This window comes from Alosa alosa, chromosome 19 (genome assembly GCF_017589495.1).
Source record: "Alosa alosa isolate M-15738 ecotype Scorff River chromosome 19, AALO_Geno_1.1, whole genome shotgun sequence".
Classification (NCBI taxonomy): domain Eukaryota; kingdom Metazoa; phylum Chordata; class Actinopteri; order Clupeiformes; family Clupeidae; genus Alosa; species Alosa alosa.
In genome coordinates this window covers 12,955,935-13,026,108 of record NC_063207.1, presented here as the reverse complement: position 1 = coordinate 13,026,108, position 70,174 = coordinate 12,955,935, and the positions used below count along the sequence as shown (strand labels likewise).

Genomic DNA, 70,174 nt, shown 5'->3' with positions numbered 1-70,174 from the left:
GAAAACATAACTTATATTCAAATAAAACAACAAAGATGCATTAACATTCCACACAGTCGTCAGACATAAGAATAATTTGCTTTCAACATAACGTGAAAGGAGTGTCAACTCAGGAAAGTGTTACAAGAGGGGGGGGGGGGCAGACGGTAGAGGTTCCATGTTTGATATCAGCTATGATGCCTACATATACTGTGTCTCAGGAGACACACACACACACGTTGGCAAAATTAAACAGATGGCAAAACTGAAACTCAATATTCCAAAAACCTGATATTCCCATGAAAAATACCATTTCAGAAGCATAATAGTTTACTATATTAATTTTTGTCTGAACACAAAGGCATCCTAATATAGTCACTGAGTACAGTTCCAATATTTTTATCCTAGGTTGGCCCAACACTGGTTACATATGAAGCTGAACTAGCTATGTCCTCAAAGCACACATATTATGATAGATAGGGGATGTACACACTTGTTGACAACCTAGTTGATTGTCATCCTCCTCCTGGTTACCACAACTCCTGCTCTACCTGCTAGTACAACCCACTGCAATGTCTAGAATAACTGTGTAGACTGCTCTGATTTTCAGCTGCCCGATCAAAAACAAAAACATTTAAATTAAACATCAATCTTCAAAATCCTGGTAAGTGTACTCATGCAATAAATATTGCCTGATGTACTAGTAATTTTATTCACACAGTTTCATGAAAATGAATCCTGCTATCATTCACTTCTTCAAAAATGTGAATAGACTACTGATCGGCGTGTCCACATAGTATCCTGATTTCAAAATTGGGGATGGGGAAGGGGGGAAAATACTATAAACTTTATTTTAACTTCACAAATAAATTCAGCACATAAACAAGAGAGAAGGGGGAAAAAACAGGCTAATTATTCAGGGCTATAGTGTGGTTTTAGTCCCTTCTCAAGAGGACTCTTATTTTGAAAGGGCTGCCATGTCCTGTCCTCGTTGTTGTTTAGGGAGAGAGGGGGGATTGGTTAAGAGTCTGTCAGCCTTTTTAAACGCTCTCTCTGACAAAGGGTGTCTGTAGAGGTCCAAATTTCAGCTCAAAATATTAAAAAAAAAAAAAGAGCTGAGCATGTGTCGTCCTTTCCACACACCTCTTCCTACTTTCTTTTGAAGTGTGTTCTTTCTGTTTAGGAGCTGACCAGCACGTAGATCATTCTGCAAGCACAGAAATTACACACAATTACAATGACCCTGATATGATGTTCATTGCGCTCTATTGAATAGATTTGTTTTTCTAAGTGACCAAAGCAAAGCAATCAAATCAAAAATAAAGTCCACTTTCAAAAAACAATGAAAGTGGACTTTAAGGGCCGGTTTCCCATCCACGGATTCAGCCTACTGCCAGGCTAAAAGCTTTTTCTTCTATGGAGATTTTCATTGAGGTTACCTATTAGTCTAGGGCTAGGCTTAATCAGTGTACGGAAAATCAGCCCCACAACCTGACTAAACACACAGCACTGTTGCACAAATACAACGCTACTTACCCATAGAGATAGTAGAAAAAGGAGAGGAGGTAGAAGGCAAGCTTGCACCAGCCCTCTTTCTGGCAGTAGGCCAGGATGTCTGCGTTCATGATGGTGGTGGGGTCGTACAGGCCAGGCCCACTCATCACTGGCCGACTCATGTACCTGAGGGACACACAGCGATTTCATTTGTTCATCCATTCATTCATTTCTGATTGATGCAGTTACAGAGCAAATACTATTCATGTGCTATATCACTGCATATGATCAATATTTATGACACAATCTTACTTTTGTAAGTGTAATTCAATTTACATCATCATATACCAGGTTACTGAGAAATTACTGCTTAGCTAGGAAGTACTCCACTGAGTGGAGGCTGTGCTCAAAGGAGAAATCTGTCCGATTTTTACATGGATCTTGATCGCTAGACGTAGATATGACAGTGCAAACTATGAATTCAAACGGTTTCTTGACAATTAATGAGTTGAAAACGCATCGTTTTGTCACGTACGGGTCCTGTTCATGCCCCCAGACCTAGCATTGTAGCTGACTAGGAGTACTGGCCATTAACTGCAGTAACTCTAGTTCGGTAGCACCGATTTTGGTCGTTTATTTTTCCTATCGACAGTAATCAGCGATGTCTAGCGATCAAGATCCGTGTGAAAATCTCCCGAATTTCTCCTTTAACCCAACATTTTGAAATATCAAATGTAAAGGTGCTCTAAGCGATGTTGGGTAACGTCACTTCTGTTGCCGTTCAAACAAAACAGAGCTAGCTCGCTACTCCCGCCCCTTCCCTCCTGTGCAATTGAAACTCTCCAAAACGCGCATCTCGTCGGTGATTGGCTGTATAAGTATAAGCAGAGACTTTCTAATGTGGAGACACAGCACTCAAAAAATATGAGAAAAATGGAAAATGGATGGGGCTAGTTTGTCACGCCAATATGGCCGTTGTCTACACATATCCCACCCCTTCCTCGGCAAAACGTCGACATGTGAATACATTGAGCCAATCATGTGGTGTGATGTGAATACATTGAGCCAATCATATGGTGTGTTGTGAAGACATCGTGCCAATCATGTGTTGTGATCTCGCCGCTGGAGCAAGATTGGTGTCGTGAAGCCTTGCGCACGCGCAGTTCGACCCAAAGACTGTGCCCGATGAGTGCCCATAAAACGTTGGTATATGGCTGCCGAGTGGAGGGACTTGCCTAAAAGGACTTTGGTATATAAGTATATATACTTTTGATCCTGTGAGGGAAATTTGGTCTCTGCATTTATCCCAATCCGTGAATTAGTGAAACACTGCACACAGTGAACACACAGTGAGGTGAAGCACACACTAATCCCGACGCAGTGAGCTGCCTGCATCAACAGCGGTGCTAGGGGAGCAGTGAGGGGTTAGGTGCCTTGCTCAAGGGCACTTCAGCCATGGCCTACTGGTCGGGGTTCGAACCAGCAACCCTCCGGTTACAAGTCCGAAGCGCTATAACCAGTAGGCCACGGCTGCTGGAACAGTTTACAAAAATGTGACAAAAAATATGTTTTAGCTTAGAAACCGTGCAACATCCCTTAGAGCACCGTTAACCAAGGCCCTTGAGATCTTAAGCATAGTGAAAGCTAATCAGACTATCAACACTGTTATAATGTGAATGGGTGAGGGTGGGAAGTGATGAGGACCCACCTCCAGACATGGTAGGCCAACAGGGGCATGTTAAGACCCAGCGTGAGCCACTCAGCTGCACACAGGAACATCACGCAAAAGAACATGTGGATCATGTACTCAGGGAGCACCAGCTGCAAAGAGAACACACATACAAGGACACCACGGGAGACACATTAATTAGACACATCCACACAGATACACAAGCACCACTCATAGGATGCATGCAGTTGCTTCACATCCTACTTTCTGACTGTGTCTTTCTTACTGCTTTCGCCCCCCTCTCTCTCCTGCTTTCTAACACAAACACATAAGACAACACACATTTATAGCAGATGCAAGAGCAACCCCCACACAAACAGTCCTGAGAAACTGACACAAACTCACACAAACACTTTCACAGAGGCAACACTTAAAAAAGTCCTTGCACGACCCTGCTTTATTAAGTTACTCAGAGCATTCTATTTTTGGAAACCGCCAGAAAAACACATTTTCACATCCTGACCAATCATCTAATTTCTCCTCCCAGTGGAAATGCATCTACCTGCCCTTCCACTTTGTAAGTCTGTCTGTGGTCATCGGTGCTTTAAAGGCACAAACCAAAACAGTTGAGCTCAAAATATCATGCAATCTTAAGCAGAAGCCACTGCAACCTCCACATCTCCCATCTAATGAAACACTTATCACCGTCTAAAAACGTCACCAACTCATTCCTCTGTTTGCTGTCAATGTCTTCATTTAGGGCCTATATTTTTACACTATGTGCTAACGACTTTTCTGCTCAGACTCAGAGAGCCCTTGGAGTAGTAATACAAACTGCAGGCTAATGTCATCCTGTATGAGTTGGCTGAGCCAGGAAGAGTGTTGTCTGGCTGAGCACCAAGAAGAGATTTAAAAAGAAAGAACAGGGTCCAGAGAGAGAGAGAAAAAGAGAAAGGGAGAGAGAGAAAGAAAGAAAGAAAGAAAGAAAGGAAAGAAAGAGGGACAGCATGCAGAGACCACTGTTGGCAGGCCAGGTTTAATGTCTTTCTGAGTGATCTTCACACACCGATGACCTGCGCCATATGCTCTTGTAACGACCCAGCAAGCGTCCCACTCTGAGCTAACACTACCTGCTGGACGTGTAATCACGAGTGAATGAGTGCAAGGCCAGTGAACATTCTGCCCTGGCCAATTTGGACACGAAGTACAGAAAATCCAATCATTCATGAACACTTCCCGTCTTATGTAAACACACATACCATGTGTACATTTAGAAAACTGTATATAGAAAACTTTCACATTCAGCTATCCAACCTTCAGGAAAACATAGGTGGACAGAACCAAAACAGGCACACAATCACTCTCACACACACACGTGTGTCACATAAACACAGACGCGCGCACACGCACACACACACACACACACACACACACACACACACACACACACACACACACACACACACACCGCCACACACACACACACACACACACACACACACACACACACACACACAAAGCTTGGCCATGCTAAGGTGTGATAGCAAGCTGGCAAAGAGGCAGGCAGCTAGGGCCCAACAAGGCGGGTATGCAGTGAGGGGGCAGGCGGTGCCCTTGGCTCCGTGGTGATGCCATGCAGTAGAGAGAGGCTGGGGGTAAGTCTGGGCCATGGGGAGGGGGCAGGTGAGCACAGCAGGCAAGCAGGCAGGTAGTGGGGGGTGTTTCAGTTAATGAGGGTGGAGAGAGGTGGTTAGTAGTCCTGCACTGTGTATTGCCAAAGCCCAACACTAGAACACATCGTTTAGATCATTACTATCGCAAAAAAACGAAGATGAACTTTGTGAAATGAAGAACACTTAAAAAATAAAAGACTTTAACTTAGTATGATGTTCAGGAGCTGCTAAAAGTAAAAAAGAACTCCACTACATCACCATCACATTTGAAACAGATAGTAGTTTAGTACAGATAGTGCCCCACCCCCTTCATTTTTTGATAAACTGGGGAATTTGACCAAACAACCAACAGTATGTATCTGTCTAAGGTTGCAGCGCCTCACTGTTCCTCCCCATTCCCCTCGGCTGTCTAATCAGGTAGCTATGCTAAAGCCACTGAGCTTTTCAGCCTGAGAGTTGGACAGCCATCTGTTCCTCAGTCCTGAGACACTTTGCCTGAAGGAGCTCCCTGGCAAAATCTCAAAACTCACTACTTTCCTCTACCTGAGCTCTGATCTAACAGAGACAACCGAAGTCCAAGCACAAAGAATTGATCTCTCTACTACAGGATGGTAGGCCAGAGGCCACTTAAAGATATTTCTGCATAGCAAGTACAAACGTGTCATTCTAGATGACTGCATCAATGTGCCAAGGGGCTGCACCATGCTTCAAAGCGGTGTTGTAAAAATACCCAATAAAATCTCGACTGAGAGGTCTATGACAAGTGTGTGTGTGTGTGTGTGTGTGTGTATGTTTGACACACACAGTCACAGAGAAACAGAGAGGACAAGAGGCAGTATGCGGTGAAACCCTCAGATGGCAGATAATAACCCTGGGCAGATTAAGAGGCCATGGGGATCCTTAGTGGCTCAGGCAGTCGTGTAATCCCACCCTGAAGCCCATCTAAATCTCAGCCTAAACATCGCCTCAATCCGATTTTACACACCAACAGAGCCACGAGCCAAATTACACACTACACCTCCCTTGTGCCAATGGCTATACTCCACGAATCTAGAGACAGAGCTCCAAGCCATGAAAGATTCCACGGAAACACAGATTTAGGACAGATACATAGAAATATTCTAACCCACTGCGGTCATCATTGTGATACTTGCCAAATAAGAATTCATCCTTTTCAAAGATAGGATAAAGCATACAGGATAGCACCTAGGTGAACTACCCTATGTGCATATCTTTTAGAAACATGAAATATTGTTTCAGATGTATCCTACTACGGATCCATCGTGAGGAAAACTGGAAACAACTGCTGTAGTTTCAATAATAGGGAGTCACAAGATCTCTCGTTGACCCACTGTAATGGGAATACTGGGAAGTCTGAGGGAGGAATCATATTTTGAACAGGAGATGTTCTAAACACGTGTCCACAATCCTGTATGATTAATACTGTATGCAAACAAAGGGTAGGTTGTAAGAGATCATGCATGTTCTTCGAGCTCTTGCAAGTCTTTTCAGTTAACACCCTGGGCTTTGTGGTTGCAGCAGACTGATCAAGGAAGCTGATGCTCTCAATGAAACTAGTCTGCTTTGCTGGCATACTGCCCAAGTCAAAATAGCAGCCTACACTATTCGATCGAATCTCAACACACAAAAATGTATCTTAAATTCCCAAGTGATATTATTCCACCAGCTAAACGAACAACAACTGGCCACAAAGATTAATTTACAACCAAGCTCAGCAGTTCTCTAGATTGAGTCTCCTGCTCTTAAGCCCCATCAAGACTAGACAGCTGATTATTTGAGGCAGCTCGTGGTGGGGGACTTATCAATTCTAACACTGGTTGCTATGGTAAATGCTGAACCCGCCCAGTATTTAGGAAGCAGGTGCAGCGTGTCAATCCTGTACCTGAAGCTATTACAGCTAAATGGAGAAATCAACAGTACTGTCCTTAACTAATTCCTCCACAGCAAATCCACTGAAGAGGGCCAACTACTGAGGCCAACATCTCTGTTCTTATGTAATTATTTAAGTGCATTAAAATATTAATTCAGTCAATCTAATGAGTCAACTGCAATTGCATGTACTGGCGATCTGATGTTGAAATTATACTTAACTGTACAGAATCTTGAAAATGGCTACAGTGTGGGTTTTGTGTAGTTAACTGAAAAGACATTTGCAAGTACTCCCCTCGTGCACAATGGACTGGACTGGACGGGACACCGCACTGGATCGAGTAACCGGAAATAGGTACAAACCTTCAAAGCAATTTTGACCCTTTTAATCTTTTTGACCCTTTCAACTGTCTTTGTGGCGTTAGTGAAAAAGGGGAGGAGAAATGCGACAGAAACAACAAAAGTACAAAGAGCAGATTAGAAAATCGAAAGAAAAAAAACTAAGTGTTAGTGTTGGACAGTTGACAAGTTTTACTTTTGTAACTTCAAGAAGTCATTCAAATTCAGAACAGTGCAGAGACTTAACACAGCTTACTTAATGTGTATTACATGAGGAGAGACTTTACAACCCCCGCCCCCCCAACCTTTTCCCTCTTCCAAAACACATAGAGAAAGAGAGATACGGAAGGAACAGCTGCATGGATGCTGAGATGCGTGCACTGTACATACAAAACGTAGCATGCTAAGTTCACTCACAGGGTTCAGTGTGTTGCATTGGTCTATAGGGTTTTTGTAGTCTGTTTTCAGCTCATCAAATGCAATGATCTGCCAAAGAATAAGAAAAGATGTTATTTGAAGACGAGAAAAAACACTGTCCATTTGCAGAAGACATAAAAAGTGTTTTTCATGGGACATTCACATCTTTACAGTGAAAATGAAATACTTATAGCCAAATAAATACATTCTACTGATATGAAGTTGTGTTGACATCCAGTTTAGCCCCTTTTGTGTCGAATGAATGCCTAGGTGTTCATCAATGGGATGTGTCACTGTAGTACTTGTTTGGAACAAATGATATCAGATGTGTAAAGTGAGCTGCGTGATTCCAATTACGCAGGCTACGCTACCGTGAGCAAACGACAAGCTACCACGAGAGCGCTCTTCAATTTGAAGTAGGGAGAGCATTGGATGTGGCGTCGTGGGGAAAAAACACCCAAGTGTCAAAAACAGGAAGCGACTGCTTTAGACAAGATGTCTAGAAACAAAAGAAATCCTGCCGTTAACTGACAGTTCCACTTGTTAGTCTGGTTAACCGGTAATGTAACGTTAACCCTAACCACACGATATGCTAAGACAGCGCTATTAGGTAGCAGCTAACCTAGTTCTAATGTTGACGTGGTTCACTTGGAATTCAGCTCGGGCAACATATTGTTTAATCAACATTGTGTAAGCTAGTAAATATTTTGCACATCTCTGTATTTGTTATGATCAAACCAAAAGGAAAGCCAACTACACTAGACGGAGCTCTGAAATCGTTAGCTAACGTTACAGCTAGTATTAATTTAGCGGGTTAGCTGCTAGCCATCAATGAAAGAGAATAGAAATGTTGAGACCAGGCGACTGCGAGTTTAAGAATTATATGATTGCCTTGGAAATTGTTTACAGAATATAAGGGAACATGGGCTATAAGAATCCAGTGCATCTTTAACATTAAACAGTTAAATTCACATCAGCTAACATTAGCCTGCTATAGTTGGCTAGCACTGTCACTGAAACGACTGGGTGTGTGCCATTCATTCGGACTGAAGATACCGGGCTAACATCCCTCGGTATCAACCGTTAGTTTTGTTTAACGCAAACCACGACAAAACTATCTATAGTTGTATGAGCATCGCATTTACAAATCCATTCACAGTACACTTACGTGCCAAATGGCGAAGAATATGAGGGCCGCCGTCAGCAGCAGAGCAAGCATATAACAAAAGGCCGCGAATGTGAACGCCATTTTTAGCTAGAACTAGTGTCGACTGTCGAAACCCCAGTTCAGCCTAGCTAGGCTGCTTAGCTGTCCACCAGTTTGCGGCAACGTCACCTGGAAGAGACAGGCTTCTCGTAAGATCCGGAGAACGCGAGAAGTTGGAGAAAAAACTGCATTGGGAGGAGTGAGTTTTAGTAAACTGAAGGAGGAGTTGGTCATTCATTGACTCATCATTGATTCATCATGTTCCAAATAAAAAAAAAACTGAATAGACAATGCTTCTGTTTTATTGGGAGTACACTGTTGAGACACTGTATAAATTATGGAAAAATACAGACATCTCAAATACATCATCACAGACTGCACTGGGCAAGGAACAATGTTCTACATGACACAAACACTGTATTGTTGCTTTTTTATATAGAAAATACAAATAAGCACTTGATCTCAAACAGCAATGTGTTAAAGTAAAAAAAGTACACATCCATCATATATCATGTAAAACAGGCCACATATGGAGACACATCATTACAGGTTGGGGTGAGTGGGGGAGTAGGACAGAGAGAAAGCTATTCAGCACGGTGTGGGACAAGGAGGCAGCAATCCTGATGGGGAACCATTTTGGAAAAGCTAATTAAAGAAATAAAAAAAAATGCTCTTGAATACTTGAGTATACTTGCAATCTTTCCCAAAACATAAAAAGGAAAATAACAATATTTTACCTCAGGGCAGGCTACAGAGGTGGACTTACTAACTAGATTCACCAAATATCTCTAATGATGAGAAAAAGATTAATCACTTCCACAGAGTGTCGATAGAACTGACAAGTCAAAGTAGCCTGACGAGCCAGACCCACATAAAAATGTAATTTGCTGCCACTAGGGTGCGTCTAGATTTCTAGGCTAAAGTCAAAGTGTTTTGGTCAGTGAATTGAATGCTACCCAACCACCAGTCATGAACTCTGCAAGAATCTGCCTTCACAGTTTAAAGTATTCTAATGGTATCCCTCATGCACTGTCATTTTTATGAATCATTGCTTGCAGTATGCAAAGTATTACTCTTCTTCATGTTTATGTTCACACTGAAAAACAAAGTGATATTATGTTTCAGGGTGTGTATGTTGACACAGGCAACCTCAAGACAAGCACACTAAGAAATGCATGCATATATTTTTACAGTGTTTTCGATGGCTGAAACATCCTCTTAGGACAGTTATTATATATGGGATAGCAGTGGTAAACAGCAGAATCAAAATTCACAGGGGTACTTAAAAAAACATGGGTGATAACATTACTGATTGTTTAACCTGTGAATAACTTCAACATATAATAATAATAAAAACAGGATTCAATTTTTGTCTGCAGGAGACAGTTTTTGTATGCAGTTGCTTAAAGAGAAAGCTCAAATGAGAAATGGAGAAAAAGATAAATTATTCTTGTAGTTGCAGTTATGGTAATTGTTTGGGGAAATCTAACCAAAAGAACAACTAAATCAATATTAAATAAAATTCAATTAAATCAATATTACCCTAAAACTGACCAGATTACCCATCTGGGTAATTTCACATAATCTACACATGATATCTATTTGGCCCAAAATTGCAGATATTTAAATCTCACTTAAATCTGTGTTCCACCGCAATTACTGAGATTAAAGCACCCAGTGTGTCCACAACATTGTGTTTGGACAGCGCAGAGATTTTCTGTTATGAAATGTGACTGTTTTCAAAAGGACACAGTGGAACACATTATCCCTAATGCCATCTCTGTGCGTGCGCACACAAACACACACACACACACACACAGTCTTACACCCCAATACACTGCTGCAACCACCTGAAGACACCTGATATCTGTTGAGTTATTAGAGAACTGGAACATCAAAAATGTGTGTTCATGTAAAATTGTGATTTAATAAGGATATTCAACAATATCTGCCACATTTGGGGCATGTCAATGAGAACCATTGTATCAAACAATTTATAAATGAAACCTCTAATTAATTAAATTCCAAGCAAGTTGGACCAAAAAACAAACATTGGTTACATTTTTAAGACACACTCAAGTAAAGTTGGTTTGAAACAAAATGAATAACCTTCCTATCACTCTAACCATCTCATTCAAGTTAGATACAAAAACAAGTTATGTCCCAAAAAAACTCGGCAATGTGCATGTGCCATCATCAGACATACAATGCAGAACACAATATACTGAGTTTTGAGGAGGTATAAATGTGTTAATATTTTAGCATGAACTCAGACCTTTAAAATAAATCCTTAGATTAGCTTTTCATAGTTTTCTGTAAACATTCCAAACTAATCCAGTGTTTAATGCATTCTTAGAAGATTCTGTTGTTTAGTGTAAATATATAAAAATTCAACATTAATCCAAGCGTGTTGTGAGACATTCGTTGTTTTTTTTATTATTACTTTCAGTCTCACAGTTGTTTAGTAAGAGAGAAAATATTAATGAGTTACAAACGAGTTTGTTTATACATACTGACCTCTTCAAAGAGAGAGAGATGAACAAATACAGTGCACACCCCAGACAGACACACCCACAATGCACCATGGAGTGACAGAGCGCTCTAGGAGCATCTCCAGTGGGGTGCAACTCTAGTTTTCACAGCTCTATGCTTGAAAAGTAGTTTGGAGAACAGAATAAAAGATCTGCTTGCTGGATATCAAGTGTGTAACATCTAAATATGGTCACATTATAGAAAACCCCAAATGCTCTCCCAATGGTGCTTATGTTATCACTCTCTCTTTCCTTGGGCTTACTTGGATCAAGTAACATAGCTGGGCCCATCTATCAATAAAAAAGGATGGAGAAATATTTGGTCACAGTTGTTGTCCATTTAGAACAATTATTGTATCACAACGGGAAATACTGTCTGAACCCATAACCACCTAATAATTTTCATCATCTTCTGCAACAGTACGTAGGGTGGCGCAAAATGTATTTTTTTGTGACTACTTAGTGTTTCACTTTTCATTGGTCAGATAAATCACGGATATCACAATGCCCTTTTCCACATACAAATTAAAACAAAAGAAACTAGACTGTCTGTCCAGGTTTGTCTGTTGTGCATTCACTTTTAACTGTATGTCTGTATTTTAAACATGGGTCCACATTTTAGAGTTAACAACCCTTTTCCAGATTAGTGTGTTGGATAGAACTGTCAAATGACTTAATGGCGGATCGTAGTGAGGTAAATGGCAGTGTTGAATCAATACTAGACAATCACAAAAATCTCATGAGTTAGTTTTGTCTGGAACCAAATGTCTGTTTCTAAAGAGGTTTTCAACTCTCAAGTTTCATCTTTGCCTTTTTGATGTAGTTTGGGTCCTGTGTACACATGTATCAGATCTACACTGGGTTGGTGAAAGTTAAGACTTCGGATTTAGGGAAGGTGGTGGAGGTTAAGACAGAGCAGATAGTTAACTGTGGTAAAGAAAATGGATTAGGATTTGTTCTCCCCTTGAGTAACGTGCGTCGCCCTCGCTTGTCCTCTCCTCCGATGCTGCGGGGTGGGGTAGGGAGGTCGAGAGCGACTAGCGGAAAAATCCCAGCTTCTCCCTCAGCCACTCCTCAGTCAGGTCTTCAGTATTCCTGATCTCAAACACCTGTCCAGGTGAGACACAAACGGAAGTGATAGATGGTCATGCGCTTATAAAGAACACCTACATGCACAGACACACACACACACAATCACAATCCCAATCCCTATACTCCTAAAAGTCCTGACACACTTATCGTCCTCTATAAATAAAGTGCTCTCTTGCAGGCGCAAAGGGAAGGGTAGCCAGTGAGCCTGGCTAGTACAGACTGTGTGCTGAAGTGTCCTTGAGCAGAAAACTCAACCCTTAATCGCTCCCACCATCCAGAAATAGGCCTTGCATGGTCACCTCTGGCGTTGGTAGGTAGACATAAGACATAAGTAGAAGAATACTATATATAAATGCTGCTCATTTACTATTTATGCAGTTACACTTGAGGAAGCAGTTGCTCTTGGGTGCTCCTTGTTGGTGCCCCTCACCCAATCCCAATCCTCCCCCACCTTTTTTATGCAGCCCTTGCCACTTAATCTACTAAACCCCTCTTTTACTGCACTTTTTACCCCCCCCCCCCCCATTAATGCACAAATAGGCTTACACCAGACATAATTTCACTGCATTTCTTACTTCCAGTAACTATATGCATGTGACAATAAACTTCTTGTATCCTTGTATCCTTGTATCCTTGTATTGCAATAAGAAACATGAGGCTTTAGGAGTAATGCATGCTCAAACATACAGAGAGACGCTGGTTATGTGAAGGCTAATTCAACGTAGGGAAATTCAAGTACCTCAAAAATTTGCTTTCTTATTATGGAATGAATTTAATGTTTTTTTTCCCTGAATTGAAAGAGACTGGATGCACGAGACTTTAAAAAGTCTCAAAATTAATTTCATAATAATGATAATGATTTATCATCTTGGAACCTTTCACATAAAAGTCTAAGTAAAGAACATTTGGGAGCCAAGTCACAACGAATCTGAAAAAATCCGAATCTCTGTGGGCCTTTTATCACAGTTGTACAATTAGCTAAACTTGCCAAGTTACCCTGGCAGCAATATCTTTAACCATATTTTACAACATTAAATGCAGGATGGTATTTTAAATACCCTGTAGCAACATTAAACATCCATTCCAAGCCAGTGGTGCTGAACTGATGACTGGGTGGGGGTGTACACTATGGAACGCAACTCTCCTCTGTGTCCATTTTTTTGCCAATAAAATGTTCCAAAAATATAATGCTTTTGCCATCAGATGTCACCAAAACATAATGCATTTAAATTTTGAAGGGAAGATTATTTTGGTTGCCTCAACAACACATACAGTAGCTATAGCCACTATCAATTCACAAATGTTTTGCCAGGGCTAGCCCCCTGCAGCATCTCAGTAGATGTAAATGTCATCGTAATTGCCTCAAATCTGATTCCCAGTTATAATTCTGACACAGTGGAAAGATCATACCATGCTGATATAATTTCAGAAAGACTGAGCACAGTGCAAATATCATGTTTACCAGTAATACACAAGAAATGCAAAACCTTACCTTAGTTAATTCTACTGTTTGAACCAGTTTGTTTTTGCTCCCAGCGTACATCATTTGTTGTTCTGGTTTGCAACCTGTGATATGAGAAAAATATAAATGCTGAGTGGTCATATTTTTATAAAGTTGGCCATGCTGTAGATATGTAAATGCAGTGGGAAAGGTGAGCCAAAATGTCTTCATTGACAAAACTTATTTTTAGTTATTGTGCAATTACTGTATATATATGCACATCATTAAAAGTGGTCACAAGAAAATAATCTACTCCTTGAATAGATTACACTTCCCACATTATGGAAGTACATTATCACAGTGACTAATGGGAACATTCAGTCAAATACATCTGATTTTAGAGTAAATGCATGCAACATTCATGACCTTGAACTGTACAACATAAAGAGTGCAACTTCAAAGTGGTGAGATATTTACCAACAGGACTTGAAAAGATGAAGCAGAGAGGGTAGGACACCCGTCCGTCATCGTGCACATACTTATAACTGTAGACCACAAATGTACTTGAGGTTAAGGAGAGAAAAAAACACTACCAGAGAAAACATACTATCTATCAGCACTGGACTGGGTTGAAACATGCTCATGAAAGACCATACACCTTCCAGTCCAATGTACATCTGAAGTGCCCGTTTGCATGCAACACTGCTCAAAGTAAACACTGGGTGGTTAGAAGGTGCATTTTCCAAATGAAAGGATATCTTGGTTGTCTTTCTGGGAGTTCATCCTTCAAGTCATCAGGAGAAATGTCCTGCAATGAGAAGATACTAATGAGATGCTTTTAAAGATTGTGGTGAGTTATGCTAAACTCACATCATGTGACAACTGTTCACAGTGAAGGTATTATGAATGTAAAGGAAAAGATGGTCTTCTGGATGACAAAGTGAATGATGGGAATGGATAACTTTTATATGTTTTGTTTATTGACATTTTAACTTGCTCTGCCTAGGCAGATTTTGTTCAGACAGAGTTCATCCATGCAAATATTGTGGTCATGACTGGACCAAATGATGATACAAAAGATAAGAGCAACTCACAACATTCAAAACTCCAGTCAGAAATCCAACTACCCAGACTTGCAGTTCAAAGAAAGTATTCATCCCAAAATGATATGTAATATTGTGGTGCCACATGTTATATCCTAATATCTGTAATTCACCCACTTAATTTCACGACTGAATGTATATTAGAAACTTCAAAATCATTCCAAAAACTTGCCTCATGTTCCTCATCAAGGATTACCAGCTGTCGGTCCTTGTCAATCTTCACTGATGTAAAGACAAGGAAAAAACATTTTAACACTCAATTACTGAAAAAGACATCCCATTTATATCAAGCCATTAACTCCTTAAATAACCAACTATAGTTTAGATTCAACTTTACTTTATTGTCATTGTGCAGAGTACAAGTACAAAGCCAACGAAATGCAGTTTGCGTCTAACCAGAAGTGCAAAAGAGCATATAGTAATATGAGCATATAGTAATATGAGCTTTACATATTAAGTTGGACAAAATACTCAGTTGTGTTGGACAAGCTGCACTGAAGCATTTCCCAACATGATACAAAGTAGAGTGAAAACATCATAATGGAAACATGAAAGGAATTTGACCGTCTCTCTACATAGGAGCTTTAATGTCCCCTCAAGAAAGTGTAGGCAAGAGTGAATCCACATTTTAGAGTAAAAGTTAGACAGAATGGAAGACATTGTCATAAGGTACTGTTTTACCGTAAATGCTCTCAAAGTACAGATATGCACAGCAAAAAGGAAAGAAAAGACCATTATTACACCTCAGAGACAACTTACTGATAATGGCGGCATTGTTGGTCTCCTTTCGGAAACGAAACGCCCGCAGTTTTTTCACTAGATCCTCATCAACATCACACACAACCAATGATTCACTCTGTGGGCGACAAAAGTGTCAAGTTTAGAAATAACAGCTGCCACAAAGGTACACCACAAACACCACAGAACTGCTTCTAATTGGACGTTAACACATTGCTGACAAATACCATACTAAAGTGGTTAGGGCCCGTATTCATGAAGAATCTTAATAAAAGCAGCTCATAACCTGTGAATTTAGATGAAACTCCTAGGAATAATGGGCATGAGTCTTGAAATGTTAAGACTAATTAATGGATACGGAAATATAAAATGCTTTGTGAATATGGGCCTAGGACCCATAGCTGATGATATGTGATATATGTGACAGATGCACATTTTTTAAGTATGGCTGAAAATAAAACTCCAAGAAGAACACTAGACGTCTTATCCTACAAGCTCTCAAACTCTTAATGTTGCCAACATTCAATGTTTCAGCATGCCCAAATACTTTAAGAAAACTCCACAAATGCAGACAGTTGTTGCAAACTGCTGTAACTTAATTGTAACCTGGCTGCTTGCAACTGATGAGCTGTCAAATAAATGGCTGACAAATTAAGTTCCTAGACCTAAAATTGAACTCTTCATGTAAGCGGATTGCCTCTGTTCAACTGCAGGCTACACAGAAGAGTTGAATTGGTTACCAATTCAGACACTAACTGATTACAATAGATGTTTAGTTAGAGATATGATTCTGCGGTTGAGATCAATGATCCAGCACTGTCAGAATATGTATCCTGTTCCACGTCAATGTAGGCTGACGTTGCCTATTTGCAACACCTCACATTGTGATGGTCCTATATTTCAGCTTCTATAATTCCTTTGTTTCGACACAAGTCTGCAGGCCATTTTAGAATCGACGAATTATTAAAAACATGGTCGCTTCCGCTCAAAAATCAATTCCCATTTGCCAGTCACATGGATGTGATTTTGCATTTCCCTAGATCATGAACAGGTTTTCGTTACTTGTGGATCACAAGCTAGCTAGCAAAGTACAGGAAATTAGGATTTTGGACGGTATGGTAGGTATGTCTGTCTGCGCGATGTAAAAGCATTCGTACGTCACAATATGTGGTCAACATTCCCACTACACAACAATTAAACAGCGGACTCTTGAAACATATTTATAGCCAACTTTCTCCAAACTCGAAAGATGCCGGAGGGAAGGCTATGCTAGCTATGCTGCGCTCCGTGCATTGACATGTTGCAGCACATCACAATGAATTGGGTGGAACTGCATATTTGTCTGGGCGATATGGAGCGGTACAGACACACGACAGTCTCGCACACATAAACAAGCCCCGGACGCAATCTCGGAATGAAGGCCACAAGGCTAGCACAATTACACACACAGCGATATTGTTTAATTTGTTTACGTCGTATTTCTTTATGCAGTTCCCCACTTACCATTTTGGCGAAGCGCAGACTCAGATTGTGTGGACCTCAGTGTACTGTAGTTTTTTCAGCCAAGTCTTGTGACTCAATTTCGACCAATCCTAGTTCTTATCCACCCACACACACACACACACACACACACACACACACATCACCACCACTCCAGATCTGTCAGACAAGGGTTATCGTAAAGTCAGTCGGATGTAAAAGTAGACACGTCAAGGAATTTTAAGCTTAGGCTTTAATCATTTCTATAGGTGATGTGGTCATGCCGTTACATTTGCTGAGGAAGAACGTTGACATGATTAGGGCTCTGAAGTTCAGGCCTATATTTATCTAAGTTATTACCATGATATGGTATTGGGCAGAGAAGAGAGTCAAGTTTAATCAATGACATCCTCGTTAAAATCATTAGCATTGTGGATGAATAGCTGTATCCAGCTTCTGCCATCACTGCTGCAGTTTTTTTCTTAGCTGGCTACAGTTCAAGGAATTTCACAAAATGTTGAGCCTAGTATCATTCAATCTGATACTGGAAAGCCATTTGAATTTGCTTTACATACAGGGTCACTAATGATCATTCAGAATATTCCAAATTGTACAATTGTGCTGCTTTTACTCTTTAGCAGATGACTATCCGAAAATCACTCAGACAGGTTACATTTGGTAGTTTGAATATGATTAATGTGAGTCCATGCCTATCTATAATGAAAGAAAACATAACAAAAATAATTGTAGCTAGGCCTACAAATCTGCCTACACAATGTCAAGGTAAAGGTCAAGCTAGACTAGACAATGGTGTATTATTTGCATTACTTATTTCCCTTGCAACATAATTTAGGCCTTTTAGAACTGCTACTTAAGGTTTGGGAATCTGCCTTATTTTGAGGATGTCACGTTGAGACTATGACAACTAATGTTTTGTTATGGGACAGCCTATGAGTAAGCCTAATTAATTACACATCCATTTTTACATCCAGTCACCTGATGAAATGAAACTGCACAGTTCCACAATGGAAGGAATATCGTCATAAATACCTTTTGGGCTACCGTACAGTGGAAATGAGGTTAATCTGTCATGCGCAGTCAGACTCTTCTGCCCAACCCTCTGACAGTTCGGGGTAGTCATGTGGACTGCGAAGTTATTGTAGATCTTTATATAAACTGGATGGGCCTATTTCCTTCAAGTTGACTCCATGTAGTTGCACTCATGTACTAGAAGTCTGTTTATTTTCAACGCTGCGCGTAAAACACCATGTTCGGGTTAAACGTACTTCCTTTGTAGAGTTGTCTAATTTAGTTTCACCATCACTGCACTGGTGTGGTGAATGGGTGGTCCAGAAACCAACTAGCTTAAGACACAGAGAAGAGGCCCACATCTAGCTGAGGTAATGTTACAATAGCCCAATGTATACAATACACATATCAGTGCCTGCATGCAGCTGGCTTCGAATGTCCACGGCTTGTTTAATAGTTACAATGTAATGCTAACAGAGATAGAACACGCTTGCTACCTTGAATCGAAGTGAGAGATACGTTAGCTTCTTAGCTGTTTTGTTTGAGTGTAGCTTGCTAACTTATTAGCGTGATGTAAACTTGGAAGCGACGACGAGCACAAATAAAGCAATGTAACGCTATCAAAGAGTTTAGAAGGGCTCTTTGACGTTATTTAATTCGGCCTAAATCGGTTTACGACTTTGACTCACCTCGCTGTTTCTTGCGACTTGCCATTGATTTCTCTGTAATCCGAATCCACATTCTAGCCACTTAAAAACTCTTGTCTGTATTTCACAGGCCATGGCAGATTTTTCGGTAAGTTTTTGTTGTTGTTTTTATTAACCTATCCATTAGGCTATAATCATTTGTTGGTAATTCGTGATGACTAACTTACTAAAGCAGTTAATTATATATAGCCCACTGACATCAACGTTACTCCAAATGTGTGTATTCTAATGCTTAACTGTGAAATTGTGGTCGAAATGATGCGGATATTTTAGCTCCATTATCCATGCTAGTCTACGCCATACCTATATTGTGATGGGATGGAATGGAACGCTTTGCCAGCCCTCACCAACCACACGTCAATCAAATCGCTATTCAATTACCACCAAGAAAGCTATTTATAAAGACCTCATTTGCGATCTCTGCTTACCTGGATTTACAATGTGTTGAACAAAAACTGAGCTGGCAAAGATGTTGAGTGTCTGACCTTTAACATTTGCCCAAACTTTTGTAGCTGCACCTGTTAATTTTCTAAAATAATCTGCCTGGTGTGAGTGAGTAGTCCTCTATAGAAGTTTGATAGTCTTCACACAGGTAGGCCTGTCTAGTATTAAGATTTAAGATGATGCCCCAATCACATTTGATATTATCAACATCATCTTTGCTTGTAGCTAGCTGATGCCATTGCAGACGATGTCCCGGGAGCAGCCTCCAAACAGGGCAACACAAACCCCTCTGGTCCAGGGCCCAACGCTCCACCACCACCCACAAACCCCGGATGGCCTGGCTCAGCCCCTGGTGGTCCAAACTACCCATCTGCTGGAGGCCCAACCCAGCCACCTGCCCCAGGTGGGTTCCCTGGTGGGCCCTCGGGTCCTGGAGCTCCTAACCAGTTTCCAGGACCGTACCCATCAGGTCCTGGTGCACCCACTGCCCCAGGGGGCTACCCACCAGGGCCGGGGGTACCAGGACAGTTCCCTTCCAGCCCTGGAGCTCCGGGACAGTTCCCCTCCATGCCAGGGTACCCACCAGGCGGGGCCCCGCCAGGACAGTTCCCTGGAGGGGCTCCGTCACCCTACAACTCTGGACTGTTCCCCTCCACGCCGGGTGGGCCACCAGGACCTTTCCCTAACATGCCTTATCCACCCCCTGCAGGTGGGATGTACGGGCCTGGAGGCCCTGGAGCTTTCCCACCTGGCCCAGCACCGGGCTTCCCAAGCGGAGGGTTCCCTCCTCTGCCTCCAGGATCATGGGGATCTCCTGGCGGCGGGTTCCCTGCTCAGCCAGGTGGCCCTGGATCTTATGGACCAGGGCCCATGGGCCCGTATGGAGGACCTGGTGCTCCAGGAGGGATGCTTGTGAGTACACATCCTCATGTCCTTCTACTTTCCTTCACTCCTAGCATGCCTTTCACACATAAAGTCCCACATCAGGAAGCAATACATAAAACTAAGATCACATAAACATGGCAAAAATATGGTGCTTTAGATGATATGCTTTATGTGTGAAAGGTGTGTATTGCAATTTCTTCTCATCTCTTCTCTTCTCTACTATAAGCACTGACTAAGAGGGTGGGTCTCTAAACTGTGTAAAGGATGATGCTGTATGGCTTTCCAGCACGCTGAAAACACTCTTGGACATTCTTGTGTACGGCTTTCAGCTGAAGCTGAAACTAGTGTTTTAATGTCACTTCACATTGCATTATTTGGTGCTTGGGTATAGCAAGCATATTTTATAGGGAATCCCACACATGTCAGCACTGTCGGGATTGGTTGATACATTGAGCATTAGATTGATTGTGTCGGGGGTTAGCAATGAGCTGACGCAGCACAGATTCAGGCAGAGTGTGGGAGTCCGATGTGGCAGATTGGGGTTATATGGTGTCTAAGACAGCACTATGTGTTTCCCTTGAGAATTTTCAGGAAGCACAGAGGAAATTAAAGTGAAAGAAAAATGGGAGAAATATCCATTGATCTACTGTATCAGCACACAGTAAGGGATGTCCACATCCTCAAGAGGATTGATCTACACAAGAGAGAAAAATTCCCTTTTTTCGTTCTTTAGTTGTGGTTTAAGGGCATCTAAACAATGGGAACATGGTGTGAACTTTTGGTGTAAATAGGCTGTGTTCTCTGGGTTTTTGGCTTTCTAAAGCAATCCTCTATCACAACTCTGCTTGTTTCCCCCATTTCCTTTTGTCAGTGCGTGGCATGCCTAATATTCTTATGCCCTCATCTGTGTTGTTGGGACTGTTTCAGTTTTGCTTTCTTTCTTTTGTCATATTTTTTGTACGCCGGCTTCTTGTCTTACGGTGATAAGACTGGGTTGGCTCTGTGGTTATCAGGTGGTGCAAAGGTTGCCTCGGGCAGGAGAGAACGCTGTTCAGCCTCACGCTTCACCCACTAAAGCAATAGAAACAACCCAGAACGGACCGATTGAATAACACTGCCACGTCTTCTTATTTTTCAGCCCCCCAATAGACCGCCATATTTTTGAGTGCAGGCATCTGAAAGCCTTCTGCCGCAGCAGAAGGACGATGAGATGAGATGGAGGATGCAGACAGCTCTTCACAGGCTCTACTCTAATGGGCCCTTTGCGTTACAGCTTCAGCATCACAGAGCCAAGCTGTCAGAAGCATCTCACCGCTTTTTGATTACTTTCACAGTCCCTTAAACACCCCCCCCCCCCCCCGTTTGGGACCAAATGGTGCCTATTTTTCACAAATGAAGCACTTTATTATTATCATTATTATTATTGCTATTTTGACTACATACATTTTTTAGCCGAGTATTTTATTTCAGCAATGCTTAATCACTGAAAAAGCACCTGCTTACTTAAGAAACACTTATGTTGATTATGTTGAACGTTGTTAATGTGTTACTGACTGTGCCAGGTCAGTGTTCAGCTGTCCCCTGTCTCACTGAACTTCTATAGGTTCTTAGGGAAACACCTACTGTTAGCAGTGTGCAAGCCTCACTGCAACTAAAGAGAAATGTAGAAAAAATATAGCACACCCTTGAACCCTTGACTTGAGTCTTCAGTGAGAAGTGCCTTTCTCATTTTTTCCAGATTAATTTGAATAACTAACTAGGATCTCCTGTACTCGATAGGAGAAGAGTGCATGTTTTTACTTTCATCAAATCTGGCATGGGAATGTGACCTGCATGAATGAATGTACTCCAGCTTTTCCCTTCTGGCTGAATAAAGACTAAGTGTATCTTTTCCAAAGTTGTTTACAAAGCTGTGTTCAATGACACTTTGATATATTATCACAATGAAACACAATGACATGTATAAACACTCACTTTACATGTAATTTCTTTTTGTAATTTTGAGCATGATTTCAGTGTTGGGTTCAAGTGTGATCTGTAGGCACTTTGGTTATTTCCTCATAAACCAGCATGTCCAATATAGTGTTATGCCCTCAGCCGTGTTAAGTTGGAATGTTGGGTGTCTGGTTTCTGTGGTTTAATGATACAGAAAGTGTACTTTGACAAGACACACCAACTGGGAAATGATTGATGTTTCCACAAAGCAAGTTATGTATGTAATAAGCAATGTTTTGAAGTAAACCGTAACATCTTTTCACACAGGTAAACAACATACATAGGCTACATCCTACTGATGTATCCAATGTACGTTTATTATACCTAAACAATACATCCACACATGTCAAAGTACTTCACTCAGAATTCAAATACTGTTACAAAGACAGATTACACTGAACCCTGTGTTTAATGCACATTTACAAGGGGCCAAACCTAAGGCCTTTGCTGGTATGTAAATGAGTCATGGGGCGTGGTCAGACCTTGGAATCTGGGCAAAGGGATCCAATGGGGCCACTGTGTTGTCATGGAAAGTGTTGCCATGGGGAAGCCAGTCTGTCACAGTGTTGTCATGACTCATGGACAGAAGGTTTGTTTTTATTGATAGAAGTCTAAAAAAAAAGTATGAAACACTGTTGTGAAACTTTTACTTTGGATGTTTAGTTCTTCCACATGTATCCAGTGTTTCCCCACACATAATGGAGTTTGTGACCAGAATGAAAGTACCATTGGCCACAGAAGATTAAAAAATGACAGGTGCACATACACATATCAGGTTGAAAGATTGTGAAGTTGATGGTGTGCTGGTGGCATTTGAGGTCTGACACATTCAGAGCATGCTAATCACTTTAACTCAGTCAATTTTGTTAATGAGCAGTTGCTCTGAGGATTTCCCTGGCCAGACCGGATCCCTTGGTGAAGTATTTCAATGTGGCTATGCCCACTGACAGACCCACCCTCCTAATCTGCTCTTGTCAATGATGTGTAGTGATATTGAAGTTTTGTCTGTGGTGAAACATGTGATCGTGACCTGTTATGTACTTCCTGTTGTCCGTGTGCCGTGTCCTGCAGCCAGTGCCGTACCATTTGCCTCTTCATGCGGGCATCATGCCTCACCTGCTGATCACCGTGGTTGGAGAGCCATTCCCAGGAGGAGACAGGTACACCACTCAGGCCTTTTCCCACACGCACACTCACAGCAGCAGACATATACCCACAGGGTTTACATGGATCCTCGAAATCCTTGAAATCTTCTGAATTTGAGAAACGTAATTCAAGGGCTTTGAAACTTTTTTGAAAATAGACACAGCTCTTTTAAAGTGTCTAAATTATTTATTTTGTGATAGAAAATGGAAGAGATCATGTACTCTACCATTGCTGTAACACAGCGTCCACACATGTGAAGGCTCTGTTTTTGCAAGCTTCTACAGTATAATGCCTGTATGTTTTTGTTATTTGAGTTAAGTTGGCCTGGAAATTCCTTGAAAAGTCCTTGACCTTTTAGATGTAGGAATCCTGTTGATATTTCTACTCCTGCACTAGATTGTGCTTCATTCCCAGCTCCAACACTGAGATGCATCTATACCTACGTCATATCACACGTCATTTATCGCCCCTCTCATTTTGGTTGTATGTGTTTCAGGTTCCATATAGATTTTGTGAAGGGTGAAGAGGTGGTGTTCCACTTCAACCCCCGTTTCCCTGAGCAGACCATAGTGCGTAACTCACAGCTGGGTGGCTACTGGGGTCCAGAGGAGAGGGATGGGGGGTTCCCCTTCATCCAAGGCCGACAGTTTGAGGTAAGAGAGGAGTCTTAACACAATCTGTATTTCACATATGCATAGAATTGTGTTAAAACAACATATGTTTGCACAGTGTAATTTGATGCTGTAGTGTTTTTGTCTGTCTTTGCTGTCTTTTATGTCTGCCTGTTGCCTTTCTTTTGTGCACTTGCCTTTCGTGTTTATGTTTGCACATTGAGCTTGGAGAAACGCAATTTCATTCAGCTGTGGACTTCTTGTTGTATGGTCTGAATGTAGTAGCTCACCTTGGCTTTAGTTATACTGTATACCTGAGCATCAAAATGAATGTATACACTTATGCTGCACATCAGTACATGACAGGCTCCTACAAGGATTATAGGGCCACCACAACAGTACACAACCTACGCATAACTGTCAGTGATGTCTGTATGTTATGTGTTAAGTGGAATTTGTAGTAATTCATAAGCAGAGACTCGTCACTCCAGGTATCAGTGCAATGAAGGTTTATTCAGTGTTGTTTGGATGTAACCACAGATGGCTGACTTTCACACCATGTGTTGTGTCTCTGTGTTTCTCCACAGCTGAAGATCCTGGTGGAGCAGGACTGCTTCAAGGTGGCAGTTGATGGAGTTCACCTGCTGGAGTATGAGCATCGCGTCGGGGGGCTGGAAGAGGTCACGCTCGTCCGCGTGGAGGGCGACATTGCTCTCTACAGTGCAGGCCCCAGCATGATCTAAAGACATATACACAGACACAAACACACACACACACACATACATGCTCTCTCTCTCGCTCTCATTCTCTCTCTCTCTCTCTCTCTCTCTCTCTCTCTCTCACACACACACACACACACACACACACACACACACACACACACAAACAGAGCTGCTGGACTCAATATATCACAGAATCACAAAGAGTGCAGTTGAGTTCATTATCCCTCTGTGAGAATAATAATGCAGTAACTCATACAACCTGCATTGGAATATGAGAGTGTTTCTAATCATAGTTATACATTGTATAAATTAAAGTATCCAGTGAGGGCTGGGAATATTGTCTTGATATTTTTCTGTGTAGGCGGAATTCAACTTTCACTTATTTCTGCCTCCGTGATGGGGCCAAAGGCTGGTTTATTGCTGTGTAATCACGATTCAAGAGTTGAACTGATTCAGTGTACTGTTCGGACACATTAATTGCTTTCCATCGCTTGGGTTATGTACTAAGAGCCACATGGAAGCTTGAGCAGCTTGTGCCAATTACTTTAGCTCCTATACAGGACCTATATCAAAGTGTTTGTCTTAAATCTGCAGGCCTTGTTTACTTTCTCCAGCATGCTAAAATACTCGAAATGAGTCCCTTTACCGTTCATATGAACACAGGGCAGAAACAGACTGAAGTATTCCCAGCCTTCAGAACTGAGAAGCAATTGAAGGAAAATGTAGTTGTCTGTATAATGGCATTGGAGTCCTTGGCAGACCACTCTAATCAGTCCATTATTCACTGATCTTGATTTGATAGATGTCTTGTCAGACTCGGCAAAGCCCAGTCCTTCTATAATACAAGAGATTTACAGCATGTGGGTGTGAGGGCACAGTGATTTCACCAGTTTGGGATTTCTTAGAGCAACACAACGGTGGAAGAGTGCAGAGTCTGAACAGCACGGGAGCACAGCACAAGTTGATATTAACTCTGAGCATGGGAGTGTATGACGCCCATTACTTAAAGATAACCTGAGGATTTTGGATTTCTCTTTTGCTTTTGAACTTTAACCACTTTAGTTTTCTCAGAATACCAGCAGCTGTTGGTTCTCTGGACTTTTGTAGACCTGTTGATGATTTATGTTACAAAAGGGGGAATGCCCCCAATAACTATGACCCATATAGCAACCTCCTATTGTTATAATATTTTAGGTTTGTGAAAGGGGATATATGTTTGGAGTGAATTCAGGAATCCCCTGGAATATTAGTCATTAAAAACAGTTATTACAATGAGTAGCCTAAATGTTACCTGACTGAATCTTATAGCTCATTAATCTCATTATTGCAGATGCACTTGCTACTTGTGTTTGTCTAGCTACTTTCTTCACAAGAAAACTGTCTGTATCTTCATGCTCTTTGTCAACACTCTCAATTGGTCAATGAATTAATTGGACTTGCCAAAGACACTGCAACAAGAGTTAGTTATTTTTAATTTTTTAATAAAATGTTACATATGACTAAAAAGGACTGGCTTGTGTTGTATTGTATATTGTGTGTGATATTTTATGTCATTCTTATTCATTAAGTTTTAGAGATCCTCTAATTCTAAATTTAGAGATTTAACAGAAGCATAATAACTATAAACATAGAAACACTCTAAGAATGAATTACTTAGAAGGGAAACAGATTACACTCTTTTTGAAGATCCCAAAACTATTGCTAGAAGAGCTGTGGGTAAATCATTCCACCAATGAGGAAAAACAGAAGAAAAGAGTCTTGACTGTCACCTCTTAGTGACACACAGTGAGGTGAAGCACACACTTCAATCCCGGCGCAGTGAGCTGCCTTCTACAACAGCGGCGCTCGGGGAGCAGTGAGGGGTTAGGTGCCTTGCTCAAGGGCACTTCAGCCGTTCCTACTGGTCAGGGTTCGAACCGGCAACCCTCCGGTTACAAGTCTGAAGCGCTAACCAGCATAGGCCACGGCTGCCCCAATAGGCCACAGCTGCCTCTACACAGCTGGTTTGAATGGGAGCATTTTTTTAAATCAGGAAGTGCATTCCAGAGCTGGACTGGACTGAAATCTGAGATATCGGAAGGTATATATTGATGGAATGTCTTAAATCTAGGTCCTAGCCCATTTAATGACTAAACCAGCAGCAATACTTTAAAATCTACTCTGTATGTTACAGGAAGTCAATGAAGAGTAACTAACAGAGAAGTTACATGTGTATTTTTTGTTTAATTAAGACCAGACATGCTGTGGCATTTTAAATCATGAGGTCTCACTCTCACTACACAAGCATAGACCAGCTATTGCATTGTAATAGTCCAGTTTGGAAAGACCCATGCCAGGAAATTGTGTGACATAGGCCCTATGTGTTAAGGTGTTCTTCCGAATATTATATAGGATAAACTGACTTAGGCTACATGCTCAGAGAATTGAGTCTGTCATCAATTGTAACACCCAAGTTAAGTGCCATTTTAGGGTCAATGAAGATGAGCCGAGCTGGATGCTGATCTTTTGGGGAATAAACAGCTGGGGATACCAGGGGCAGTTTTGCAGAGATTGAACTGAAGGTGAATCTTTCAACCAGACTGAAATATCCCTCACTGCAATTAATATGAAATTATATCTTATATTAAGATTAAAAAAATTTAAGCTTTCTTTTAAGATTATTTGACTTAAAATAAGTCAAAATCCTCTTAAATTAAGACTTAAAAACAAGTAAATGTATCTGCCAGTGGATTAAGTAATTTTATCTTAATTTAAGAATATCTTAAATTAAGATAAATTTACTTAATCCACTGGCAGATAAAAGTATCTTAATATAAGATTATAACACTTGGTAAGATATAATTTTTTGCAGTGCTGAAGCATGCAGAAATCTGAAATAGTCATCATAAGACATGTAAGCTGAGTAGCCTATCATCCACAGTGATTGGTAAATCTGAGAGAGCGAATTATCACCTATGTAAATGGAGAATAAAAGGGGCCCATGCTGATCCCTGAGTTAGGCTACACCTGTTGTGAGGTTGTGCATCACACTGAATGAATATCCTTTAAGAATGTAAAGAAATGAAGACCTTTCCCAGTAATTTTGAACTCAAATAAAGTAGAGAGGAGAATGTTATGTCACTGTGGAGAATGTCATGGATCACTGTGCTTCAATCACAGGTATAGTTAGTTGACTGAATAATAACAATAATATCAATAACAATATCAGATATCATAGATCAGATAACCCTCTTGAAAGCCCCAAAATATATAAGAGCAGTTTCGGTGGAATGAGTAGCCTATGTATGATTAAGTATGTTTACTCTTTTGATCCCGTGAGGGAAATTTGGTCTCTGCATTTATCCCAATCCGTGAATTAGTGAAACACACTCAGCACACACTAATCCCGGCGCAGTGAGCTGCCTGCAACAGAGCTGCAACAACAGCGGCGCTCGGGCAGTGAGGGGTTAGGTGCCTTCCTCAAGGGCACTTCAGCCGTGCCTACTGGTCGGGGTTCGAACCGGTTACACCGGTAACCTCCGGTTACAAGTCCAAAGTGCTAACCAGTAGGCCACGGCTGCCCCAATGACTGCTCTTGAATCCAAACTGCATAGGGTCAAGTTGTTCTGAGAGAGATATGGAAATCAGAAACTTGCTTGAACACCACTTTCTCAAGAAACATTGACAGGGTGGAAGGGAGATAGGTCTGTAGTCCTTCATATGAGCAAAAGTGTAACCCCTGCTTAGCCTAATTAAAAAAAATGTGATGAATTAATGCATAATCACCAGCAAAATAGTTGGTAGGCTTAACGCATTTTTAAAGTCTTGTTGAACTGGGCACTGAAGCAACTTTTTTAGAGAAAAACTGTTGCAAAGTCGTCTGCTGACAGTGGTAGATGAAGTCTGTGGTTTTTTAATAAGAGACAGTCTGAACTCCAATACAACCTTTATATTCAAGGCTGGCTCTCTTATCTGAAGGTTCGGTGTTGGGCATGACTTCCGCTGCTGCGCATGCGGGCAAGCAGGCTGCAACTGGCTTTTCTTAGTTCCCTCCGCCAGGGGGCGATAAAATAACATTTCCCACTAGTGCCTCAGGTCGGCAGGCGAAGAAGTCCTGCATGAGTTCACCTTCAGGTAGAGAGCTCTAAAATAAGATTTTGGAAAGAGATCAGTTGTTTACGCCATGAACGGGTCTGTTCATAGCATGCCTAAAGAGGTGGAAATTCAGCTAAAACGAGGACCTGCTGGTAAGTAATCTCTTCATATCATATTTAGACAAGGTAGACAGTAACGACAGCAGTCGACTCAGCAAGTTCAAGAGGGGCCTGTCGGTGCACAGCAGTAGTCCAAATTTTCTCTGACTAGCCAGGGCTAACGTTAAGCGAGTTGAGCTCATTGACAATGTCAATATATTTGCTTATGTTCGGTCATTTGTGTATTGGAGTAGTTTAATTCAATAGTTTACTCCGAGTGTATACAAAAAGTCACTATTGCATCAAGTTTGTAAGAGCTTGCTGGACAGGCGCAGCAACTTTTCAATGGGCAAATTGTCAGCTTGCTAGTTGGTTAGTGAATGAGGTTGCTACGTAGGCAAGTCGGCGTCATGCGCAACATTGCAATTTAGCTTTATTTACGTGTGAAACCTTCCTAAAGGATGTAAGTGAAAATGTTTAGATGTAATTAACACATCTACCAAGGTAAAAACTGAACCGATTAATATTGGGTAACGTTCGCTTTAGCTTTGTACTTCCATGTACTTTGAAATGAACTCAATACCCCGACTGTGTCATAACGACCGCCCCGTTGCCATATTATAGCACCAATTACTTAAAATTGAACTGTATATGTTGCTTCACCACGACGATCATAGACTTATGTTAATGCTACTTCAGGATTTGAATGTCATTGTTACTTTCAGTGACAAGTGTTGCCTTTTCTGGAGAGTGTTGACTGTCATGGAGAAAACGAAACTAACTTGAAAGAGGCTGTGCTGTTTGCACTTTGGTTTTGAATTCACATTTGCATGAATGGCTTGTCAATTTAGCGATACTTATTATCACAATTTTACATTTGACTGACTTTGACAAGTTTCTGAAAACATTTTAATATTACAAGGCTTATGGAAATGTGTGTTTGACCTGTCTAGTCCAACCTTAGTTCCAAGTATTACATAATGATTTTACAACTTAGCGGGGCCATTCTTCCGCAGGGGTCATAGAACAACACCTCACTGCTCTCCAGTGCACAAAAATGGCATCATCATTAGTGCTTCTTTCCCTTATGCCCTTTGTACTCCTGAATAAAAATCCCTTCTCATATCACATTGGAACAAGCAGCTTTACTTGCTTTACTGTTATCATGCCAGACACTTCTTGGCCATGGCCAGTGGCTGTTTAAGCCAATTTAACCAAATGGTTGAGCCTGCAAAGGCAAAGTTGTTGTCCTTTTTTGAAGTCAATATAAAAGGGGTTCTCAGTCAAGTCACTTTCAAAAGCCTTGAAACGGATACACTGGGAGAAGTCCCTGAGACGATCCAGATCTTGATATCGGTTCATGGACTTCATTATGGCTTCTCACTCTTCCCTCGTTTTTGTCTCTCACAACACTCTCTGTCCCTGTCTGTCTCTTTCTCTCTTGTTTGTCCCCCAGGACTTGGGTTTAACATAGTCGGTGGTTTGGACCAGCAGTATGTGTTGAATGACAGCGGGATCTATGTGGCCAAAATCAAAGAGAATGGCGCTGCAGCACTGGATGGACGGCTACAGGAAGGGGACAAAATACTGGCGGTAAAGAAAATAGACACTTGGGAGACTGTGATTCATTTGAATTTGTTAGTCACTGTTTCATTCAAGAGAGAAATTGGAGAAGTCTGGTTACTTGGAATGAGCCACTTGTGATTTAAAAAAAAAATAAATAAACAAATAAATACACTTATGTGTCAAATCAGGTGACAATTTCATATTGTTGGACATTTTCCTGCATTTATGGAAGTGGACATGCTGAGGTGTTTCTCAGTCATTTTAAAGGGCTTGCCATTTCTTGGCCCAGCCCCTGTACACAATTTGTGTGTATGTGGTGCAGATTGAAGGGATAAACATTCTCTGGATAAACACGCTAAGTCCTGAGTATGCCCAGTGCCAGCTTTTGTCAGGGCAGGTACACATTCAACTGGGCACCTTTTAATGAAGTTCAGTTTTGAGAGAGAGAGAGAGAGATCTGTTTACTAGATGTGCTTGTTTTTCATGGTCTGATGAGCATTTGGTATATAAAAAAAAAAAAAAAAAAAAACCTTTTCCTTGCAGATAAATGGCAACCGATTGGAGAACCTGTCCCATAGTGCAGCAGTGGACCTCTTCCGGTCAGCTGGAGAGGATGTATTTCTCCGCGTGCAACAGAGAGTGAGTCATTTCATTTTCTTTCTCTTTTTCTTCTCTTCTCTGATCTGAAGCAAGGGGACAGAGGTTTGCAAAAGGCATAGGTGTGGAAATCAACTAGACTCTCCTAAATATGCATTAAAGTTGCAAGTTATTGAATACTCATTTGTGTTCTGGAGAGAGGGATGATATGGCTTAAAAAAAAACCCTCACATTTTCACATTCTGACGAGTGGTGATTTACCATACAATACAATGGGATACAAATCTAAACCTAGTATAATGTTAAGTATCAGAATTCCAAATTCAAATATGATGTAGGATACAATATGGCATGTCCCCTTGTCTTGGTTCGTCATGGAGATTACTTGCCGTTCTGTATCGCACAACTGAAATTGCTCATTTGTTTCTGCTCTGAAGTTAGATTCTAAGTGGATAATCTAGTTAGTTTGTTGTTTAAGGACTTACTAGATCACATCGGTGACATTAGCTTCTCCTGTTGTTGCTCTTCATCAGTTCACTGTGCTGTGAAATGGCATTATTGTGACTGCCATTGAGTGAAGTCAAGTTTATTTATAAAGCGCATTTCATACACAGAGGTCATTCAATGTGCATAGAAGGGAAATAGTCAAATAATTGTTTACAAAGTAAAGGATAAAACACACAAGGTGATAGTGATAGTTTAAAATTGTTTTAAAAAGTAATAATTAAAATACATAAAACAACATAGCATAGCTCAATCATTCTATCTCAATGTTGAGCATGCCTGAAGCCTCCTTTCAATTTCAATTTCAATTTTCCCATAACCACACCAGTCATGGGATGGGTTGGGAATCACCACACCTTCCTGAGGAATTCAATTGTGCCATTTAAGCTGTTTTAAAGTTCTCTAAACTTCACCCAATGTTGGACTGTGTAGCTGGATATATTGTGATCACATTAAACTGGATTCTGAGCCAGAAAGCTTTTTAAATGTAACCTTTACTAAGGCTACAAAGCATTATTTACACAAAGCTTCATTACAGGCATATCTGAGGGTGACCCATTTCAGTGAGTGTGAGAGTGTAGGTAAGAGTATCTATAGCTGCTTTCAGTATATGCAGATATTTGTCAAACGGGGGTACGACCCTTCAGGTGATTCCGATATTATGCTAACATGCAGATATTATGTGTGAACGACACCAACACGCATGAACAGAATCTCTGGGTTTTTGGCCTGCCAATCATTAACTTAAGGTAATTGACATCTACTGGGACCCGAATTGGTTTCCTTCACCGTGTAATGTGTGTGTATATGTTCTGGAGATTCCTTCTTGCTTGTCAGTGTGAACTGGATTATTGTGTTAGTGTGTATTTATCATGAAGCTGTTTTAGTCCTATAGTTATGTCCACTTGGTTTGCTGAATTGCACAATGCTGAATTGTTGAACATTTTTCTGCATATACACTCTACAAGTTTCTTCCTCTCCTTCCCTTACTCTTTCCCTTTATTAAACTTTTTTTTCCTCATCACCCCTTCTCTCTCTCCAGTCCTCCCTCCATCACAACGGTCCAGTGAGCTCCCGGCCTGAGAGCGAGGCGCCCGTCTCCTCAGTCGGCCTCCTTTTGGGCCTCGCGGCGGCTGCCGCCGCCATCACCGTCGCCGTAGTCTACTTCAAACGCTTCCCTCCCGGCCTGCGGAGGCCCATTTAAACGTAACCGGCCTCCCATTTCAAGGACCAAACGTTGGGAGAATATACTCAGAGGGCCAAAAGAGAAAAAGATAAAAGAAGAAAAAACACACACACAAGGTGAATGAATTAAGGATTAGGACACATGTTGGAAAATGCACCCTGAAGAAGCAAGCAAGCCATGTTTTCCTAAACATATACGCAAACAACAGCAACAACAATCTAAATAGGTGTTAATATTGCTGTTATGATTGCCATGTTGAGCTGGTGTTCCCCTTTATTTTTAGTGGGGATATTCTTAGTCACTTTAAACCAAAGCTCTGAGTCTGTCTGTCCCAGCATTGCACAGGGGGAGGGAAGATTCAGCCGCCATGTTATCAGGAGACAGAAGTGATCGTGTCTAAACTGACCACGTAGAGCTATATGAGGGAGAAAGGACGAGGAGGTGGAAGATGGAAAGAGTTGGATGGAGGTTAAAAAGATAGAGAGACAAAAATAGTTGAAGTAACTGACCTGTGAGGAGCTCCATTACTTTATAGCAGCGTCCTCTGTTTTCACCCGCTCCTTTGCCAAGAGCAGAAACTCTTTCTTTTTTAAAATAGGTTTGCCATCTTCATTCTTCCTGTCACCATAGTGTTTCTTTTTTGCCCTCTCCCATTCTAATGCCAAAAACTAAAATCATATAAGTGTAAATATTGTTCCAGGTATAAATATATTTTCAAATACTGTCACTCACTGGGGAGAGTTTGGTGTCACGTTGCTGGGGTGACATGGTTTTTAATCGGTTTATGTGTTTGTTTGTTTATCTTTGATTTGTCTGAAATGTTGTCATTGTCAATGATGACTTGGCCAAGGCAGCAGATGCAGCTGTGTATTTTGTACCAGACGGTCCTTTGACATCCTCCAGCTTGGGCCTGTAAATGACCGTTCAGTTCCTTCCCCAACCCCTGCCTTAGCTGACCATTTAACTGGCTGCTGTCTCCTTCTGACCAATGCAGAAGTTCTTTTTAATATTAACTATTGAGTTCAAACTCAGGCCTCTTGTTAAATCCTCTTACCTGCACATCTTTCAAAATGGACACACACATGAAATGCTATGTTTCTGATGGAGAAGGGAAGTTTTAAGTGACATTCAGGTGGTGATAAGTGTGATTTGTTAACCTGACTCCTAAGTGATTTCAAACACCCCAGGATTACATCATTCTGTATTCTCACTGTTTGACATGCGTATGAGCAGCCACATGCTTGAAGTCAGTCACTGCCCCCTATTGACTTTGCTAGAGAAATGCACTTCACTATGCATATGAAAAATGGGACTGTGATGTAGAAGCATGGTAGAAACACAGGCGTTGTTCAGGATAAAAGACCAGACTAGTAAAAAAAATTTAATGGTCTGTAGTCCAATGACCTAGAGTGGCAGTATGTTTGACACCCACGCAACTGCCCCCATGTCCACTCTCCATGATTTAATGGGGGAAGCACGCATTTTATTTGATCAGAACGACAACTTTAAACTTGTTTTGAACTGTTTTTGTATCAGAATTATTGTTTGCCTGTAATGTCTTATGTGGAAAAAATGGCCGAAGTATGTACATGAATGTTTTTGAGGAATTCTTTGTTAACGTTGTTTAAGTGCACTCTATCATGAAGATGTTCAAGAGCCTTAAAGTGCGTGGTGTTCTGACATTAGTGTGTGTGCATGTGTTTGAGTGCCCTTGAGAACTGAGCTGTAAAAGTGCTACAAAAGCCAGTTATTACTTTTGAAAAGACACACAAAACAGAAGGTCAAAATGGATGTTGTTCTTCTCAGGCATATGAAGTCCCCTTTGAAAGAATGGAAAGATGGATGAATTGTGTGATTGACATGTCATTGTTCTCCATTGAGTAATGCACCAAGATCACCCACATTAGCCTGACTTGCCACTGGTGGGCAACGCATGGAGTGGTTTTGCAGCTCAGTCTCACAACACAAATCACCCCCTACCCAAATCCTGTTAGCATGTTGCTTCACCAGGCATGTGGGCATATCCAAGTGTATCTGGCACTGAACTAGCCACAGTGAATGGAGCTCTGTGTTGATCTGGAGCCATGGGTGTTTAAACTGCTATGTACGCTACCCAAGCATTTTTCCAAGAAAAAAGGCAAAATTTCTAGTGAGACCTTTAATTGGTCAATCTGTTTATTTTACACTAATGAGATCCTGCTTTGCCCCCCCCCAATCTGTTTATTTTAATGGGTTTGCCTTGTGCATTTCTGGAAGATCGTAACAGAGAAACCACAGACAGCAATTAGCATTAATTGCAATAAAATTAATCACTTCATTCCACTGTTTAGATGCTCCACCACATAAACCACACGTACAGTCCCATGATTCAGCTGTGATCTGAGCCTGGTGTGTTGGGTGGGCAGGTGACCTACACCTTGAGTGTATGTCTGTCTGTGTGTGTCCTGTCTGGTCTTGTCTTGCACGTGAACCTTAAAGCCTTACTGGAGCTGTAAAGTACCGTCACACATCAGGGCAGAGAAGTGGTCAAGAATAAAGCCTGACTTTACTGTAATTACAACACTGTGTGGGCTGATGTCTTTTGTTTCGTTGTTGAGACTATAAAAAGATTTGAAAACAGTGTAACCCTTTCATTGAGAGAAAAAAATCCATGGATTTTGATGGGTGTGATTGCTTTTTATGTCTTTCTGTGTGACAGAGAGACAGGTGACCGGTCTCCTTAGCAAGGTCCAACCACTGGAAAACAACTTTCTCAGAACAAAAACAGTCAACTTCAATTAAGTGTGTACAAGATCAACAAATACATGGCTTTAGCAGACATGGGGGACTCGAGTCACATGACTTGACTCGAGTCACATTTTTTAAGACTTGAGACTTGCTTGATCAACATGTATGAAAGACTCGACTTGACTTTGACTTGCTATTCATGACTTGAGACTTGACTTAGACTTGAGACAAATGACTTGACTTTATTTTTTTTCATAGATATTAAGGAGTTAACTTTACGATTTTAGAAAATCTGCTTAGGTGCTGTTGCATGCGTCACGCCAGCGAACCTGTCATTGTACCAAGTGACGCGACGCGACAGACCAACAGCAAGTGCCAGATCAAATGAGACAGACTGAGGTAGGCTAACGTGCAAATATGGAAGGATCTACGTTTATACCAAAACATAATAATGTTTGGCTTCACAGATGATGTATCTGACAAGTCAAAGGAGAAATGAACAGCAGTCTGCAAGTGTGCAAAATAGCGACATAACCACCACTTTTTTTGCATGGGAAAACACTGAGAGCATAAACTGTGGTAATGAAAACATGACAAAGCCATTTGACTATCTTGTTCATAAACGATGGCGACAAGACTTCTCATTTTGATGACACTGGCACTTTCATTGACATAAATACTTGCTTTTGAGGAATGGACTATCCATTTTGAGCAAGTGACGTGCTTTTGAAGGTTATCAACTAGGTTTTGCAGTTTACACTAATTGTTTTGAGAAATGCACTAACTGCTGTGCAAATGTTAATAGTGATGTGAGAAAAGCACCAAAGCGACTGAGAAAAACTGTATTCTATAAACCGTTCAGATGTAGGCTATGTGGCTTGAATGAATGCAATGTCTATTTGTTTGTTACAAATAAAAACTAGCCTATTGTAGCTTATTTTTAAATGAAAACATGGGTAAATCATCATGAATTTCAATGATTTGGCTATGACTTGACTTGCTTGACCCAAGCTATGACTTGACTTGAATTGCTTGACTGTCACGAAAAATGACTTGGACTTGCTTGAGACTTGAAGGTTAAGACTTGAGACTTGCTTGTGACTTGCACATGTGTGACTTACTCCCACCTCTGGGCTTTAGACACTGCCCTCTTTTCCAGGTGGCCAAACAACAATTGAGTCACTGTTTTTGCTTTACTGATTAGATTAGATACATAATTGAAATACAGTGTGCACCAGCCTTCCTTCACTACATGCCCATCATTATTGTAGGCGTATTTCTCTCTACTGGAAATTCACAATCCTCAGAGAAGGTTGTGGGAGGGCGTTTTTGAGAGCAGACCCAACATTTTCTATTACATTTTCTGAAGAATCCCCCGTAGATTGCGTTGTTGCTGTGGTAACTGATAGTTATCTCTGCTGATTTTTAGACATGTGAGAAAATACTTTGTTATCTCTGTGTTTCCTCCATATTCATCCATTCATATTAAGATCTAAGCATTCTTTCCCTCACCACATTCATGAAGGTGGATCCTATGTATATATTGACTATAGCCAGTCTGAACCTCACATCATGCAGCTGTGATTGGTCTGCAAGCTTCAGGCTCAAACTGCTCCTTGTCACATCACTGGAAAAACAATTTATGTGGGTCAGTGTTCCCAGGAAAATTAGACCATAAGAACTGCTCATTAGTTGTATACTTGCCCAGGTTACTTTCACTGCATTTTCACTATAGGTACTTGTATTTCTGATATGCTGCATTGGATTGCTGTGTTATTTAGTTGACCATAATACGCTCCAGTGTACTATGATTGGAATTGGAGCCTGGAGGGGATGCCAGGGAAAGAAGTGTCTGCATACGAGGAAATCAATGCTCTTGCCTTCATTGTGCCTCGATGACAAATCATCTCTTGAGATTGGGGAGGGAAACAAGCTAAAGAGAGACTCATCATGGTTCTTGAAAATAAATTAGAGTGATATGGACAATCAGTGTGATAATGATACTTTTGATAACTCTCACACACACACAAACACATACAGACTGTTCATCTCTCGTCACCCACTTTGTCCATTCAGTTTTCCTGGCTGCGGGCACTTTTCCGTGGCAAAATGTGACACTAGGGGTCCATGCAGTTTTCTTTCATCACAGTGCGCCTAGTGTGTGACTGTGAGAACTCACCCACTCTCTGTGTTTTCTTATACCTCACTCACAAACACACACACACACAGACACTAAAACAAACACACTTTGGTGCCTTCTATTATTAGCGCGGTGGGCGCTGGGCGATACACAATTTCCTGGATCTCAGCCTCCGTCAGCATGTGATTGGATACTATCCAAGGAGCTGTAATGAATGTAAGCACAGCTGCAACTGGTGACAGTATTTCTTTGGATATGACCTGCCTTTAGAAGGGCAGATTAAACCTTTCTATGACCTATGCATCGAAAACAACAATAGGATGGACAAGCGACACAAAAAACGCACAAAGCGACAAACAACACACAAAGCAACAGGACACAATAATGATAATGTCGGCTGTGTTTCCCTGTGGTTACTTAATTCGGTATGTGTTCTTTCAAGAGCGTCGTTTTTTTTTTTCGCTCTCGCATTCACGCGCATCTGTGTGTTGACTATCCCCACCCCCACGCGCTGTTCACTGTGCTATGATGGAGGATGGATAGGGGGCTGCGTAATGATGCTGATGATGTAATCAAACCTCTCTCTCTGTCTCTCTCCTTTTCCCTCTCTCATGCAGAATCCGCGGACAACTTGCAGCACATAGCCAAGCTCCGGGGCTCCGGTGATGTCATCTGTTCCCCGTCTTTGAGTCGTGTCGTTTGGGGAGGACCGAGGCCGAGTTGGTAACCCCCCCTTCGAACGCGAGCAGGTGGTTGCGGCGGGGCAGACGACGAAATCGTGGGGCTTTAGCAGCGTGTTTCACTGTCGCATCCCCGGGTCTGGTTGTCCTTGCTACACTCAGTAGCCTACTATGAGTATCCTACACCAGCCAGTCGCGAATGGCTGCAGCGAACTCAACTGCATCAAGTCACGACCATGGATCCGATGACCGTCTCAGAGTTCGCGTCGCCTGCACTTTACCAAGTAGAGTTTCGACACTGACGGAGGCCTCGAAGTAAAAAAAACCCTTACGATTTGATTTGGTAAGCTTAGGCATCCGTTCGTTCCTTCTTCAAGCCTCTAACCCGCTGGCTATAGGAAGTAGGCTAGGTGTTAAAAGGCGGATCAGCATCCGAGTTAAGCACCGGGCGCTCTTCACCAGATGTTGGACAGAACCTTACCCCGGCACTAGCTGGACCACTTTCATCGCTCTACCACTTGATAAGACAGCTTGCTCGTATTCTTTAAGGTGTAACAACGTCAGCCAAATCGACCATTGCATCTTTCGGAATCCAATAACGGAGCAGGTGAACTCAGTCTACCCAAGCTTCTTCCCAGTGCCTCAAATTAGCCCAGAGTCTATTGGACTGTTTACAGGATGTGGTGTTTTATTCCCTTTAGTTCAAGTTGAGATGCTTTTCGTGTTTTAAGTCTTAAGTGGTTGAGCCATCATTGCGAGCTAGGCCTTACATGTGCCTGATTCTGTTGTCCGGCTATAGGAAACCAATGACCACTGCTGTCCTTCGAACGCTTCTCTAAACCCCAGCCTGCCTTTCCCCATTTTTTCTACCTCTTCGCCTTTTGGTCCCTTTAAAGAAGAACCTGGATATGAGTGTTGTGAGAAGACCTCGGCACCTTTGACTGAAGGAACGAACAAGTCACCAGAGCACGTTACAAAGTGACAGTAGCGCGGCGGGGGTTTGTCAGAGACTGCCCAGTGTGTTTTCACCATGTTCATTCGTTGCCTTGATTAAACGGAACACGCGTACGCCTTCGGTGCGTGCAAGGTGCTGCTGCTAACCCTAGTGCTATCCCGGGAGCAATAAAGAACGTCGCTGAAGAGAGATCCGGACGCTTCGCCTTTTCACTCAGGAGCAAATAATGGCCAATGAACCGGTCATCCTTAACGTGTATGACATGGTAAGAAGCTTTCCAAGGTGTTTATCATCTTTGCATTAACTGACTGGCCTATTTTTGTTCACTCTCCTACTTTACAGAATTTCCTCACTCCCCTTCCGTAGAATATAAAATTATAATAGGCCAACAGCAAAATAGCTGCTTGCTCCCCAGCACTGGTGTTGAGGAGATTAGTTTGGTCTCAGATGAGCCTTATGTGTCAGATCCTAGTTAATGTCAGTGAAGTTAATTATTCACATATAATCAGCGATTTAATGACCCCATCACCTCTACATTCTTATTTCCAAAATACATTTTAGCCAAGGTAAAAATGACAAAGCTGTAGAAATGTAAACCATTCTTTAGCTAAGGCATTTCTGCAAAAAAAGAGCAGTAGATTAATCAACATGAACTGGATCTGTTCTCCTTTCCAACATGGGGAATATCAGGCCGTCTGCTATGGGATTCTAAAATAGCAGCTGATGTCACAGCATCATTTTGCAGTTTGATAGTATACAGTGTCTTTTGTTTAGTTTAGTATAGTTTCAGAATTAGGGTCTTGAAAGTTATCTCCAGTGAGGTCAAAGTTGAAGAAATCTATTTTGTTTATATAGAGTTCAGTATTCTTCTCTGAGCAGGACAGCAGTTATTCACAGGAGATGGTACCAGCCACAGACCTAGCACACAATCAGTCCAGTGTGTTAGCGAGCTTATCCAGTCACCTCTCCTTATTTCTCTTGGGTCTAGTGCAGTGTTTCTCAAAGTGTGTCTGGTCTGGGGACGCAAGCTATATTCCAAGTCGTCTTTGAGCAGATGTGGTATGAGTTGAGACGTAGATGAGTTTGCAATATTGAACCAACTTGTATGTAAATCCAAACAGCTCTGCAACACTGCCTAAGCTATGCCAGTTTAAATCATATGAATCCTCTGACACAATAAGCAAAGTGTAAAGACAATAAGCAAGGTGGTTCAGTGAGTAGGCCTATTGTGTAATATGTTGAAGTAGGCCTTTTTTGTGGTGGTCTGTGAGTTTTTTTTATTGGTTAAGTGGTCCTTGGTCTGAGAAAGTTTGAGAAACACTGGTCTAGTGAGTTGAGCTTTGCTCAAATAGTGTTCTCATAGCTATCACTCATACACTAATTACAAAAAATCTCATCTATACATGACTGTACACTATACAGTACATTATGATGAACTGAAGAGTTGCTGCAGTTGGAATAGAGCATACATGTGTCAATCAGGTTTGCATGAAATGATAGGAGACGAAACAGTGTAACCTCACATTTTGTTGAAAGTCGATATGAAGCACAGATGCTTATCTCCAAGCCACCCAAACTGTATGTTTTCATTGTAATGAAAAACACTGAGTTTCACTGGAGCCTCCAGAAGATTAGTCTGCCATCGTTAATGGGGTTCCCATGTAGTGTAGTTTGCGGCCAAAGATTTCATTCACAGTCTGAAGCACATGAAAGACTGCATTTCTTCAAAGCAGCTTTAGAGCCCGATCTGTGCCTGAAAGCAGTTGACTGGATCAGTCAGTGCTATGTCAGATCAGAGCCACTTCCATGCTGCTGGCTCATATCTGGACTGTATTTGTAGTGTGGTGGAGTGGTCGACTTGAAATCAGTGAATGAATGAAGTCATAGAGGAGAGTCTTGCTCTCACGCTCATTCTGACACAATCATTGATCAATAAACACACACAAACAAGAAGTAGTGGGTCACAGTGGTTTCAGCGAGTGATCACTACAGTCACTATGAAATAAATTCTTCTCTGGTGTCTCAGCCAGGACTCGTGTCATCACCTTTGTTTGGCACCTCAGTGACCAGGGGACATTGGACAATTGTACACATCAGACAGCCGCAGAGAAGGAGGGGACTATTCAATCTTTTTTGTCTAATTTATTCTCTGCTGTCCATAAGATTCACACACAGAGACACATACAGACGCTTGGTTAGAAATGTTTATATTTCACATAAAACATAGGCACAATAGGAATCTGCTATCCTGTTAGAGCTTTTTATAGTAGGCCCTGCCAAAAACTCTATTCTAGACATATTGGTGTGTGTGTGTGTGTGTGTGTGTGTGTGTGTGTGTGTGTGTGTGTGTGTAAAAGCAGTCACATGGCTGGTCTTCATTGGGACTGTCAGGCATTGCACAGTTGAGCTCACATGTTGGAGCTAATCCAGCTTTCAAAAGTCACTCTGACAAGTTTAATTTATCTTGGAATTAAACAAACTTTTCCTTCTCTATTTCTCTCTCTCTCCCTCTCTCTCTCTCTCTCTCCCCCTGTGTGCGTGTGTGTGTGTGTGTGTGTGTGTGTGTGTGTGTGTGTGCGCATTCCTCAAAGACAGTTAAGGCAACCATGTGGGACCATGGTTGGCTGTATTAAAGCACATCTCACAAAAATGTAGCACTGCAATGATAGTGTAACATTATTAAACATTCATTACTAACACACACACACACACACACACACACACACACACACACATTCCTGATTTACAAGCATGCCAGCCCATTCAGGCAGACAGGTGTCGGTTAGGCCACCCCACCGCCAGACTTTCATGACTGATTGCACCCAGTTTCCTGGGCCTGATGCAAAAGATGCATGCAGATATATAAGCACACACACACACACACACACACACACACATACACTCAGCTATAAAACACACCGCTGTTCCAATAACTGATTAATTTTGTACTGCAACACGGAGGGGGAGAAACAGGTAACACACGTGTGTATCCGTGTGTGTGTGTGTGTGTGTGTGTGTGTGTGTGTGTGTGTAGAAAAGCATACACCCCTGAGAGATTCATTATAGTGGGGGCGTTGTGTGTGTGTGTGTGTGTGTGTGTGTGTGTGTGTGTGTGTGTGTGTGTGTGTGATAGAGGGAACACATACACCCTTGAGAGATTCATTACAGTGGTGTGTGTGTGTGTGTGTTTTCAGAGGGAAATACACCCTAGAGATTCATCACAATAGTGGGGGGTTGGTGCCTCAGCTGAGCCGCCACAGCTTCGCTTCACAACCTGAAACACCTGGTGCTGTACAAACACACACACACACACACACTAAATGGGTACAAGTCAGTCAGATATGTATTGGTATGAAATAGGATAGTGTACTGTACAGAAGAGGAGAGAGTGTGTTTCCATGCCATATTCACAGTGCTTTGACGAGCCCAGATACTGACATGCTGGGAGGCATGGATGCAGTGAAGCATCAAATCTGAGCTTGGACACCGTGGGTGTGTGCGTGCTCATGCATGTAGTTGAATCCTGCTCATATTTTGTGACAAAGAAAAGGGAATTTACTGAAGAATAGCTGCCCAACATTTTGTGAATTTTGGAATAATTGGAAACACAAATAGTACAAATAGTTGGCTGCAGGCGAGATGTCAGATAAAACTTGAGAACTTGGGAACCCAACCTTTAAAAATCAGGACCACTTACAACTTCTTAACTTTCCTTCAATGGCAATACCTACAGCTAAGTATTTTAGCCACAAAAGTATCCATCATTTTAATCTCTTCCTTTTTCCTTCCCCAAACGTCTCATCTGCTATGATGTATGTTTAATTGACCAGATTTGAGCTTTAAAATGGTTCTCAGTTTTCCAAAATGGTTCTCAGTTTTCCATCGAAGTTGGCTTTCGAGGGCTCGTTTAGTGCAGTTTTACATATGGTAATGCTTGGTAGCCAACTTTTGTGTTTCTTCATCATGATATAGGGCATTCCCATTGTGAGTCAATCTAATTTTACCTGTCCATGCTGTTGTGTCTTCTGATTGGTCGACCATGTGTCATTGCTGTGGGTGGTGTGTGAAGGCTCTCTGCATGGCTTCATACAGGGGAATCAAATGAGCCAGAACATTACAGGAAGAGGAAGCGTGGGTGTGTGTGTATGTGTATGTGTGTGTGAGCGTGACCGGGAGTGTGAGTGTGCCTAGCAGAGCATTATAGACTGACAGAGGTTAATGTCGTCTTTTAAGAAGCCAGCTTTTTCAGGAAACCCTCCCACATAAGGCCATGATTGACAGCTGAGATGTGCCCTACATACTCTTAACGATCTGCTGTCACGGTGACCAGACCCCCTACACCACCCCACCCCTCCGAGCTGCACCCAGCCCGAGCTCCCACACCTACCAAGCACTCACTGGAGGTTTTTTGTGTCAGGGCTGGAGCATTCAGCAATAGCAAAGATTCTAGAGTGCTACGCTCTAAGATCTTTGGCGATAGCATATTACTGTGATCAGGGGTTGGATTTTGATACTTAAACTAACTATAAAGGTGTACGAAGGGGGGCAAACAAAATACAGGTATGTATTTCAAATTTAGTAAATTGTGCGTCTTTAGAGAAAGTCATTAGCTTTTTTAGTTGTGTTGTCTTCAGGAGGGCACATACCGGTAATGTAGAACTGCTTTAACAATCTCACTACAGACCACAAAAGATGGGGTCGGGGCCTAATGCTCCACACGGGTCAATGAGAGGCTGTGTGTGTGTGTGTGTGTGTGTGTGTGAATATTAAGCAGCAGCACCAGTAATGTACTGCATTTTTAATGAAAGACCAGCTGCTGTCGTGGCTTTTTACCTTCTCTCTTAGGAGTTGGAGGCCCAGACAGGGGTGGGCCTGTGTGTGAGAGAGAGAGAGTGAGAGTGAGAGTGGAGGTTGGGCAAATATAGCCTCTTTTGACAGATTTAATGTGTATGTGTCATATGTACAAGCATTGACTCCTCCCCTCCCTCTAGTCTGCTAGTGCTAGTGCTAGTCTGAACAGGTGTTCAAAACTGATCATGCAAAAATACAATAAAATGACAATAGAAATACAGTTACACATGCTACATACAAACATTCATATTAAACTCACAAACTCTGTCATAGCCATCTTGTCGCACTCTCATTTTGTGCCTAGTTTCTAGTTTTTGTTATTTCTGTTAGAGATGCTATAAATGTACAACTTACCATGACAACACAGGCGCTGTTGTCAAGAACCCATTTTGTGATTGAGAATGTCAGGATTCTGGTGAATGTATGGTCTATATGGCATGAAGCTATATAAGCACAAATGTTATTTTAAGCGTTTACATTAATGCAGTGTTCAGCACTGTGTGTGAAGGTAATGGGAATGGTCAACAACCTTTTTCCACATGTCATTTCCATGGCAACTTCCCATGGCACCTTGTCACAGAGCAAAATTAATGATTAAAAGACAGCTTGTACGTTGGAATCCAGGGGACTAATGTTTGTGTGTGTAGGAAGAGCCAGGGTTAAAGTATGATGTTTGGTTTCTGAGGTCTGGTATGTGTCCTGGTATCTCTTTTTTTCTCTCTATCTCTCACACACACACTCAGTCAGTCAGTCAGTCACTCACTCACACACACAAACTGACACACTCATACTCACTCAGAGATAAGACCGTCAGAGGAAAGCCTGGACAATCAGATTAAAATCTGAGTTGAAGCATTCATGTTGAATAACCTGTTGTTGATATAAAGCCTAATCCTTTCAACAGCATTGTGATAATACTTTAAGGCTTAAAAAGTTATGCTTTGTGTTCCCACGAGTTCTTGAGCTTTGAGCTTGCCAATATAAGAAATCTGAAGAACAACACTGCAAGACCCCCATAGCCACACACTTGAAATGTGTGTGTTATATCTTGGCTAAACGACACCCCTTAACCTTCACCTTGTGAAGGTTTCCCATGTGACGCCATATGGCTTTTGCACTATCTGAGACCTCCCTCCCAGCTGCAGTGCTTTGAAAATTGCACAGGTAAATTTATTTCCTACACATACTGAGCAATGTGTGTGTATGCATGGAGATCACTTATGTGCTTTGTGGCACCATATTCAGACAAAATGGATGCCTTTTTAATGGTAGAAGATGCGCTGATGTAAATGCTAGTGCGCTGTGCAGATTTAAAACATAATCTCTGCTGATAGCTTGCAGACAGACAGGATGACTGAGTACAGAAGCCATATATGTTCTCTGCACTGGTCGCCTGAATATGCTTACAAAGCTAAACCTGGCTGGTCTGCTGTTATATTGATTTTTTCTTCTCTCTTGTTTTCCGTCCTCCATATCTGCAAGTCCTTAAAGGTACAGACATAAACAGACACACACCAATGCCCCCCCCCCCCACACACACACACACACTGACAGAAACATATAAGCACAAAACCAGACATAGCCACTTCCTTTGTGCTGTCAGAGCCTATTTCAGTATTCTGAGAGAGAGAGAGAGAGGGAGAGAGAGAGAAAGTGTGTTCTGTTCTTCCCTCCATAACTGTGTAATTGGAAATGCTTTGGCAATATAAAGTGATTTTTGTCTTAAAAGAGAGAGCAAGACAGAGAAAGAGATCAGCTCATAGACAGAAAAAGGACAGAGGGAGAAAGATGAGAAGAGTTGAAAGTGTTCAAGGAACTCAGTGTGAGAGATGACTGACACAGGGCACCCCCCCCCCTTTTTCTCTCCCTCCCTCTCCATTTCTCTGAATGTAATTAATCACTGCTGCGGTTCTGATTTAATCAGCAGTATGCTCCCACTGAGACGAGTCTCTCTGACACCCTCATCTCTAAAATCCCAGCATGCACCTGGGAACATCACCGACTCCACCCAAGCCCTGCCCTATAGTTCCCTCCTGCCCCGTTCCCAAGGAGGGGGCTGCTTTTGTCCCTGCTGGGGACCCCTCCCCAGTACGCCAGCATTCTAATTCCTCAAACGCCTCCGAACAGTCAGGAACATCAACCACTTCATGTTGAAGCCCCGCACAGCTGGACTCATGGTGGCTAAATTCTATCAGAATTGGGCCGTCCTTGCATAAAGGCCAGTGATGATACATTGAATGTCGCATTAGATATTCTCTCTGTATCAGGAACATAATTAAGTGGATTATTGAACAAGGATGAACCACAAGGTAATAGGATATTTAGCTTGCCCTTGACACCATTTGTTTCTCTGCGAGAGAGTCACAAGTAAGAAAGCAAAACAATCTTTCTTTTACTGCAGTCTCCATATCCATCTCCATTTGAATGTGAACATGAAGCTCACTGAAGGATCTATTGACCTTTGTTTGGAAGAGAAAAGGTGCTTTTTACCCTAAATGCAGCAGTCTCTAACCACCGTCTTTGGGTTCAGATCTGATGTTCCACAAACACAGTGACTTATTGCCTCTACTCTTGTTTCTACAGAAGAAATGCCCCCTTCCTGTAACCTGATGCTGACCCTCTCATATTATAAATGGCAAGCAGAGTGCCACTGTGATGCATGGACCCTCAGTTCAGGTCTCAGAGGCTTTGGTTCAAACAAATGGGCTGCCAACAACTCCTCAGAAACTGCTCTTGTTTTTTAACATAAAGATTTCTGTTTGTGCTGCATATATACACAGTATATTGCATTGCTCACACATCTTCATACCACAGTGCACGTCACATAGCATCTCAGAAACTGCTATTGTTTAGATGAGAATTGTGTCTGTGGTGAGGTAGGCTTGTGTATCTGTTATCCATGTGATACATATGAACGAAATGCATATAAGCAGCACAGTGACATAGAGCTTGTGGTGTGCATCTGTCTGAAGGCAGGTTGATGGCTTTATTTCATTATCAACCTCCACTAAATCCAACATACAAAACGGATTTGCTTGCGTTTGCATGTGCACACACACACACACTCTCTCTCTCTCGCTCTCTCTCTCTCACACACACACACAAACAGAGAATACAGGATATGCACTCACTCTGACGGCGTCAATATCATGTCTTGTAAAATAAAGCCTTCTCCATTTATCAGCTGCTTCTTAGCTGCTGACGAGCAAAAGTGCTATTACATTACAGACACATTCACACACACACACACGCACGCACACACACACAAGCATAAGCTTAACCAGTGAAACCCAGCCTTTATCAAGATTTATGAGTCTCTCACATGTACACTTAGCCAGTAACAAGATCTATAAATTGAATGTGTTTATGTGGGGGATGAGTGGTCAATGAAAGTGAGTGTGAGCATGTGTTTTGGAGTAGGGGGTATGTTAATTATCTATCTATGTATATGTGTGCTTGTACATATTGTTCTTATATGCCATATTTGCCATGTACAATGATCCTTTCACATTTAAAATTAAGGGATTTCTGATCAAACTGTCAATGTCTTGCTAAATGTTTTGTTGACTACTACACAGTGTGTGGCTCAGTAGTGATTTTTCTAGATTTAAACACTCTAAATCTTCTTCTGGCTCTGGGAAGTTTTTATGTTGGCCAGTAATTTCTCTCTCATAAAGTCTTCCCCTGTTTTTCATCCTGTCTCAACTCCAGTACTGGATCAATGAGTACACCTCCACTCTGGGGATTGGAGTCTTCCACTCAGGGATTGAGATCTATGGCAGAGGTAAGAAACAAACCCTCATCTATCTTCCCAGCCTCTACCTCCTCCACCTCTTTTTGTTTGTTTGATAATGTGATAGCTGGTGTATAGACCCTTTCAACAATAAAAACAAAAACAATGCTTGAACGTTCTATTTGGGCCCCAATCTACTTCCTCTGCATTAAGATAACATATGGAATGTTAAAAAGGAAGTCTTGTGGGGCCAACTATGATGCTGATAATGGAACTCTCTTGAAAGGGTCCATAGTGGGTGAAGTAAGTATAGTGGGATTTGCATCATTGACATTATGTTTAAGAAAGATTTGACTATATATTTCACCACAGTTGTGCCTGTGGGTATTTGTAGCATTGTATTACAGCTGTGGGATTCAAAACTAAACTACAACAGCAAACAAAATAGAGTGAAGTGAACTGGTTTTCTGGTACAATCAGGTGTAGTTGGTGTTAGGGCTGGCAGAATAGTGCAACCCGACCCATCTATCTTCATGAATAAAGCAGTGTTCAGAACTGAGGTTTTGGGCTCGGTCCAAGTCTGCCGCGTGTTGCCAGTGCAGTGCTTTTAGCCCGACGTCAGCACAAATGTTTCAGTTCTGCACAGGACCGTTCAGTCCAACCGGCCACTGCGATAGCAGGCCTAAATCCATTTTTTTCATGCCAAAACTTTTCTCTTTTTGTTGCATTGAATGAATGAACAGATGCTTTGTTCTTTGTTTAAACCCTCAGCAGTGTTTCTCATTTATCATATTCAGTCTTTGTGAATATGCCTGCGTAGTGCCAGCAGTGTCAAGAAGTTGGTCCTTTGGCCCAGAGAGCATGTGTGCGCTGGTGATCTGGCGCAACAGTCTCTCCGTGTGCAAAGCTATGTGAGTGTGTGAGAGAGCGTTAGTCAGTCAGGTCGGTCAGGTTTTTGGGGAGCTGTGATCGTGTCGTTTCCCGGGGACTCATCCCCATCTATAGATCATCCCCATCTCTCTGGTGTATGTATGTATGGTTGTCTGTGAGTGGTGTGTGTATGTATGTGTGGTTGTGTGTATGTATGGTTGTGTGTGTGAGTGATATGTGTGGCTGTTTGTGTGAGTGGTGTGTATATGTGTAGTTGTGTGGGTGAGTGGTGTGTGTATGTGTGGTTGTGTGTGTGAGTGATATGTGTGGCGTGTGTGTGAGTGGTGTGTATATGTGTGTGTGTGGGTGAGTGGTGTGTGTATGTGTGGTTGTGTGTGTGTAGTGATATGTGTGTGTTTGTGTGTGGTGTGTATATGTGTAGTTGTGTGGGTGAGTGGTGTGTGTATGTGTGATTGTGTGTGAGTGGTGTGTATATGTGTAGTTGTGTGGGTGAGTGGTGTGTGTATGTGTGGTTGTGTGTGTGAGTGATATGTGTGGCGTGTGTGTGAGTGGTGTGTATATGTGTAGTTGTGTGGGTGAGTGGTGTGTATATGTGTAGTTGTGTGGGTGAGTGGTGTGTGTGGCGTGTGTGTGAGTGGTGTGTATATGTGTAGTTGTGTGGGTGTGTGTGGTGTGTGTATGTGTAGTTGTGTGTGTGAGTGGTGTGTGTATGTGTGGTTGTGTGTGTGAGTGGTGTGTGTATGTGTAGTTGTGTGGGTGAGTGGTGTGTGTATGTGTGGTTGTGTGTGTGAGTGATATGTGTGGCGTGTGTGTGTGGTGTGTATATGTGTGTGTGGGTGTGTTGTGTATGTGTAGTTGTGTGGGTGAGTGGTGTGTGTATGTGTGGTTGTGTGGGTGAGTGGTGTGTATATGTGTAGTTGTGTGGGTGAGTGGTGTGTATATGTGTGTAGTTGTGTGGGTGAGTGGTGTGTATATGTGTAGTTGTGTGTGTGAGTGGTGTGTGTATGTGTGGGTGTGTGTGTGAGTGGTGTGTATATGTGTAGTTGTGTGGGTGAGTGGTGTGTGTATGTGTGGTTGTGTGTGTGAGTGGTGTGTATATGTGTGATTGTGTGTGTCTGGTTTCTATACACTTTGTTCCTGGAAGAGACACAGGACTGCAGCATTTGCTGAGAGATTGATGATGAAAAATGGTCTCCCTGTCATGCTCATCCTCATGAGAGGATGTGTGTGTGTGTGTGTGTGTGTGTGTGCGTGTGTGTGCATGTGTGCGTGCGTGTGTACGGCGTGTGTGTGCATGTGTGGGTGTGCATGAGTGTGTGTGTGTGTGTATGTGTGTGTGTGTGTGTGTGTGTGTGTGTGTGTGTGTGTGTGTGTGTGTGTGTGTGTGTGTGTGTGTGTGTGTGTGTGTGTGTGTGTGTGTGTGAGAGAGAGAGAGAGAGAGAGACAGAGATAGAGAGAGACTCATTTATGCTACAAAAGTATCAGACTGCCTGGCCCACGTCACTGGGCATGACGCACAAAAGGGAGTGTGGAGGGACACAAAGGTTTGAATGCATCACTCCTGATACTGGAGCCAAAAGAGAAGAAGAATTAGCCACAAGACACGAAAATAAATCGATGACACACATTGAACGTCCAACTTTTAATCATCAAATAATTTCCTATCTAAAATGTTTCATAAAATGTATGGCACATGTTATGTATTTGGTGCTATTTGGTTATATGTGCATTGCATGTGAATTTTGTGACTAATTCTACAGGTCATTTGTCCAATCTTTAGTACAGATTTTATGAGTTTACATGTCAATCTTGAGATTGAGAAATGTGCTATATAAATTGTCTTGAGATTGAGAAAGTTGCTTTATTGTCAATTGTCTTGAGTTTGAGAAAGACATCATGTAAGTGCAACTGAAAATGAAAATGCACTGTTAATATCCGAAGTCTTCTTTATCTTCTTTTTCTTCTCTTCTTCTTCTTCTTCTTCTTCTTATTATTACAGTGCATGAAAATGCACTGTTCTGTTATCCGAAGTCTTCTTCTTCTAACCAAAATGTCTGCGTCTAATTCAGCTTCATCCGTTTAACGTAAAAACTTCATTCAACGTAGGTCTTGAAAAGGACACTTAAGCACTTTGTTGGCATTGCATCGGTTGTGAAGACACAGCTCTGTGCACAGTTTTCACGGATCATCATTGCCCTTGGAAATTTGGACTAATTTTAACATCACTTTTCCCCCTTTTTAAATATACATTTTTTATTTGTTTATTTGTTTTGTTGTCTGTCTTGTATGTCTTGGTGTCACAGGTGCGCTGGCGACTCACGCCCGCTCCGTCCGGCATTTTTTGTTATTTTTTTTATGTATTTGTCATGTCTTGATGTCATGGATGCGCTGGCGACTCACGCCGCTCCATCCGGCATCTTTTGTCTTGTTGTTATGTGTCTTGTTTGTGGAGCGCTTTGGGTTGCACTATGTGCATGTTAAATGCGCTTTAAAAATAAATCTGACTTGACTTAAGCAATGTATTTTTTATTTTTGTAAACTTTATACTTTTTGAGATATTACCAAAAAACAAGCTTATTTTCCTCATAGACTTTGCATTGGAACTATGACATCATAAAGGACTAATTAAACTGATTTGCACTTGTATCAACTGCCAGCTGCTCAACTAGCCCCCTCAAAGAGCCAATTAAACTGATTGCACCTGTATCAACTATTTTCTGCTCAACTAGGCCAACTCTCTCCATTCTACAAGGATATAAGGCACATTCCATCCAACGTTCTATAGTATCCATCCATTTTCTTCAAACCATTCACTCATTCATATTAAACTATTTATCAACATCCATTAAACAATCTGCCTATTAACATTCATTCAACTTTGTGTCTATCTACATCCATTACACTATCTACATCAACTTTTAAACTATCTACTCTGTCTCAGGCTTTAAGCATAACTAAATTCGGCTCTTAAGACTACAAATCCTGTTCAACGGTTTCCTCTGCCTACAGCTGTTTCAAAATAAAAGTACTCACTACAATAATTCACTATTAAATGATTTAACTATTTAAACTACTCGACTATTTAACTGTTCAGCCATTCCAACTGTCAGTTGTCATCAGCTACGACCAGAGATGGGAGTAAGTCACACATGTGCAAGTCACAAGCAAGTCTCAAGTCTTAAAGGTGCCATGTGTAAGAATTGAGGTAAAAATATCCAAAAAATGAGCTACACACATCAAAAGAATGAGAAGAAATAAGGGCGTTGATGTCATTAAAAACACGACAAGGTATAGTGCTGCAGAGATATCAACCTGAATTAGCATGCTAAATTACTAGCCACAGTCCGGCAGGTGTCCTAATACCAGTTTCGGCCATGGGAGGCGGTATGCTGGCAACATAACCGCTAGCCAAACTGCAAGACATGTTTCCCGGTTGTTACTCTAGGGTAGACCATCTCACTTTTTGGAGGTATACTGCCCCCATCTTTTATGGAAGGTGGAGTATGAATTGATTTTTTTGCGGACATTACACATGGCACCTTTAAAGGAGAATTCCGGTGTGATATTGACCTAAAGTGTATTGAAACATGATACAGTGTGAGCGTTATGTCTCATAGCCCATCTCGGCTTGTCCCCTGCACTCCAAAATCTGGCTTAGTTAGCCGATGCTACCAACAGCTTTTTCAACAGTGGTGCCTCGGCATCGGGCTAGCCATGCAAATAAATCACTGTTTTACACCCATTTACGAGGCTCAATGTATCTCCACACTTCATTGGTAGACTTCCGAGGGCCCTGACATTTAATCCAAAAATAATTCAGTGGAAATGCATGGATTCCAGTTGCTGCTACTGGAAGAAACTGGAATCCATGCATTTCCACTGAATTATTTTAAATCTGATCCCTTATCATACCTGTTCATTCTTACTGTTGCTTTCGACTTATCGTGACTAAATTCAAGATGGCTGCAAGCGTAAACTTAGTGAAGATACTGTCTGTATAAATCGTCTTGTAAGTAAACTACCAGTGCTTTTTCAAAGTTCTCAATGTCTCGCTTTTAAATGTCAGGGCCCTCGAAGTCTACCAATGAAGTGTGGAGATACATTGAGCCTCAAGAAATGGTGTAAACAGTGATTTATTTGCATGGCTAGCCCGATGCGAAGCACCACTATTGAAAAAGCTGTTGGTAGCATCGGCTAACTAACCAGATTTTGGAGTGCAGGGGACAAGCCGAGATGGGCTATGAGACATATCACGCTCACACTTTCGGTATCATGTTTCAATACACTTTAGGTCAATATCACACCGGAATTCTCCTTTAACCTTCAAGTCTCAAGCAAGTCCAAGTCATTTTTTGTGACAGTCAAGCAAGTCAAGTCAAGTCATAGCTTGGGTCAAGCAAGTCAAGTCATGTCATAGCCAAATCATTGAAATTCATGATGATTTACCCATGTTTTCATTTTAAAATAAGCTACAATAGGCTAGTTATGAACTGCTGGAGTTTTATTTGTAACAAACAAATAGACATTGCATTCATTCAAGCCACATAGCCTACATCTGAACGGTTTATAGAATAAGATGAAATGTATACGAATAAAAATAAATGTATTTCAAGTAGACCTATTATAAAATAGCCTATTATTGTTTCAAAATGCCTCAAATATTAGGTCAAATCATGAAAATATATTCAAACAGTTCAAGTTACACCTGTCCTGACCTGTCACATCTCCAGGAAACCAATAATGTTGAAAAAGTGAACTAATCAATCAATCAAACGCTGCCATAACGTCACTGCCAAACTTTGACAAGCTAGCGACAGCAAATGGGTTTTAGGAGGGTTTAGAACCGTCAATGCTATATCATATTATACATAAGCCTAACATGTGAAATAAGCTACTTTCCTATGCTGATTGCTGGCAGTTAGCTAGGCCTACTTACTGTTGTTAGCCTACTACTAGGCTGTAACGTATGGAACAGGGACGTGTTTAAGAGGGAGGGAGGGAGAAAGAGAGGCGCTTATTTTAGGTTACATTGGCAACATTTTCGCTATATATCAAGATTAAACTTAGACAAGAAAATGTTTCACTTTGCCATTTCACACATTTTAACCTAATATGGCGTTAACTAAAAAGCATAATAGATTCAAAGCCAACTCTTAACATGCCTCAAATTTTACGTTAGGTTTCTAACACTACTAACTTCGGATGAAAATCAACGTGGTGGTGGTTATGTCGCTATTTTGCACACTTGCAGACTGCTGTTCATTTCTCCTTTGACTTGTCAGATACATCATCTGTGAAGCCAAACATTATTATGTTTTGGAATAAACGTAGAGCCTTCCATATTTGCAAGTTAGCCTACCTCAGTCTGTCTCATTTGATCTGGCACTTGCCGTTGGTCTGTCGCATCGCGTCACTTGGTACAATGACAGGGTTCGGTCGCGTGACACATGCAACAGCACCTAAGCAGATTTTCTAAAATCGTAAAGTTAACTCCTTAAAATATATGAAAAAAATAAAAAGTCAAGTCATTTCAAGTCATTTGTCTCAAGTCTAAGTCAAGTCTCAAGTCATGAATAGCAAGTCAAAATCAAGTCCAGTCTTTTATACATGTTGATCAAGCAAGTCTCAAGTCTCAAATGTGACTCGAGTCTGACTCGAGTCAAGTCATGTGACTCGAGTCCCCCATGTCTGGCTATGACTCCCGCCAACTGTTTCCTCTGCCCACAACTGTTTCAAAACAGAAGTCCTCACTGCACTAATTCACTATTAAATCATTTAACTATCTAAACTACCGGTACTCAACTATTTAACTGTTTAGCCATTCCAACTGTCAATTGTACCTTTGTTACAACCTTGACGCAGCCATAAAAAAGTGCGGTACAGTTGTAACAGTATAGCGTCATGAATGTAACAGTGCTAAAATCGTGAATCCTATAACATATTTTAACACAAAACACTGCCTGGCTTAAACAAAGAGGATCTGTTTTCATATAAAATCAACAAAAAAAGTGTATGTATGACTGTTGAAGCTAATTTATTGCATTATTGATTAGCAATTGCAGACCATATGTTACGGTGTTATGCTAGCTCACAATAACCTTTAAATATGCTTATTTTGCTGCACCGTACGCCGGCGACCCAGGTTCAATTCCCGCCCCGTGGTCCTTTCCGGATCCCACCCTGACTCTCTCTCCCACTCGCTTCCTGTCATTCTCCACTGTCCTATCGAATTAAAGGCATAAAAAGCCCCAAAAAATATACTTAAAAAAAATATATATGCTTATTTTGGCCATATCCACTTGATAAAACCAGTAAATATAGTTGATAAACTGCTTATTTTTTTACATGTCTGAAACATTTGGTCCAACAGTGATATTTCAAGTTGCTGTGTTAACTTTAATATGGTGATCGCGGCACAAAAATCATAATCCATAACTCGCAATCAGAATGTTCACGCATGCGCGATAAAATCAGTTCATTTTGCCATTGAGACATGTGTTACAACTGACCCGCACAGGTCATGTTTTTCTTTTCATTTAATTGCATTTGCTGTGAATCAAATGGCACTCATGTTAACTTGAAACAGAGGGACTGAAGATATGAATGACATGTGATTGAAGTCCACACGGTCAAATTTCACGAAGCAAACTTAAACAAACAGTTGCAGTTAAAAAATGTAAAAATAATCGCGATGCTTGAATTTTGCACCTTTTTGCTTAATATCTCTGGTCATATTTATAGTAGACCATTCATATGTGGATGGCTGTAAGATTATACATAATTGCATGATATGTGTCTGTTTACGTTTCCGTAGCTACACCATATCTTGAGAATAAAACACTGTTACATTTGTACCGCTGTTACAATTGTACCAGTTCTCCCCTACTCACTACAATAATTCACTATTAAATTATTTAACTATTTAAACTACTCAACTATTTAACTGTTCAGCCATTCCAACGGTCAGTTGTCATCAACTATAACTCCCGCCAACTGTTTCCTCTGCCTACAACTGTTTCAAAATGAAAGTCCTCACTACAATAATTCACTATTAAATTATTTAACTAAACTATCCAACTATTTAACTGTTCAGCCATTCCAACTGTCAGTTATCATCACCTATGACTCCCGCCAACTGTTTCAAAATAAAAATCCTCACTACAATAATTCAGTATTTAAATCATTTAACCATTTAAACTACTCAACTATTTAACTGTTCAGCCATTCCAACTGTAAGTTATCATCAACTACATGCATGCCTCCAGCCAACTATAGCCTATTAAACCACTACCTACCTAGCAACCAACATAGCAACGAACTTGAAATAAAGCATCTATGTCAGTTTCCATAGCAACCAACATGATTACCTTAACAACAATCATAGAAACAGCTTTATTTAGCATTGCAACAACCATGTCTAAGCAAAACCATTGTAACCATCTCTACATTATTATGCACTGGTAATTCCTTGGAATTATATTTTATAGTTATTATGACCGCCCGGAGAGCTTGCCAAGGTCATATAGGTTTAGTCAGATTTTTTTTTTTTTTTTTTTTTTTTTTTCTTTTTTATGTCCAAATTTCCGTCAATGATTCCCCACTGAAAGACCGGGTAGACAAAACTGGTGGGCATGTAACCCCCATATGGATAGCATGGAACCATCGTTTTTTTCGTTTTGATCTGTAGCCCCCACGCTGGACCGCACCCCGAAAGGAGGGTAGGGCGAACACAGTTTTCTGTGAATATCTCGAGAACCGTGGGTTTAGGAGGACCATTATTTTTTTGTATGTTGATCTCAGGGGCCATGTCAACGCATTCCATAACCACTCATTTCATGTATAGCGCCACCTAGTTAAACACAAAAAAGTAAAAATGAGGTGGTGTAATTGAAGGTATCTGTGACCTAACATAGTCAAAACTGCACGAAATTGGAATTGTAGGATCATTATGACACCCTCTGTATGCACGCCAAGTTTTGTGGAATTCCGTTCATGGGGGCCCACACAATAAATTAATTTATGTTACTATACACCAACTGGCCTGTAGGTGGCGGAGACAGTTTTCTGTGAATATCTCGAGAACCGTGGGGCCTAGGAGGTCCACCTTTTTTTTGTATGTTGGTCTTAAGGGGGCATGTCAACCCATCCCATTACCACTTATTTCATGTATAGCGCCACCTAATTAAAAAAAAAGCATAAAATTAGGTGTTTTCATCTCAATATCTCTGGCTGACAAGGTCAAAACTGCACAAAATTAAAAGTGTAGGATCATTATGACACCCTCTGAATGCATGCCAAGTTTTGTGTACTTTCGTTCATGGGGGCCTACAATAAAATAATTTATGTGTACATTTAGTGGCTGATACACCAACAAGGATTCCCGGGACACTGAAAAGACCGGGTACACAAAACTTGGTGAGCATGTACCCCCCATATGGATAGCATGGAACCGTCATTTTTAGTTTTCATCTGCAGCCCCCCTGGACTGGACCCCGAAAGGAGGGTAGGGCAGAACCTGATTCTCTGTGAATCTTTTATGGTATGTTGGTCTCAAGGGCCCACATAACCTGGCTCATAATCACTCATTTGTGATTTACCCCCGGTAAAAAAAAAAAATGAAAATCAGTAGGATTAAAAAAAGCCAAAATAAATATTCATCATCATCATCATGGCTGCATTTTCAGTATTGGCTGAGAAGTAGTCGTTTGTCCACTAGATGGCATGATCGTTGCAGTGAGGCAGTAATTTTGTTGGAAGTTAAAAGGGGTTGGAAAAAACAATGGGCCTTCATACAAGGACTGTAATTTACAAAGTATTTTAACATCTAATAAGGATAGGACGATGTTCACATGAAGTGTAATTCCCATTTCTTCTTGAAGCGAAATAAATCTGAGGATGTTTATCGGACATGCTTGGTTTTTTACTGCAGGTACGTTAATCTTGTAATATCAATAAGGACCTAGGTAATGTTACCGTTAGCGTTGGTTGAGTGATGGAGGCATTTGATTTATTGCATTTGTAGAAAACTATAAATGCGGTTATACCAAAAAATGTATAGCAGCACTGTTTGTATCTTTTCGATTGTCATTTATTGCCGTGCTACAAAATCATTCTGTGCAATGGAAGATTTACCAACGTTACACGGTCTGATGCAGTTTTGCCTATACATGAGACTGAGGCGCCTGTTTATTTTGTTTTAAAGTGCGCAGCAGGGTGTGAGGGGGAATCGATGTGCTTTGATTACAGCTTGGTAGTTGTAGTCTGTGAAATTAAAAGCACTGTGTGTGAAGTATCCAAACAATGACACCTTCATTTCATTATGGCTGTTTTTTAGCAAAACACCTTAAGCTACTGTGTAGTAGGTCCCATTTAGAAGTGGCTACTTCATTTTTAAACTTTCCTTGACTCATGGAGCTGCGTGAATGTTATTACAACTTTTCTGCCACGATATGACAGTTTAAGTCCCATTGATACTGTAAGGCGTAAGCCATTGGTTTCAAAGGAGATTTTATTTGTGTCGTTAGCATAGCCTATTGACAATTTATGTTGTCAATAGGCCTACCTTATAATCCTACCTGTAGCTTGGGAAAACAACTTTCTATTAGGATCTAGTTTGTTAGTTACCCGTTTTGTCATAACTCCCTGATGCATTTTTGCATTTAGAATAGCCAGAGCGTGTATATCTCAATCGGAAAATTAAACAATATCGGTGCCTATGGACTATTATTCCATATAGCCCGCTATTTATTTTTTTGATTTCTTAAAAGATTGAGCTTGGTCTGATGAAAGCCAGACTAGCCATGGACCTCAGTTAAACAATGCAAGGGAACATGAATCAGCCTATATTTGCACTAACAATAACGGACAAAAGCTCTTCAAACGTTGGCCCGTTAAAATGTATAAAACAGTCTAGCGACGCATTTCATCAAGGCCCATTTGGACATGTCAGTTATTTGCACCACTGGTTAGATGTAAAACAGCACTTCGTTTCAGACTAGGCTACTGTTACTTAATTTGTGCATTAACAATAACGTTTTCAGACTACTGTTACTTAATTTGTGCATTGACAATAAAAGTATTACATGAACTAAAAGATGACTAAAATCTTATGTAGAAGAAGAAACATTCACAAAAAATCCATCCATCCAAAAAAATGACCTTTGTTTTTGATAGCTGTTGAAAACGGCATGGAACTGACAGAGATGTTTTTGTTTATAAATACATAAAAAAATAAATAAATAAATAACATTATGCTGATACCTTTTGCTTTTCCCCAAATACAATGTAGCCTACAGGTGTAAGTGACCTTTCATCAATCCAGTTGCAATGGATGAACTGTGATGAACTGCCCTACTTGTGATTGTTTAGAGATTTTAAAAGGTTTTATAACAATTCTACATCTTCTTTGGCTATTCTACAATCTATTCACCTTTTCAGCACCAGTAGGGTACTTTCTGTGCAGCCACACACACACACTCAGGCATGCCAAACAAGCATACACAAAAGTTTCAAGAGTGGGGATGGAGTAAAATATGGAGACAAATTGAAGTGTGATTTATTTTTCGCTGAACGGATGTACAGGACCGAGTGGGCGGGAAACATATTTTTTATACCGCTATGCGGTACATCTAGTTATTCTTCTGTTTTTTTGGCCAGAGTTTGCATATGGCGGCCATCCATATCCTTTCAGTGGAATCTTCGAAATCAACCCTGGAAATGCCTCTGAGCTCGGAGAGACTTTCAAATTCAAGTGAGTGTAATTAAACACACACACACACACACACACACACACACACATTCACACACTGAATCTCTCATTCTCTCTCTGACTCTCTCTCTCTCTCCCTCTCTCTGACACACACACAAGTGTCACTCTGGCTAAATACTAAATAATCCTGGCTTTGACCAGGAGATGAACAATATTGCCAAAAAGTGGAAAGGTAAGAGCAGAGGATGTAAAGGTCAATGCCTGGAGTGAGTTGTGGAAAGAGATCTGGGACCAAGGTTACAGTGTCTGTAACTGGAGTATTCTATCAATATAATCAAGGACTGCCTTTCTCAGTCTGACACATTCAGTTTACCCTCACTCATCTGCACACATGCACACAAAGACAACTGGTTAACAGTGAATTTACTCAAGATAGAAATAATAACATTACACTGCATGCTGTAAATGTCTTTTATCCAATTTGTAACTAAAGTAGGCGTTTGGTGTAGAACATATGAAAAACACTTAATTCCTATTATAAAGATAATTTTAATATTTGTTCCTGACTCCTACAGGGAGTCGATTGCACTGGGCACAACTGACTTCACAGAGGAGGACATTGACAAGATCATGGAGGAGTTGGGAAAGGAGTTTAAAGGCAATGCCTACCACCTCATGCACAAGAACTGCAACCACTTCTCCTCCTCCCTGTCAGAGGTGAGGCCTGCGTTGACACTGTTCCTTGATAGGGTTATCACAGATCACCATGGGAAACTAAAGACATGGGCAGACTGGATTGGAAGGCCTGTTTTTTTTATGTGGGCAAGGAACTGAACACAGAGAGAACACTAACCTTGTAAACACGGAGGAAAATGTTCTTGTCAGTGCATGATTAAAACAAAAGCCAGGTGCCCTGTAATAGCAAGAGGGATTCAGGTCAGAGGGGAGGCAAAAGCACAGGGTGTTCCAAAGCGAGACCTTGATGATCAGACATCTGAAATCCTTGAGAAGTCATACCAGACACCAAGCAGAGGCCAAGAAACCAAGAAATGTGAACAGGAAAAGACTGAATATATTGCTATGCCTTGTGTAACATTTATTATTATTTTTTTTGATACAGAAGATAAAGCATGGAAGAGTGTTAAGACAAAAGAACATTATGACATTGACTTTATCAATTGAAAAGAAAATTCTGCAAAATGTTGGTCAAAACATGGTTACAAATGCCTTTATCTTAGCACTCTATGTTCCTTCTACAAGATTTCTCAGTACAATGACATCAAAGATATCAACTTGTGTTGCCATGATATCATAGATGAAATGTGATAATGTAATTACATCCAATGTGTCTCAAGGGTAATATATCAAAATGCCCTCCACCGATGACAGAGATGACAATGGTGTCCCAGTAAAAAGAAGACAATTTTTGTCTCAATTTCTCAAGTAATGTTTACATTACATTACATTACATTTGGCTGACGCTTTTTTAGCCAAAGCGACTAACAACATGGTAAACAGTTTAAGTTTTAGAGCAATTCTCAACAATTTTAGGACAATTTAAAAACATTATTTATACATTATTATTGATAACTACAATATATTTCTGAATATAATTCAAATTCATGAATTCAGTGAATAACAATAGAGATGAAATGCTGACTGAAAACATGCTAATTATTTACCATTGGTCTAATCATACTAATCATACCAATCATGCTAATCATAACACCATGCTTTCACTGCAGTAAAACCATTGGTCACGTGCTAATTACAACACTACGTAACTTTCACTGCAGTCAATAACACAGAGTGCAGTTATCAATACATGTACTGTGGGAACATATGTAATACAATGACTATACTGATTAAAAGTGTGTGTTTGTGTGTGTGTGTGTTTGTGTGTGTGTGTGTTTGTGTGTGCGTGTGTGTGTGCGTGCGTGTGTGTGTTTTCCAGCTGCTGTGTGGCCGCGAGATCCCTCGCTGGGTGAACCGGCTGGCCTACTTCAGCTCCTGCATCCCCTTCCTCCAGAGCTGCCTCCCGAAGGAGTGGCTGACGCCGGCTGCCCTCCAGAGCCACATCAGCCTGGGCCTCCACAAGGACGAGCAGGCCGAGTCCAGTGACGAGGACTCCCCCTCGGCCACCGGGGCCTCAGGAGGTGCCTCTGGGGCCTCCCACAGCTGCCGTCACACCCGGGTCTGACATTGGGACAGGCCGCGTTGTGTTGTGTCGCGTCGCATAGCTAAAGCACGGAAACTCTGCTGTTTCCCTTTGGGGCTAGTTGCGGCCCCACCTGCAGGCTTGGATGACCAACTAACCTCACCTCTCTCCAAAGATCAATGGATAGAATCAAACCGAGAGATAGAGAGAGAGATGGAGAGGGAGGGAGCGAGAAAGAGAGGAGTGGTCCTACTCTGACAACAGAGCCACCACGGATTACAGATGATGCCCAGTTTATCTCCTTAGCTACAGACTCACCGTTCTTAGAATTTATTTCCTTTTTTCACCCTTTTAGAGGAACTAGCCTTTTGCCAAGCCATTTTTTTAAACTGTTCCTCTTTTACGGGACAAGAAGATCCCTGCTCTTTTTAAAGTATGGACAGTGGAGACTGACCAATGGCAATCTTCTGTTTTTGTATTCCTCCCTCATCTTAGATTAAAATGATAAATTAGCCTGTCTCTCTGCTCCTGCACCAGTAGCTCAGTTGTCCCTTCGTAGAATAGGTGTCTGTCTACCTGAGACGGGACTCAGATTTACCTATGAACTTTTCTTTGTTGTCTCTGTTGTCACAATGAGCAACCAGGTTTGCAGGCCTCAGAATTGGTTTAGCACTGCACTGGTCAATCAGAAGTTCAAGGGGAAAAAACAATGTGCCAAGTTGAAAGGATCCCATTCTGCAGATGTCCTCAAAAAAACATGTCCACCAACCAGAAAATATCAACAAACAGCATAAGTTTGCATACTGTGGGAACAATTTTGTTTCATGTTTCAAGTTTCAGTTGGTTTTTATTGTCATCTGTCGTCTGTCTTATTTTAAAATCAAATTCAGGATTTGTTTCTTTGTTGTAGAACAGAATTGTTTCCAATAGGCAGATGGTTGGCTGAGTTGTACTAATGAATATTTAACTTACTGTATATGAGATTGGTATTTTAGTCTTGACAGGAGGACATACAAACACACACACACACACACACACACATCCAGTCTTGAATACACATGCCTGCTCCCACACACTAACACATACACTGACATGCGTATATTGCGTTCTTTCTGTAAAAAGTCTGCCATAAAACCTCTCAGTTGTTAATTCACAGGCTCACAGATGAACAGTTGCCTGTCTGTATTCAAATGCCCCATCTGAACAATGATTGGAGTTGTTGTGCTTCTGATTGATGGGGGAAGGGAGATTGGAGGATAGGGAGTGGAAAAGGGTGTTGAAACCGGGGGGGTTTCTACTGTGAAGTATTCCACAAAGGCTGTGAGGAGTGATCAAGCTAAACTTATGGCTCCCACATTAACGGCCACTCAGTTTCCCTGCTGCCCATGCCTGCTCATATGATCTCTGAGGTAATGGTGGTGGGGGTTGGGCAACAGGGTCGTCTGGCAACCTACCAGTCTTGGGTTTCCCAAAGGCTGTTTTTCTGTGTATAGTCTCCAGTTAAAGTTTTGGGTTGGGACTGAAACAAAATGCATTGTGCACCCACTAATATGTCTCACACATCTGAGTAGTTTGGTGCCATATACCATGCGTGTTTCAAAGAGGGGTTTCGTGGAAATAATCATTTAAAAAACAAATTCAATCATTCCCTTTTCCTTTATGTTTGTGTTACAGTTTCACTCTGTCCATGTGGCAGTGCTGCTAATGTAGGTGCATACATGCTCTCTCCATCTCCGTTCCTTATGAGGCTGTTTTTAATTTCAGAACCCACAATCTGTACGTTTGTTTGTATGTTTATTTGTGTGTGTGTGAGTCTGTGTGTGTGTGTGTGTGTGTGTGAGTGTGTGTGTGGTATTCCTCCATACAGGGCTCTACTCCCAGCCCCCCTCTCAGGTCCTCAGAGTACAGTCACATGGTTTTCAGTGGTGTGCCACAGGTGTTCAGGCTCCATAACAATGAGAACGGCACAAAATATTTATAGAACACTTTCATATTTCTATTCATTCATGAAACCATGGTATTGGCCTCTATTTGACCTGTTTATCTCCGGACTTATTTCATTATTTTGGAATGATGTTTGAAAGGCCAGTGTCCTGACTTCACCTCAGAAAAAAATCTTTTGTTAGTTTCTAATGAGGCAGTTAAAGCTACCAGTGTGTTTTTTTCTACGGTAGGCTACTGAGTCAGTTTCAACCTTGGTATTTCCTTTTCTGAACTCTTAATGCCACAAATTTTAAGAATGGTTGAAGAATAAATAATTCAAATTTTTTTCAGTCGCTTTGTCATTTTTAATGATCAGTTGTGAAGCTTTATTTAGGCTAGCCTACTACACATGGAATTATGGAGTGAACTTTACAAAATAGGTAACACACGTGTAGGCCTGTCAGCTTGAAAAGATTGAAAATGTTTCCTGTGATTTTCAGTGGGTATAGTCTTCATACTTGCTTGGGTGTGCCAATATCCCAACCCCCTTATGAAAAATAACTAGGCTATAGCCTAAATAATACTATAAGATTTCTATAGTAATATTTGGTAGGCTAATGTAGGCTATTCTTCTTTGTTTTGAAATACTTATCCTCACCCTCTATAGGCCTACACAAGCCTATACACTTCACACACCTGTAACATTAAGCCTAGGTTAGGCCTACTATAATATTTTGTCACAAAATACTGTACAAAACATCTTTCATAAGGGCCAGCCATTAGGCCCACTGGCATGGGCATATTTTGTATGCTTTTACACAGTAGGCCTTCACACTTAGAAACAATAAAAAACACAATTCAAGGACAAGGAGTTAGTCAAATAGCTGAGAAGTTGAGAACACGCCCTCAACCCCCCTACATATAAGGAGGCTACGAGCATGCATTCGCCCAACATTTCCTGTTTGTCAGAGTTGCAGAGAAACGCCATTTTGTCTTTACGAGCGAGCAGCAAGGTGAGTGACATCGTGGCCCTAAACTTCCATGGTTCTGTTTTCATGTTATTACTCATATACAGCATAGTACTAGGTAGTGTAGAGAATGTTCGTGTATACAAAGGAGGTAATCGCTAATATAGATAATATTGGGGAAAAAACATCCGATTAAGGTAACCTAACACCATCGAAGCCTGGACAGCTGGCGAGCTAACACGTTTTTAACAGGCTTTCAACCATGGCTAGCTAGCTATCGCGATTTTTTTTTCTGACGAAGGGCCAACTAGAACACGCAGTTATTTTCACAATCAAGCTTCGAAGGATGTGCATCAAATGCAGAATGTTTTTAATTACCGATGCCCATTATAGTGATATGATCACATCAGTGTACAATTACAAACGTTTACTACCGTACTCCCGTGTAGCAGCTAATGTTAACGTGTCGTGTGCTGATTTTGCTATCGCCATGCTAGCTATCCAAGTTGCTAGGCACTTGATATTCGCTTGAAAACTTGTCCTCGAATTTAGTTTCCACGTTGGGAAATCACTCCCACTTACTCATACAGTATTACAATGTAGAAGGGATAGGTTTTGGGTAAATTTCGATACTGCGTCCGATTACCACTTCTCGCTAGCATGGCTTACTATCTAGTGTTTACTAGCTTACTGCTAACAGGTCTAATAAGTAAACGGGCTCTGCTGCTAACGTTAGCGAGCTAGCAAACAAGATGGTCTCTTTAACGGCTGTAGTGGGTTATCAGCCAGCTTTGCTTCGAAGTTAGTGGTTAATAATAAACTCGCGCAGTGGTCAAAGGTTTTGCTTTGTTTTAGTCCCTAGAAACCACCACAGCATTTTTTTCACTTATCAAAAATGTTATAATTTTCTTCCCTAATTTTAATTTTTTTCAAGTGCAAAGACGACACATTCTGTTCTCAAGTAGACAAATTTTGCCGTTGTTTCCCGTATTTAGGAACTTGTAACCATGAGTGGATGTCGAGTGTTCATTGGTCGCCTGAGCCCTCACGCCCGTGAAAGAGACGTGGAAAAGTTTTTCAAAGGGTACGGCAGAATACGGGAGATCAATCTGAAGAATGGATTTGGGTTTGTGGTAAGTTATTTCTTTTAACCTCGGGTTTTTGCTGTACCATTGGCCGTTGAAAGGAAATTAATCTTGTTTGCATGCATGTTTATAGGAATTCGATGATCACAGGGATGCAGATGATGCTGTTTATGAGCTGAACGGCAAGGAGCTGTGCAGCGAGAGGTATAAACCACCTTTCTGTGTAATAGTTGGACTGTGTAAATAAATGTAAAGGCCAGATTGGTCAGGGGTCAGAAACAAGAGTGTGACTGGACGTTTTTGTTTGCAGGGTCACCATTGAGCATGCCCGGTCTCGTAGAGGAAGAGGAGGTGGTCCTGGAATGGGTGGCGGTGGAGGCGGCGGCGGTGGCGGCAGCGGACGGTTCTCCCCTCGCTTTGGAGGTGGCTATCGCCAGTCTCGTAGTGGAGGTTCCAGGTATGCCATCTGTTTAATAGTATGGTTGTCTTTTAAAATATGATACTTTCTTTGACTCTCGTTAGACAGTCTCTCAGTCGGTATTCAGACCTGGTGACTGGGCACCTCCGTTAAGGTTATGTTGACTGTTTAATTACAGGTATGGTCCACCTGTTCGCACTGAGCACCGCATCGTCGTGGAGAACCTCTCGTCTCGGATCAGTTGGCAGGTGAGCAGGATGTGTCCCCCAGGTTGTCTCCTTGGAGAATTGCCCCATTGCTTGCTACTTTTCATTATGACACATGAACACCTTTAGTGATCTGTACAAGTTGACTCCCTTTTTTCTAGTTATGGATTAGGTGAAGGTAAAAGTGCTGTGGTTCATTGCAATGCTATCCACAAAGTATGGTAATTCCGCCCCTTTGCCATTTCTTGTCATTACAGTGAACCCAGTAATGTTTACTAAACTTCACCTTCACCCACCTTTATACTTGTATCATTCAAAAAAAAAGGGAGAACAAATTCCTAGAAACATCCTAGTTTTAAAAAGGCAGAAAGAAAAAGCAAATTAAGTCTTAATGCTGAATGGTTTTATCTAATCAAGTACATTTTTTTTGAAACCTTTTCTTTTTGAACAGCTGCTCTTGTCTGGTTCTTAATAACGGAGTGGCATGCACTGCCCCCAGGGAGAGGAGGGGTCTGGTGGGCATAGTCCTCTGCTGGTTGTTCTCAATAGTGCCCCTATGGTGCCTCGCCCGCGGTTGCCGCTGGTCTAGAGTGGGTCTCGGCGGGGCCTCCCCCTACAGTAGCACAGGATAGCCTTAGAGGAGGGTCCGCAGGCTGGCGACTCCAACTGCTGTATCCGCTGTACTCCCCCCTACTTGAGTCCAGCACGCTTCCCTCCCCCCCACTCTCAGCGCACTCTTCCGTTTGGGTCTTGTATCTGGTGCTGACGAAGCCTGGGCAGGGGGGCAGTGAAGCAGGCGTGGGCTCACAACCCCGCTGCACCTGCCCCCGGTGCCCCCCACTACTACTACTACTACTACTACTTGCTCTCTCTGGTGGTTCCTTACTTATGGAGGCCCGGATGGCTGTGGTCGTTTCTCAAGGGCTTAACACTGCGTTGGTTCGCTCCCCATTTGCTAATTGGACAAGTGGCTCTTTGCTAATGTCTCCTGTGGTTTGGACACGGTAAGTAGCACTGCGCTCATGTGGAGGGGTTTGGTGTTTAAAAAGGGTGGCTAGGGTAGTCAGGGCACGAAAGGGGAGAATGGGGTTCAGTTTTGAGGGTGTTTTTCCTAATAAATGTACTATATTTAAAAGAGGATCATGTTCATGTGAACCCTATTCAAAGCAAAACAAAAAACACACCTTATAACCAAAGTGTGTGCAAATTTTTTTTTTGTTTTGTTTTTAAAGTCTTTATCCATAACACCCTCTCAGTAGAAAACAACTTTAAAAATCTAGACATAGTTGTAGTGTAGACAAGTTGCCATTTCACCACAAACCCACTATGGATGTCCATCTGCAATGAACACCACGCACCCACATAGAGCAACCAATTTGCTGCCTTCGTTTCAATTTCTACAATATAAGTGTGCTTTCCTCTCTTTGAAGAGGAGCAGTAGATTTTGTCCCAGACGCTGGCGAGGTTCTTCCTACATGAGCACGGATTATTGTTGCACAATGGGGGAATGCATTAGTAGATGTCATCGTACATGTTTGTGACTTGTGTACATGTGTGTGTGTCTTGCCTGCGTATACTGTGTATGCACGTGTGTGTGTGTGTTGCGAGTCGTTGCTGACTTTGTTTTGCGCCTCATCGCAGGACCTGAAAGATGTGATGAGAAAAGTCGGGGAGGTGACATTTGTGGACGCCCACAGACCCAAACAGAACGAAGGGTGAGCATCCATTTAAAACTAAATGTCTACATGAACTTAATACATTTTTAGCTCATTACAATGTACCTAGACAAGGGCTTTGATGGTTCTACTCAAGTTGATGACCTTGCATCTTCAAGCAGTTTCCTTAGAATTTTGCGACATTCAAATCTGTGGTAACTGTTTTTTTGCATGGTGGCCATGACGTGCCATTGAAATGTCAGGGCAGACCTGAATGATCTCTAAATCTGTTGCCCTAATGTTACATACTGGCAATTGTGTGGGATGGGTTGTCATGTCCAGTTGTCTGACTGGTGTTTTTTTTTTTTTTCTTTTTTTTTTCTCCCTGTCTTTGTAGTGTGGTTGAGTTTGCCTCTCACAGCGACATGAAGAACGCCCTCGACAAACTCAATGGAACCGAGTTGAACGGACGCAAACTCAAGCTCTACGAGGATCGCAAGAGGAAGTGAGTTGCCCAGCCTTTTGCTTCGTAGGCAGTTTGGTGTTTGTGTTTCATTGTTGTCCTCTCTAATGTCACATCCTGGCCTTGGAATTGAGTTGACCCTGCTAGTTGTAGTGGTGTTTTTTTTTTTTTTTTTTTAAACTGGTTTTGGTGAGGCCTCCCTTGCCTGTATGCTATTTAGTATTTTAATGTAGTACATACTTAACTGTATACAATAAAGGTTGCAGTACAACGTTTAACTAATTGGCCCTTCTCTCCCTCTCCCTCTCTCTCTCTCCCTCTCCCTCCCTCCCTCCCTCCCTCTCCAGTCGTAGCCGGAGCAGCTCTAGGTCCCGCAGCTACTCGCGCTCTCGTTCGCCCCGCTCCCGCTCCAAGTCCCCGAGCCGCAGCCGCAGCAGGAACCGCTCCCGCTCCAACCGCTCCCGCGCAGCCGCTCCCGCTCTGCCAGCCGCTCCCCGGACAAGAAGCCGTCCGCCAGCCGCAACGACGCCCGCCCCGCTCGGTGTCCCGCTCCCGGTCTCGTTCACGCTCAGTCACGCCCGTCCCCGAGCGCAAGGTGTCCCGCTCTCGCTCTCGCTCCCGCTCCAGGTCCCGCACGCCCCGCTCACGCTCGGCCTCCGTGGAGAGCCAGCACTGATGGGCGACGGAGAGAGTGTGTATGTGTGTGTGTGTGTATGCGTGTGCGTGAGAAAGTTTGGCAGAAGTGTTGATCTCTGTGTGTGTGCGTGTGAGGGGGTGAGGATGAACTGAAGACCAGAGACCATGATTGTGGCTCACTCCTGGATTGCGGGGTGGGTCAGTTTGAGTAGAATGTTGTGGGAGGTGAAGCCCCCGGCTCTGTTATTTTCCTCTTGTAGCCCTATGTGTGTGTTATGGCTCTCGGCCTCACTGTTGGACTGCAAGCTCCTGCCATGTCATCCTGTTTGGGTGATAACCACCCACCAAGATTTGCTTTTTATTTTTTACCCCCTCGCTGCGGTGATCCGTTTTGACCTTAAACTGAGGAAAGATTCATTTCTTTGTGTTGCTTCCCCCCTCTCTTCCTGTCTGTGTAGGATTTTGTTTTCAATTTCTCCTGCAGGTTGTTTTATTTGTACTCTTGAGTGGATGACGTGTGTGTGTGTGTGGCATGATTTGTCATCCAGTCTTTGATTCCACATCTTCCTTAGAAGCTCCTGGACTTGGCTTCCTGCAGTCTTGCCTCTTATAGGCATTGTGGGTAGTGTAAACATGTATTTGTGCACACAAGCACTATTGTAAGACTGTCCTGCTTTTTTTTTTTTTTTTTTTTTTTTTTTTTTTAAATATATATAAACCTTTGTTTAGTCTTAAAGTTATGAGAAATTTAAGTGGGGATGCACTTAATGATTCTTTTTGTTTTATGAAAGATGAGGTTGATTTTGAGTAATGCTGTGTGGGCATCTCTACACCACATTTAATTGTTCTTGTGAGCTGACATTCATTGGACAGCTTTCGCTTTTCTTTTTTTCTCTTTGTTGGCTTAACATTGAGTGTCCTATGGTTTGGAATTGACCAACCTTAGCTCCCCGAATCCCCAAATTCCCATTAAAATTTGGTACATCTCAAATGAAACGGGTGAAATCTTTGCTCACAGTGATATTTCTTAAGCATTGGCTGTAATCATTTAAAAAGGGGAAGGACCCCGTCAATGAAACTGAACTGTAGCGGGGGCACCGCTGTTTCATATTCAATTTGTACGTTTATTCTACTGCTGGTGGTAAGAAAAACCTGCTTCTTGTCATGTCAGAGTGGTCTCCCTTTCCTGCTGGCTCAGCTAGAGAACTCCTCTTGCCAGTAGCGGGATTGACCTCATATGCAGCTGTTTTATCCATAAAGCAACTGGAGTACTAGGGAGGGGCTGGGGATGTAATGTGGGTTAAGACGAATACTCCTCAGGCTGCGCTAATTTAACTGTTGACTGTGATTTGTTATAAAGA

The 70,174-nt window shown here is 41.7% G+C and overlaps 6 protein-coding genes across 11 annotated transcripts in view; 4 read left to right on the top strand and 2 right to left on the bottom strand.

Moving 5' to 3' along the window:
- cnih1 (cornichon family AMPA receptor auxiliary protein 1) overlaps positions 1–8,847 on the bottom strand; it is a 9,144-nt gene extending 297 nt beyond the window's left edge. Inside the window, exons 1-6 of one of the 2 annotated variants that reach the window (XM_048227569.1) lie at positions 8,630–8,847; positions 7,462–7,530; positions 7,069–7,116; positions 3,182–3,294; positions 1,516–1,659; positions 1–1,186 (exon numbers count right to left, since the gene is read on the bottom strand). The exon at positions 1–1,186 is cut by the window's left edge and continues 297 nt beyond it. In XM_048227569.1, coding sequence (XP_048083526.1) covers positions 1,159–1,186; positions 1,516–1,659; positions 3,182–3,294; positions 7,069–7,116; positions 7,462–7,530; positions 8,630–8,710 — 483 coding nt within the window. In that variant the 5' untranslated portion in view covers positions 8,711–8,847 and the 3' untranslated portion in view covers positions 1–1,158. The remainder of the gene's footprint in view (positions 1,187–1,515; positions 1,660–3,181; positions 3,295–7,068; positions 7,117–7,461; positions 7,531–8,629) is intronic. The other variant, XM_048227571.1, reaches the window with a different exon arrangement.
- Positions 8,848–8,954: 107 nt separating this feature from the next.
- Positions 8,955–17,183, bottom strand: gmfb (glia maturation factor, beta). 2 transcript variants are annotated; one of them, XM_048227572.1, is made up of 7 exons: positions 17,077–17,183; positions 15,595–15,691; positions 15,008–15,057; positions 14,491–14,540; positions 14,210–14,292; positions 13,784–13,857; positions 8,955–12,308 (listed from the first exon to the last, which is right to left on the bottom strand). In XM_048227572.1, the coding sequence occupies exons 1-7, from the start codon at positions 17,077–17,079 to the stop codon at positions 12,237–12,239; spliced, it is 429 nt and encodes a 142-aa protein (XP_048083529.1). In that variant the 5' UTR covers positions 17,080–17,183; the 3' UTR covers positions 8,955–12,236. The 2 variants fall into 2 exon arrangements, with proteins under 2 accessions (XP_048083529.1, XP_048083530.1); XM_048227573.1 differs by lacking the exon at positions 17,077–17,183 and adding an exon at positions 16,239–16,694.
- Positions 17,184–18,241: 1,058 nt separating this feature from the next.
- Positions 18,242–26,100, top strand: lgals3a (lectin, galactoside binding soluble 3a). 3 transcript variants are annotated; one of them, XM_048227566.1, is made up of 7 exons: positions 18,244–18,452; positions 18,859–18,876; positions 19,458–19,635; positions 19,942–20,144; positions 23,184–23,272; positions 23,755–23,911; positions 24,457–26,100. In XM_048227566.1, exons 2-7 carry the CDS (start codon positions 18,862–18,864, stop codon positions 24,610–24,612), a joined length of 798 nt encoding a protein of 265 aa, XP_048083523.1. In that variant the 5' UTR covers positions 18,244–18,452; positions 18,859–18,861; the 3' UTR covers positions 24,613–26,100. The 3 variants fall into 3 exon arrangements, with proteins under 3 accessions (XP_048083522.1, XP_048083523.1, XP_048083524.1); XM_048227565.1 differs by having other exon boundaries at positions 18,242–18,452; positions 19,458–20,144; XM_048227567.1 differs by lacking the exons at positions 23,184–23,272; positions 23,755–23,911; positions 24,457–26,100 and adding an exon at positions 21,256–22,014 and having other exon boundaries at positions 18,246–18,452; positions 19,458–20,144.
- Positions 26,101–28,643: 2,543 nt separating this feature from the next.
- LOC125312390 (synaptojanin 2 binding protein) lies at positions 28,644–34,823 on the top strand. The gene is made up of 4 exons (XM_048270909.1): positions 28,644–28,817; positions 30,220–30,356; positions 30,873–30,968; positions 32,473–34,823. The coding sequence occupies exons 1-4, from the start codon at positions 28,754–28,756 to the stop codon at positions 32,632–32,634; spliced, it is 459 nt and encodes a 152-aa protein (XP_048126866.1). The 5' UTR covers positions 28,644–28,753; the 3' UTR covers positions 32,635–34,823.
- A 2,123-nt stretch (positions 34,824–36,946) lies between these two features.
- Positions 36,947–63,727, top strand: LOC125312389 (deubiquitinase DESI2). Of its 2 annotated transcripts, XM_048270908.1 has the most exons (6): positions 36,947–37,908; positions 38,101–39,383; positions 47,681–47,753; positions 59,250–59,343; positions 59,877–60,018; positions 61,256–63,727. In XM_048270908.1, exons 2-6 carry the CDS (start codon positions 39,345–39,347, stop codon positions 61,499–61,501), a joined length of 594 nt encoding a protein of 197 aa, XP_048126865.1. In that variant the 5' UTR covers positions 36,947–37,908; positions 38,101–39,344; the 3' UTR covers positions 61,502–63,727. The 2 variants fall into 2 exon arrangements, with proteins under 2 accessions (XP_048126865.1, XP_048126864.1); XM_048270907.1 differs by lacking the exon at positions 36,947–37,908 and having other exon boundaries at positions 37,988–39,383.
- A 594-nt stretch (positions 63,728–64,321) lies between these two features.
- srsf5a (serine and arginine rich splicing factor 5a) lies at positions 64,322–68,924 on the top strand. Its single transcript, XM_048270906.1, is given in 10 exon segments — positions 64,322–64,395; positions 65,346–65,483; positions 65,569–65,639; positions 65,746–65,892; positions 66,032–66,101; positions 67,701–67,774; positions 68,112–68,219; positions 68,525–68,637; positions 68,640–68,716; positions 68,719–68,924. Coding segments are annotated over 9 exon segments (921 nt in total). The 5' UTR covers positions 64,322–64,395; positions 65,346–65,357; the 3' UTR covers positions 68,854–68,924.
- The last annotated feature ends 1,250 nt before the right edge of the window (positions 68,925–70,174 follow it).

What these genes read in the sequence shown, in the direction of transcription:
- gmfb (XM_048227572.1), bottom strand. An exon ending in CAACAATGCCGCCATTATCA is followed by an intron (nt 15,058 to 15,594) that starts GTAAGTTGTCTC and finishes TCTTTACATCAG; the next exon opens with TGAAGATTGACAAGGACCGA. An exon ending in CATCTTTTCAAGTCCTGTTG is followed by an intron (nt 13,858 to 14,209) that starts GTAAATATCTCA and finishes CTCATATCACAG; the next exon opens with GTTGCAAACCAGAACAACAA.
- LOC125312389 (XM_048270908.1), top strand. Translation starts at nt 39,345, where the DNA reads ATGGCCAATGAACCGGTCATCCTTAACGTGTATGACATG. An exon ending in GATTGAGATCTATGGCAGAG is followed by an intron (nt 47,754 to 59,249) that starts GTAAGAAACAAA and finishes TTTTTTGGCCAG; the next exon opens with AGTTTGCATATGGCGGCCAT. An exon ending in GGAGAGACTTTCAAATTCAA is followed by an intron (nt 59,344 to 59,876) that starts GTGAGTGTAATT and finishes TGACTCCTACAG; the next exon opens with GGAGTCGATTGCACTGGGCA.
- lgals3a (XM_048227565.1), top strand. An exon ending in GTGCTCCAGGAGGGATGCTT is followed by an intron (nt 20,145 to 23,183) that starts GTGAGTACACAT and finishes CGTGTCCTGCAG; the next exon opens with CCAGTGCCGTACCATTTGCC. An exon ending in CCATTCCCAGGAGGAGACAG is followed by an intron (nt 23,273 to 23,754) that starts GTACACCACTCA and finishes TATGTGTTTCAG; the next exon opens with GTTCCATATAGATTTTGTGA.
- LOC125312390 (XM_048270909.1), top strand. Translation starts at nt 28,754, where the DNA reads ATGAACGGGTCTGTTCATAGCATGCCTAAAGAGGTGGAAATTCAGCTA. An exon ending in GCTAAAACGAGGACCTGCTG is followed by an intron (nt 28,818 to 30,219) that starts GTAAGTAATCTC and finishes TTTGTCCCCCAG; the next exon opens with GACTTGGGTTTAACATAGTC. An exon ending in AAGGGGACAAAATACTGGCG is followed by an intron (nt 30,357 to 30,872) that starts GTAAAGAAAATA and finishes TTTTCCTTGCAG; the next exon opens with ATAAATGGCAACCGATTGGA.